We start from the raw sequence: 72,089 nt of genomic DNA on the forward strand, positions 1-72,089 counted from the left end.
CTTTGTGTGACTTGTCCTCAAACCCTGCTGAGTGCCCAACACAGGACCCAGTACAGACTTACTGAGTACAATGGAGTGATTGAATATTTATGCCTGGGGGTGACTCAGGTGGCCAGAGTATGCTGACAACTTGAGGACCTGGACCCTGAAAATGAGGGTTAGTGAAAACTGAAGCCAGGCAGGAGGTGCCCAAATAGCCTGGCAGAGTGGAAAATCTGAGGCTTCATATTTCTTAGGTAAGATCTATCCACCTGCAAGGGCCTTTCCGTCTCCCTGGTGCCCCATGCTCATTTTCTATTTGTAGTTCCCAAAAGACTGCATTCCCTTGTGAAAGAAAACAGGTAACTGTTTCCAAAACTCTCTGGCCAGAGGCAGCCAGTGGCCGTGCAGAGTGGCTGGTTCCTGTGGCTCTAGTTAGGATATAGGGATAAGGAAGTTTCTTCCTCAAGCCCCATGGGGGAAGGGCTCAAACCAAGCCCATGCTGGCCTGACTGCTTCCCTACCTGGTGCCCAGTAAGCTGCACACCAAGAATGCACTGGTCTCCAACTTCCTGTGTAGCCCTGGCCAACCCAGCTGCTGCTGGCACATTGCTGCCCAGTGGAAGATTTCATTTTATGTCTTGGCCAGTCCTTCCTTGTCTTCCTAGCGTCCATCACAGAAGGCTTTCACAGCAGGAAGGTGGGTGGGCTGACACCAGCCTGCTTTCACAGAGGTCTCTATGTAAAAAGGGGGAGGATGCAGACTGGATCTGAGCCCATGCTTCATTCACTCAAGTTCCACCTTTGCAGTGATTTATATCCATGAACTATGTGTACTTTTAATTTATCTTGAAATGACCCAAGGGAGAAAGGGTTAGGAGATATGTGGTGTGACATGACTTGCTGACTGGTGGTTGATTTTGTATCCATTTCTGCCCGAGACCAACTTCCAGGGGATGCCAAGGATAGTGAAGTTTCATTTATTTGTCCAAATACAGAAAAGAATGTTCTAAATAAGGTTATGATTTACAGTATCAATTTAAAGAATTTCCTCTGATCATCTGATTAGGTCATAGGAATTTAAACTTCAATTAAAGCTTACATTTAAAGTTTCCTCTCCTAATATTCAAGAGCCTGATGAAAAAGTAATCCAAATTCCTTAAAATACACTCAAACAAGCATATCTCAACACACTGTGGTTTGTTCACCTTAGAAAAACTTAGAATACAGAATCAACAAGGATACTAGAACATGATTTGTGATGGAATAAGAGATTTATGCCTAATTCTGTTCTGGACCATGGATATGAAATGATTCTCACTTCATTTTAAAGATTCCACAATTGTAGCAATTATCTCTGAAAGACTTTTGTCAACACTGATTTGGATGAAATTTTCTGGAGCTGATGGGGGCTCCAGAGTATCAAACTGGGACTGCAGTAACTCAGGGGGCATAAAATGTCCTGTTCTCTTGAGTAAGCGTCCAGAGATGATCTCAAATGACCCACTTAGATGGACCACCAGGAGTTCCACCTCAGCCGGATTCTCTTCCTTCACTGAATCATCACACTTGGGAGGTGCACCATCTTTCCCTCGAATTAAGATGTCTCTGTACGCTTTTTTCAGAGCTGAACAGGCTAGAATCACGTGCTGTCTGGAGGCTACATCACTGTTTAAATAAAAAAAGTGAGGAGAGGTGCTGAAGAATAAAGACATTTGAAATAGTTGGTGTTGGAGACCAGAAAAAGATGGTGCTGTGAGAAGCAAGGCAGAAATATTCTCCCCAAATCACATATAATATGAAAATACAGCAAATACAACTAATCCTAAAAGAGTGACCAGAAAGATTTCCACAGACGGCCTACATCTGGGGAAAGACAGTCTCACAGAAAAGGGTAAAGTAGTAAAGCCGTGATCCAAGCGGACCCAAGCCCGCCCACCAACCCAGCTCACTGGTGGAAAGAAGAGAAACAGAGCAGGGAGGGGGTAGAAGCCTGAGTGGAGTATGCTAAAGCCTGTGCGAGAAACTAGGGTCTGGATCAGGACTCCCAGAGGCGTAAAGTAGGAGCACACTGGTGAGGTTCCCCCTAGATCCAGGGCTCTGAAGCAACTCTGGCTTAGTGGGAAGGCAAGAGGGGAATCAAGGCAAGGTACAGGCCATGCTGGAAAAGAGTGGTTAAATCCAGTAGGCCTGGCAGAGGAGGTGACTGACCACTGTCACCCAGGCTCCAAGGCAAGGGGACACCCTTACAGAGAAAAGGCCAACCAGGTGTCCTGCACCTGCTTTTCTCTCTTCCGGGTGGGCAATTCCTCTTCAAGTTTAAAGCCAGACACACCTCTGGCATGCATTCCAAAGAACTGGGAGCAATTTTGATCCCCAGACCCTAAAAAGTGCTTTATCTTCTGCACACAAGCCTGGCCTCAATACAAACTCTCTAATGGAAAGGCTTGACCCCTGAGAGAAGTATACAATATAATAAGGTTATGCACCTGAATTTATTTTAATGCAAGGAAAGAAAATAGTCAAAAGTCCTGTGAACTACTACAATATGGAACTGGTTTTCTGAATTATTTTGGTGGGAATCTATTCTACTTATTGGGTTCATTATCTTCAAAAACTGGGAGGTTTTTAAAGTAGACTCCCTGAAACAGAAGAAATTTATTTTCTGCAATACAGCCTGGCTTTAAATGACTGGTGCTAGAATTGTACTTGCATTTCATTTCCAGTCCCCTGGAGACACACAGTCCCTATCAGTTTAGAGCCTTCATCGGCCCTGTTAGTCTGGGGCCATCTAAACCTTAACCCAGTTATATAAACTGCTCACCCGTAGAGTGTATTCTTGAAAACTGAGATACTTTTTAGTCAAATAAGCTAAAAGGAAAGGCAATTGGATATCAGTAACTCAAATCTCTGTATCAGTTCATCTGTCTGTGTATATGTTCTTTTATGAAAAGTGTTGCCAACTGTAGTCATTATGTCTCAATCTGTATGTTTGTGTGTCTAAGCATGTAAATGAAAGATTTTTCTACCTCTGGATGGTATTAATAAAATTTATTTAAAGACAAGCGCTTGTGAAAATTGGGCATTCTAAAATTTCCAGAAAATTCTAATAGAAAATATTAAGTATTAATGCTAATTTAAGTTGAACTGAAACGGACATGTCTATATGGTTATCAGCTGCCTAAGTTTACCTAAAGTCATTCAAGTTGATGTTATCTGCTAAATCTTTCAAGAATAAAATGCTTAGAGGCTTGACTTTGTCTAATATTCAGTAAAGGTTTTGTAAGTAATCTAGCATAGTTATTAGGAATGAGTGAACTAAATAAGTGTGGCAAGTGAACACCTTAATAATTATGTGTTACAGTGTGTATACCTACCTACAGCCTGAAAATCTTTGTGAAAACCTTAAAGTTTTGCTAAGTTAAGAAGATATACTTTGTGCTTAGTGAGAGATTGTGCTATAAAGCTCATGGTTACAGAAATTATAAAATGTTCATAAATTTGTCAATCCAAAGAATGCTAGTGTAACAGCTTATAATAGCCTGCTTCTCAGTGTTCACTAAAAATTAAGGTACCTAATGGTTTTAAGTTCTAATTAAAACTACTTAAAGTAATAAGGAAAACATATCTGCATGCAAAAGAATGTGTCTTTTGATAAAGTATCTTTGTTCTAAAGTACAGCTGTTTATTTATAGGGAGAAATCTAAATGTAAAAAGAAGGTTGTAGAAAGTTTGTGGAAGAATTTAATACGGTCATGCTATATAAAATTAAAGCAAATGAGTCAGTATCAAGGACACAGCAAAATTAGAATTTTGTTTTCAGTTAAAAAGACAGTTTTCTTAACTGTTAGTCTGCTCTTAATATTGAAAGATTGCAAAGGGTTCTCTAATTGTTTTATCAAAGCAGTTTCTCATGCTTAAAGTCTCAGTGAGTTGTCAGAATATTTAAGAAAATGAGATCTTAATATTAAAAGGACTAAAAGCTAAACTTTGCTAACAACTGTGTAACCTTCTTTATTTGCCTTTGTGGTATTTTGTTGTCATTCTGGTTAAATGGATAAGTACTGCTTCATGGCAACGTACAATTCTATTTAAGCAAGTGCCAAAAAAAAAAAAAAATCAAATGCAAAAAGGTGCTTTTACCTCTAGTTAACTCTGATATTTTCCAGAGGGCTCCTGGAACATGTCAGAGGAATTTTTTCTCATTGGAGAAAGTATTTGGCTAATTTGGCTTATTTATCTGATATATAATTACCTGCTTAATTACCTGGAAAGCACTGTCAAAGGGAATGATGCTAAAATTTGTTACTGAATGTTTTGTGTTACAGAAATATCCAAATTTACTTTTGTCAACTGTCTTACAGTAAGCTCTCGTCAGATCTTTGACCATTGTCATTTGTAAGTTTTTTGTCATTTATAGTCACTGTTTTGTTACTCCTAAACTAGTAAAGAACTAGATTTCAGCAGAACAGGTATTGGTTACATAGGATTAAGTAAACTAAGGAAGATGATTTTGTGGCTTTTTGTTTCAAATGTTGCTGATAAAGTGTTTTAAGCTTTTTCTCTTAAGCTGACAACAGTTTATTAAATGACTAATCTTTATAAGCAGAATTGAAACTTATCTTTCTCTCTACCTGATCCCTCCAGAATTTAAAAACTCTCAGTGACTATTTTTCTATTTCATGGCAGTATGTTTATTTGCATAAGTTCAATAAGAACCTGCTTTCCTTGTAAGAGGGCCAATTAAAAAGACAGGTTATACTACCAAGGCTTTGACTGGAATGTCATACCTGAGAGACATGTGCATAAACTCAGATGTGAACAGCTTTAAGGAACTAAGATTGACTTTATAAAGCCAACAAAGCCCCTTGGAAGAACTGGCCTGGTACCTTGCTTACAGGGTTCCCAGCAGCCTTACCAGGTGAGTAAGGAAGGTCACTTCCTGGCAGGTGCAGGAACCTCAGGAATGTCTTGGGAACCTCAAGAAGAAAGGAATTTGCCCAAATCTACAGGTACTGCAGGCAAAACCTGACGGCAAGTCTGGCTTGGCTTTCTGGCTTTGAGAGGCCTTTAAAAGTTCAATCTGAAATTCCTTACAAAAAGTTCCAGCAAAGCACATTTAAAAGAGCCTATGTAATCAATTGCTCTTCTTGCTGCACTTATGCAAATAATAAAGCCAAGTGTTAATTATTTTATTAATCTGGTTACTTCTAATAAAAATGAGGGTGATTTTAGAGAAAAGTATTGTTTCAATAATGCAGCCTTATCCATACCAAATCCTAATACTAGTTATTGGGACATAAACTAGATCCAGAATTCTAGCTTCTTCAAAATATCTGGCTATGATTTTCTAGATGTTTTACTTTTCTCCTATCATTTCAATTAAAGTTTTACTATTTCTAGTTCTCATATTGTACCATGCATCCTTAATCTCATCAAGTTTGTCCTTCCAGAATGGAAAATCCAACTCCAGATATTGCCACTTAACCTAATAACACAATTTGTTCTGTCTTGCCTAGAAGCCACAAAACTGCAAATAGTAATAGAAATGGAACCTGGAATAGAAGTGCCCATCTTCCAAGGCCCTCTCAACTGACCACTGATGGAGACCTAACTGCACCCTTTACTGTGCCCCTTTTCAGCATGAAGCAGCCAGAGCGGTCGTCACCCCCTTTCCCTAGCAGCAGCTAGGGTCTCCATCTGTAGAGGGGGGAATGAGACAGGGACCGCGGGTGTAGTCAGTGTAAGGTGAGGGCCTCTGGGAAAAGCAGGGCGGAATATTTACAGTGAGAGCAATGTAACAATGGGCAAAGAAGTCCCCATTGAAACTCTGTTAAGCATTATGCAAAGTAAAGGTCACACTAATTCTCTAGGGTAAAGATATAGACATCTTCAGTGAGATCAGTTAAAGGTCAAAAGGCCAGAAGCAACTGGCCTGGAATGTTTGAGTGTTCTGCAAGGGTATCAGCATAACCCGTGACCCCACTGTCAGCCCTAACAATCAGACTATGGTATGACCCAGCCCACCTTGACAGGGCAGGTGATACAAGTCCACACCCCTAAGTTTTTTTCATCTTCTCGAAAAATCTTCAACTGCCTATAAAACCCCCTAGACAACGCATCACTATGGGCTCTCTTGTCCCCTTCTGGTGTAAGCCAGGAGCTCTATTCTCTCACTTTATTTCTAAATAAAAGCCTGTACCTTGCTCTCCTAAAAAAAAAAAAAAAGGGGGGGGGCTTGAAAGACCTCCCAACAGTGAGAGGGCTGCTAAAGGGGCAAGGATTACACAGAGCTTATTGCTCAGGAGAAAGGACAGGTGGGAAAATCACTGCGGCACACAGCCCAGCAGATTGGGAACTTTCAGGAGCTTCAGGCGCTCCATCCGCCTGGCTGGCAATGCAGCCCTGAGGACCACCACCATGATATGCAGCCTGCCGCTCCTTCTTCCCAGCTGGCACCTGCTTGCAAACCTGCTGCCCCTGCCATCGCACAAGGCCAGCTGGAGGGCAGCCCCACCTACAGCAGTACAGGGGCATATCACAGACACTGCTCCCTGTGTGCTGGGCTCACTGTCTGTGGCTATGGAGGCAGGTACTGCAGCTGGGAAGCAGGAAAGAGCTCTTTCCTCTGGCAAGCACTGGTGCCTCTTGCCTACAACCCCTGCCATTGCTCCAGATGCTGGGCAGCTCCAGAGAGTAGAGCTGCTGCTGGGCACTAGAGGGTGCCACCTACACAAAGCTATTATTCTACATTATTCAGTAGGATTATGAAAAGGCAGAAGAACCTTGTTCAATCCAAAATCCCTCAAACACCAGAAAGAGGACTCTGTGAAACTGAAATCACCAATTTTCCTGATAAAGATTTCAAAATAAAAGTTATAAACATTGCTAAAAGAGCTGCAGAAAAATATACAAGATCTCAGGGATGAATTCAAGAAAGAGAAACTTTGAAAAATACACTATCTGAAATGATACCATACAATGGAGGGATTTAAAAGCAGACTAGAAGAAGTAGAGGAGATGGTAAATAAAATAGAACTTAGAGAACAGGAATACAAAGAAGCTGAGGAACAGAGAGAAAAAAGGATCTCTAGAAATATAACTCCGACCTATCCAAAGGAAACAATATTCACTTTATACAGATACAAGAAAAGGATACCAAGTGTCCTTGAGGAAATAATTGCTGAAAACTTCCCCAATCTGGGGAAGGAAATAGTCTCCCAAGCTATGGAAGTTCATAGATCTCACAACACAAGGAAACCAAGGAAGACACCACCAAGAGATGTAATAATTAAAAAGGCAAGGATCACAGACAAGAACAGAGTACTAAAAGGAGCCAGAGAGAGAAAAAAGATCACATACAAAGGAAAACCCATCAGGCTATCATCAGACTTCTCAATGAAACTCTACAGGCCAGAAGGGAGTGGCATGATATATTTAAAGCAATGAAATAGAAGGGCCCCGAACCAACAATACACTACCCGGCAATATTATATAAATTTGAGGCAGGGATTAAACAGTTTCCAGATAAGCAAAAGTTGAGACAATTTACCACCCACAAACCATCTCTACAGTGTATTTTGGAGGGACTACTATAGATGGAAATGCTCCTAAGGTAAATAGCTCTCATCAGAGAAAATAAAACCACAGTAAAGGAAGTAGCCCAATTACTTATTAAACAAATGCAATATTAAATCAGCTACCCACAAAGTCAAGGACACACAAAGAGTACAGAATATGACACCTAACATATAAAGAGTAGAGGAGGAAGAAAAAGAAGGGAGGAAAAAAAAAAAGAAACTTTAGGTTGTGTTTATAATAGCATAATCGAGATAAGTTAGACTGGTAGATAGTAAAGAAGCTGCACTTGAACCTTTGGTAACCACGAATACAAAGCCAGCAATGGCAATAAGTATATATCTATTGGTAATAACCGTAAATGTAAATGGACTGAATCCACCAATAAGAAGACATAGAGTTATAGAATGGATAAAAAAACAAGACACGTCTATATGCTGCCTACAAGAGTCTCACTTCAAAAACAAAGACATACACAGACTAAAAGTGAATGGATGGAAAAAAATATTTCATGCAAACAATAGGGAGGAAAAAAAAGCAAATGGCAATACTTGTATCAGATAAAATACTCTTCAAAACAAAGAAAGTAACAAGACATTATACAGTGATAAAGGGGTCAGTCCAACAAGAGGATATAACCATTATAAATATCTATGCACCCAACATAGGAGCACACAAATATATGCAACAAATACTAATAGAATTAAAGAGGGTAATAGAATGCAATGCATTCATTCTAGAATACCAACACACCACTCACTTCAAAGGACAGATCAACCAGACAGAAATAAGTGAGACAGAGGCACTGAACAACACATTAGACAGGTGGACCCAACAGACCTCTAACAGAACACTCCACCCAAAAGCAGCAGGATAAACATTCTTCTCAAGTGCACATGGAACATTTTCCAGAATATATTATATACAAGGCCACAAAGAGAGTCAGGAAATTCAGAGGAATTGAAATTGTGCCTACCAACTTCTTAGACTAAAAAGTATGAAACTAGAAATAAATTATGCAAAGAAAACAAAAAAGCCCACAGACACATGGAGACTTAACAACATGCTCCTAAATAATCAACGGATCGATAACCAAATAAAAAGAGAAATCAAGCAATATATGGACACAAATGAAAACCACAACTAAACAGTCCAAAATCTATGGGACACAGCAAAGGCAGTTCCAAGAGGAAAGTATATAGCAATACAGCCCAACCTCAAGAAAGAAGAACAATCCCCAATGAACAGCTGAAACTCACAATTAATGAAACTAGAAAAAGAACAAATGAGGCCCAAAGACAGTAGAAGGAGGGACATAATAAAGATGAGGGCAGAAATAAATAAAATTGAGAAGAATAAAACAATAGAATCAATGAAATCAGGAGCTGGCTCTTCGAGAAAATAAACAAAATAGATAAACCCCTAGCCAGACTTATTAAGAGAAAAAGAGTCTACACACATAAACAGAATGAGAAATGAGAAAGGAAAAATCACTACAGACACCACAGAAATACAAATAATTATTAGAGAATACTATGAAAAATTATATGACAACAAACTGGATAACCTAAAAGAAATGGACAACTTTCTAGAAAAATACAACCTTTCAAGGCTGACCAAGGAAGAAAGAGAAAATCTGAACAGACCAATTACCAGCAACAAAATTGTACTGGTAATCAAAAAACTACCTAAGAGCAAAATCCCGGGACCAGATGGCTTCACCACTGAATTTTATCAAATATTTAGCAAAAACCTAATACCCATTCTCCTTAAAGTTTTCCAGAAAATAGAAGAGGAGGGAATACTTCCAAACTCATCCTATGAGGCCAGCATCACTTTTAATACCCAAACCAGGCAAAGACACCACAAAAAAAAAAGAAAATTACAGACCAATATCCCTGGTGAACATAGACGTAAAAATACTCCACAAAATATTAGGAAACCGAATTCAAAAATACATCAAAAAGATCATCGATCATGATCAAGTAGGATTTATTCCAGGACTGCAAGGATGGTACAACATTTGAAAATCCATCAACATCATCCACCACATCAACAAAAAGAAGGACAAAAACCACATGATCATCTCCATAGATGCTGAAAAAGCATTTGACAAAATTCAACACCTATTCATGATAAAAACTCTCAACAAAATGGGTATAGAGGGCAAGTACCTCAACATAATAAAGGCCATATATGACAAACTCACAGCCAACATTATATTTAACAGCGAGAAGCTGAAAGCTTTTCCTTTAAGATTGGGAACAAGACAAGGATGCCCACTTTCCCCACTTCTATTCAACATAGTACTGCAGGTCCTAGCCACAGCAATCAGACAAAACAAAGAAATAAAAGGCATCCAGACTGGCAAGGAAGAAGTTAAACTGTCCCTGTTTGCAGATGACATGATATTGTACATAAAACACCCTAAAGAATCTACTCCAAAACTACTAGATCTAATATCCGAATTCAGCAAAGTTGCAGGATACATAATTAATACATACAGAAATCTGTGGCATTCCTACACACTAACAATGAAGTAGCAGAGAGAAAAATCAGGAAAACAATTCCATTCACAGTTGCATCAAAAAGAATAAAATAACTAGGAATAAACCTAACCAAGGAAGTGAAAGACCTATACTCTGAAAACTACAAGACACTCATGAGAGAAATTAAAGAAGATAGTAATAAATGGAAACACATCCCATGCTCATGGATAGGAAGAATTAATATTGTCAAAACAGTCATCCTGCCTAAAGCAATCTACAGATTCAATGCAATTCGTATCAAAATACCAATAGCATTCTTCAATAAACTAGAGAAAATCATCCTAAAATTCATATGGATGGTGAAGGGGAGAGTCTAGTAAACATAATGTTCCTCATATAATTGTAGATTAATGATAAAATAAATAATAATAAATAAATAAATAAACATTAAAAAAAATTCATATGGAAGCACAAAAGACCTTGAATAGCCAAAGCAATACTGAGAAAAAAGAATAAAGCATGGGGAATTATGCTCCAAAACTTCAAGCTCTACTACAAAGCCACAGTAATGAAGACACTTTGGTATACAAGAACAGACCCATAGATCAGTGGAACAAAACAGAGTCCAGATATAAACTCACACATATATGGACAATTAATATATGATAAAGGGGCCATGGATATACAACAGAGAAATAAAAGCCTCTTCAACAACTAGTGTTGGCAAAACTGGACAGCTACATGTAAGAGAATGAAACTGGATTACTGTCTAACTCCATACACAAAAGTAAACTCAAAATGGATCAAAGACCTGAATGTAAGTCATGAAACCATAAAATTCTTAGAAGACAACATAGACAAACATCTCCTGAATATAAACATGACCAAGTTTTTCCTGAACACATGTCCTCAAGCAAGGGAAACAAAAGCAAAAATAGGAACACAAGAGACTACATCGAACTAGGAAGCTTCTGCACAGCAAAGGGCATCATCAGCAGAACAAAATGGGATCCTACAGTTTGTGAGAATATATTCATCAACGACATATCTAATAAGGGGTTAACATCCAAAATATATAAAGAACTCACATGACTCAACATCCAAAAACCAAAAAACCCAATTAAAAAATGGGCAGAGAGGTGGGAGCAAAGATGGCAGCATAAGTAGAGCAGCGGAAATCTCCTCCCAAAACCACATATATTTATGAAAATACAAAAAAGACAACTCTTCCTAGAATAGAGACCAGAGGACACAGGACAACATCCAGACCACATCCACACCTGCGAGAACCCAGCGCCTCACGAAGGGGTGCTTTTTGGAAGTCTTAAAGGGACAGGGACCCCAAAACCGGATGGAAGCGTCCCGGGACACTTAGTCCAGAGGCAAGGAATCTGGGGATCTCTAGGCACTCTAACCCCCTGGGCAGCAGGGAGCACGGAGGCCCCTCACAGAGATAAATAGCCTCCCAGCCACTCCCCCTCCAACGCGGCTCCACCATTTCGGAGCTGCAGCCCAAGCCAGGCCACGCCCACAGCAACAGCAGAGATAAACTCCATAGCAGCCGGGCAGGAAGCAGAAGCCCTGTCTGTGCACAGCTGCCCAGCACAAGCCAATAGAGGTCGCTGTTCTCCCAGGAGAGGAGGGCCACAAACCAACAAGAAGGGAAGTTCTTCCAGCCGTCACTCGTGTCAGCTCTGCAAACTATCTCTATCACCATGAAAAGGCAAAATTACAGACAGACAAAGATCACAGAGACAACACCAGAGAAGTAGACAGAACTAAACAGTCTTCCTGAAAAAGAATTCAAAATAAAAATCATAAACATGCTCACAGAGATGCAGAGAAATATACAAGAGCTAAGGGATGAAGTCTGGAGGGAGATTACAGACGCCCAGAAAGAGATTACAGACATGAAACAAAATCTGGAAGGATTTATGAGCAGAATGGATAAGATGCAAGAGGCCATTGATGGAATAGAAACCAGAGAACAGGAATGCATAGAAGCTCACATAGAGAGAGATAAAAGGATCTCCAGGAATGAAACAATATTAAGAGAACTGTGCGACCAATCCAAAAAGAACAATATCCGTATTATAGGGGTACCAGAAGAAGAAGAGAAAGAAAAAGGGATAGAAAGTGTCTTTGAAGAAATAATTGCTGAAAACTTCCCCAAACTGGGGGAGGAAATAATCGAACAGACCACGGAAATACACAGAACTCCCATCAGAAAGGACCCAAGGAGAACAACACCAAGACACATAATAATTAAAATGGCAAAAATCAAGGACAAGGAAAGAGTTTTAAAGGTAACTAAAGAGAAAAAGGTCACCTATAAAGGAAAACCCATCAGGCTAACATCAGACTTCTCGACAGAAACCCTACGGGCCAGAAGAGAATGGCATGATATATTTAATGCAATGAAACAGAAGGGCCTTGAACCAAGGATACTGTATCCAGCACAATTATCATTTAAATATGATGGAGGAATTAAATAATTCCCAGAAAAGCAAAAGTTGAGGGAATTTGCCTCCCACAAACCACCTCTACAGGGTATTCTAGAGGGACTATTCTAGACGGGAGCACTCCTAAAACTAAACAGATGTCACCAGAGAAAATAAAATCACAGCAAAGAAAGGAGACAAACCAAATACTAACTAAAGGCAAAAAAATAAAATCAACTACCCACTAAAAGCAGTTAAAGGAAACACGAAAGAGCACAGAACAAAACACCCAACATATGAAGAAAGGAGGAGGAGGAATAAGAAGGGAGAGAAGAAAAGAATCTCCAGACAGTGTATATAACAGCTCAATAAGCGAGCTAAGTTAGGGAGTAAGATACTAAAGAGGCTAACCTCGAACCTTTGGCAACCGCGAATTTAAAGCCTGCAGTGGCAATAAGTACATATCTTTCAATAGTCACCCTAAATGTAAATGGACTTAATGCACCAATCAAAAGACACAAAGTAATAGAATGGCTAAAAAAAGCAAGACCCATCTATATGCTGCTTACAAGAAACTTACCTCAAACCCAAAGACATGCACAGACTAAAAGTCAAGGGATGGAAAAACATATTTCAAGCAAACAACAGAGAGAAGAAAGAAGGGGTTGCAGTACTAGTATCAGACAAAATAGACTTCAAAACAAAGAAAGTAACAAGAGATAAAGAAGGACACTACACAACGATAAAGGGCTCAGTCCAACAAGAGGATATAACCATTCTAAATATATATGCACCCAACACAGGAGCACCAGCATAAGTGAAACAAATACTAACAGAACTAAAGGGGGAAATAGACTGCAATGCATTCATTTTAGGAGACTTCAACATGCCACTCACCCCAAAGGATAGATCCACCAGGCAGAAAATAAGTAAGGACACGAAGGCACTGAATGACACACTAGAACAGATGGACCTAAGAGACATCTATAGAACTCTACATCCAAAAGCAACAGGATACACATTCTTCTCAAATGCACATGGAACATTCTCCAGAATAGACCACATACTAGCCCACAAAAAGAGCCTCAGTAAATTCCAAAATATTGAAATTCTACCAACCAACTTTTCAGACCACAAAGGTATAAAACTAGAAATAAATTCTACGAAGAAAACAAGAAGGCTCACAAACACATGGAGGCTTAACAACATGCTCCTAAAGAATCAATGGATCAATGAACAAATTAAAATAGAGATCAAGGAATATATGGAAACAAATGACAACAACAACACAAAGCCCCAACTTCTGTGGGACGCAGCGAAAGCAGTCTTAAGAGGAAAGTATATAGCGATCCAGGCACACTTGAAGAAGGAAGAACAATCCCAAATGAATAGTCTAACGTCACAATTATCAAAACTGGAAAAAGAAGAACAAATGAGGCCTAAGGTCAGCAGAAGGAGGGACATAATAAAGATCAGAGAAGAAATAAATAAAATTGAGAAGAATAAAACAACAGCAAAAATCAATGAAACCAAGAGCTGGTTCTTTGAGAAAATAAACAAAATAGATAAGCCTCTAGCCAAACTTATTAAGAGAAAAAGAGAATCAACACAAATCAAAAGAATCAGAAATGAGAACGGAAAAATCACGACAGACTCCACAGAAATACAAAGAATTATTAAAGACTACTATGAAAACCTATATGCCAACAAGCTGGAAAACCTAGAAGAAATGGACAACTTCCTAGAAAAATACAACCTTCCAAGACTGACCAAGGAAGAAACACAAAAGTTAAGCAAACCAATTACGAGCAAAGAAATTGAAACGGTAATCAGAAAATTACCCAAGAACAAAACCCCCGGGCCGGATGGATTTACCTCAGAGTCTTATCAGACACACAGACCAGACATAATACCCATTCTCCTTAAAGTTTTCAAAAAAATAGAAGAGGAGGGAATACTCCCAAACTCATTCTATGAAGCCAACATCACCCTAATACCAAAACCAGGCAAAGACACCACCAAAAAAGAAAACTACAGACTAATATCCCTGATGAACGTAGATGCAAAAATACTCAACAAATATTAGCAAACCGAATTCAAAAATACATCAAAAGGATCATACACAAAGACCAAGTGGGATTCATCCCAGGGATGCAAGGATGGTACAACACTTGAAAGTCCATCAACATCATCCACCACATCAACAAAAAGAAAGACAAAAACCACATGATCATCTCCATAGATGCTGACAAAGCATTTGACAAAATTCAACATCCATTCATGATAAAAACTCTCAGCAAAATGGGTATGGAGGGCAGGTACCTCAACATAATAAAGGCCATATATAATAAACCCACAGCCAACATTATACTGAACAGCGAGAAGCTGAAAGCTTTTCCTCTGAGATCGGGAACAAGACAGGGATGCCCACTCTCCCCACTGTTATTTAACATAGTACTGGAGGTCCTAGCCACAGCAATCAGACAAAACAAAGAAATACAAGGAATCCAGATTGGTAAAGAAGAAGTTAAACTGTCACTATTTGCAGATGACATGATATTGTACATAAAAAACCCTAAAGACTCCACTCCAAAACTACTAGAACTGATATTGGAATACAGCAAAGTTGCAGGATACAAAATTAACACACAGAAATCTGTGGCTTTCCTATACACTAACAATGAACCAATAGAAAGAGAAATCAGGAAAACAACTCCATTCACAATTGCATCAAAAAAGAATAAAATACCTAGGAATAAACCTAACCAAAGAAGTGAAAGACCTATACCCTGAAAACTACAAGTCACTCTTAAGAGAAATTAAAGGGGACACTAACAAATGGAAACTCATCCCATACTCATGGCTAGGAAGAATTAATATCGTCAAAATGGCCATCCTGCCCAAAGCGATCCCTATCAAATTACCAGCAACATTCTTCAACGAACTGGAACAAGTAGTTCAAAAATTCATATGGAAACACCAAAGACCCCGAATAGCCAAAGCAATCCTGAGAAGAAGAATAAAGTAGGGGGGATCTCACTCCCCAACTTCAAGCTCTACTACAAAGCCATAGTAATCAAGACAATTTGGTACTGGCACAAGAACAGAGCCACAGACCAGTGGAACAGATTAGAGACTCCAGACATTAACCCAAACATATATGGTCAATTAATATTTGATAAAGGAGCCATGGACATTCAATGGGGAAATGACAGTCTCTTCAACAGATGGTGCTGGCAAAACTGGACAGCTACATGTAGGAGAATGAAACTGGACCATTGTCTAACCCCATACACAAAAGTAAATTCAAAATGGATCAAAGACCTGAATGCAAGTCATGAAACCATAAAACTTTTAGAAAAAAACATAGGCAAAAACCTCTTACACATAAACACGAGTGACCTCTTCATGAACATATCTCCCCGGGCCAGGAAAACAACAGCAAAAATGAACAAGTGGGACTATATTAAGCTGAAAAGCTTCTGTACAGCAAAAGACACCATCAATAGAACAAAAAGGTACCCTACAGTATGAGGAGAATATATTTGTAAATGACAGATCCGATAAAGGCTTGACGTCCAAAATATATAAAGAACTCACCCACCTCAACAAACAAAAAACAAATAATCCAATTATAAAATGGGCAGAGCAACTGAACAGACAGTTCTCCAAAAAAGAAATACAGATGGCCAACAGACACATGAAAAGATGCTCCACATTGCTAATTATCAGAGAAATGCAAATTAAAACCACAATGAGGTATCACCTCACACCAGTAAGGATGGCTACCATCCAAAAGACAAACAACAACAAATGTTGGTGAGGTTGTGGAGAAAGGGGAACCCTCCTACACTGCTGGTGGGAATGTAAATTAGTTCAACCATTGTGGAAAGCAGTATGGAGCTTCCTCAAAATGCTCAAAATAGACTTACCATTTGACCCAGGAATTCCACTCCTAGGAATTTACCCTAAGAACTCTGCACTCAAGTTTGAAAAAGACAGATGCACCCCTATGTTTATTGCAGCACTATTTACAATAGCCAAGAATTGGAAGCAACCTAAGTGTCCATCAGTAGATGAATGGATAAAGAAGATGTGGTACATATACACAATGGAATATTACTCAGGCATAAGAAGAAAACAAATCCTACCATTTGCAGCAACATGGATGGAGCTAGAGGGTATTATGCTCAGTCAAATAAGCCAAGCGGAGAAAGAGAAATACCAAATGATTTCACTCATCTGTGGAGTATAAGAACAAAGGAAAAACTGAAGGAACAAAACAGGAGCAGAATCACAGAACCCAACAATGGACTAACAGGTACCAAAGGGAAAGGGACTGGGGAGGAGGGGTGGGTAGGGAGGGATAAGGGGGGAAGAAGAAAGGGAGTATTATGATTAGCATGCATAATGTGGGGGGTCAGAGAAAGGGGAGGGCTGTACAACACAGAGAAGACAAGTAGTGATTTTACAACATTTTGCTATGCTGATGGGACAGTGACTGTAAAAGGGTTTGTTGGGGGGACCTGGTATAGGGGAGAGCCTAGTAAACATAATACTCTTCATGTAATTGTAGATTAATGATAGCAAAGAAAAAAAAAAGAAAGAGAAGTGGGATTACTCCTGTAAATCAACGATTAATGCATGCTTTAAATATCTTTAATTTTTATCATTTAAAGGGTGTCAGATGATCAGCTACAGAAATACATTTTTCTGATAATATTCCTTTATCTTAAAAAAAATGCAGTTCCTGTGTGGTGATCTCCAATAAATTCTTCACAATGGTATAAAGGGCATATCAAAGTGTGGGCAAAGGGTTTGTTTGTGTGTATACAGAGGATCAAATCCTAATTTGGCTACCCAGAAAATGAATTAAGATACGATATGAAGAACTTCCAACATCAACATTCTCTGGAAGAGTCATTCCAGAAGATGATCATCAAAAAACTTCAACAAAGATCCTGGCACTGTTGCAGTTGTAGCTGCATTCATCCCACCAGTTCCTGGACTTGCCATTGGAATGAAGAAGGAGATATCTAAGCTGGCCTGTGCATACAGTAAAACAACAAATTTGACTGGATCTATGCTGTCGGAACTCAACCAAGAATTAGAAGAAGTGCAAGTTGCAGCGCTCCAAAATCTTGCGACTATAGACTATCTACTGTTAAAAGAGCATATGGGATGTGAACAGTTCACAGGAATGTGTTGTTTTAATTTGTCTGATTTTTCTCAAAATATTCAAATTCAGTTAGACAATATCCATCATATCATTGATAAGTTTTCACAAATGCCTAGGGTGCCTAACTGGTTTTCTTGGTTTCACTGGATATGGCTGGTAATTGTAGGTCTGCTTTGGTTATGTAGCTGTATTCCTATTATGTTAATGTGTGTACACAATTTAATAAGTAGTTTAAAACGTATACATGCTTATGTTACTCTACAAGAAGATATGTCAAAGAAATAATCAATCTTCCCATGTTTTCTTCCGTCTGCTACTTCTATAGCTTTTCTTCTTCCTTCCTAATTACAACCCTTAAATAGAATTCGTGCCTCATATCGAATTTACCGAGTATCATAACTCTTCCAAGTGGTAAAGATACCTCAAGACAAATGCTGGGCATAGAGGCCACAGGGCATAAATCTGCAAAGAAGTAAAAAGCTAACCTTTCAAAGAATATTGCTTCTCTCTCACTTACCAACTTTACATTTCCCTGTATGGCCCTGGAAGATGGCTGGTTAGCCAGAGACGGGTAAGATTCCTCAAGGGAGGAACAACCTAAGACAGGCACAGTCGCAGGGGGGCCATCAGGTGAGAAATTGGGGATCAACAGAGGTGAGGCTTAGAATCTCACACCCCCTGTTTTGAGAGAAATCTTCTGCATCCGTGGATATTTTGTTGCCCTTGTCTAGCTTGGATTAATACTTAGTCTATAGGCACACACCTGATCATCTACATTTGCCCTCTTATAGCACTAAACTATATTTTCTACCTTTATCTTACATCTACCTACCACTTCAGCATTTTATTAAAAATAATAATAATAAAGAGAGAAATGTGGTATCCACATATAAATCAAGTATAAAAATCAAATGAATATTTATATTTGAACTGATTGTTTATAGTTCATAATGCATGAGCAAAACCGAAAGTTTCTGTGATGACTGCCCTTGCACTGTTCACCATGTAACTTATTCACTATGTAAGAATTTGTTCTCCATGTAAGAACTTGTTTGTTATGCTTCAGAAGATTGGAGACTGATGAAAATTAGGCTTGGGGTGGATTAATGATTGTGCATTGAGCATTGAATCCCCTATACCAAATTTTATTGTTGTTAACAACCATTTGATCAATAAATATGAGAGATGCCCTCTCAAAAAAAAAAATGCCACATACTGTATGATTCCATTCGTATGAAATGTCCAGAATGTGAAATTATTAAAAAGAGTTATTTAATAACAGTTACAAAAAAAAAAATCAAACGAATAATCATAATTGACCTGATTGTTTATAGTTCATGATGCGTGATCAAAACTGAAAGTTTCTGTGATGACTGCCCTTGCACTGTTCACCATGTAAGAACTTACTCAGTATGTAAGAACTTGTTCACCATGTAAGAACTTGTTCGTTATGCTTCAGAAGATTGGAGACTGTTGAGAACTAGGCTTGGGGTTGATTAATGATTGTGCATTGAGTCCCCTATACAGAATTTTATTGTTGTTAACAACCATATGATCAATAAATATGAGAGATGTCCTCTCAAAAAAAAAAAAATGGAGGCGGAGTCAACATGGCGGCGTGAGTAGGACAGTGGGAATCTCCTCCCAAAAACATATATACTTTTGAAAATACAACAAACACAATTAGCCCTAAAAGAGAGACCAGAAGACGCAGGACAGTGGCCAGACTGCAGCTACACCAGCGAGAACCCAGCGACTGGTGAAAGGGGTAAGATACAAGCCCCGGCCCGGCGGGACCCGAGCGCCCCTCCCCCCACCTCCAGGCGGGAGAAGAATAGGCAGAGCGGGAGGGAGACGGAGCCCAGGGCTGCTGAACACCCAGCCCCAGCCATCCGGGCCAGAGCGCAGACACAGTATATGCCCAGGGGGCCCTGGATACTGGGGGAACAGGGAGTAAGACCTCTGAGCGGGTGCTGAAGCTGATGCCCCTGTGACAAAGAAAAGCGGGGGCTTTTTGAAAGTCTTAAAGGGACAGGGACTTAACAGCTTGACGGAAACAACCCAGGTCACAGTACAGCAGCTGGAAATTACAGGGAAAACCGGGTGCACTAACCCCCTGGGCAACAGCTCTGAGACCCCTCACGGAGGCAAACAGTCAAGCAGCCCCCCCATCCATCACCCCACCGGGCGCTGCGAAAGCAGAGAAGCAGCCTGAGACAAATTCCGCCCACAGAAAGGGAAATTTCTCCCTCCCGGCCAGGCAAGACACAAAGACCCAGTCTACACGCAATTACCCAACACAAGCCACTAGGGGTCGCAGTTGCCCCAGTAAAGAAAGGCCAGTAGTAAGTGAAAATTTTGGCCCTCCCAGCTGACAGTCAATAGCACCTGTCAACATGAAAAGGCAAAAAAATATGATCCAGACAAGACTAACCCAGACAGCTTCAGCATCTGCTACATCTTCCCCTGAGAAGGAATCTGGGGAGATAGATTTAGCCAGTCTACCTGAAAAAGAATTCAAAACAAAAGTCATAACCATGCTGATGGACTTGCAGAGAAATATGCAAGAACTAAGGAAGGAGAATTCAGAAATAAAACAAGCTCTGGAAGGACTTCAAAACAGAATGGACGAGATGCAAGAGACCATTAATGGACTACAAAACAGAGAACAGGAACGCAGAGAAGCTGATGCAGAGAGAGATAAAAGGATCTCCAGGAATGAAAGAATTTTAAGAGAGCTGAGTGATCAATATAAAAGAAATAATATAAGAATCATAGGCATTCCAGAAGAAGTAGAGAGAGAAAAGGGGATAGAAAATGTCTTTGAAGAAATAATTGCTAAAAATTTCCCCAAACTAGGGGAAGAAATGGCCTCTCAGACCACAGAGGTACACAGAACTCCCATGACAAGGGATCCAAGGAGGGCAACACCAAGACACATAATAATTAAAATGGCAAAGATCAAAGACAAGGACAAAGTATTACAAGCAGCCAGAGAGAAAAAAAAGGTTACCTACAAAGGAAAACCCATCAGGCTATCATCAGACTTCTCAACAGAAACCCTACAGGCCAGAAGAGAATGGCATGATATACTTAATGCAATGAAACAGAAGGGCCTCGAACCAAGACTACTGTATCCAGCACGAATACCATTTAAATATGAAGGAGGGATTAAACAATTCCGAGACAAGCAAAAGTTGAGGGAATTTGCCTCCCACAAACCACCTCTACAGGGCATCCTACAGGGACTGCTCTAGATGGGAGCACTCCTAAAAAGAGCACACAACAAAACACCCAACATATGAAGAAGGGAGGAGGAGGAATAAGAAGGGAGAGAAATAAAGAATCATCAGATTGTGTTTATAATAGCTCAACAAGCGAGTTAAGTTAGACAGTAAGACAGTAAAGAAGCTAACCCTAAACCTTTGGTAACCACAGACTTAAAGCCTGCAATGGCAATAAATTCATACCTTTCAATAATCACCCTAAATGTAAATGGACTGAATGCACCAATCAAAAGACACAGAGTAATAGAATGGATAAAAAAGCAAGATCCATCCATATGTTGCTTACAAGAGACTCACCTCAAACCCAAAGACGCGCACAGGCTTAAAGTCAAGGGATGGAAAAAGATATTTCAAGCAAACAACAGAGAGAAGAAAGCAGGTGTTGCAATTCTGGTATCAGACAAAACAGACTTCAAAATAAAGAAAGTAACAAAAGACAAAGAAGGACATTACATAATGATAAAGGGCTCAGTCCATCAAGAGGATATAACCATTATAAATATATATGCACCCAATACAGGAGCACCAACATACCTGAAACAAATATTAACAGAACTACAGGAGGAAATAGAATGCAATGCATTCATTCTAGGAGACTTCAACACACCACTCACTCCAAAGGACAGATCCACCAGACAGAAAATAAGTAAGGACACAGAGGCACTGAACAACACACTAGAACAGATGGACCTAATAGACATCTACAGAACTCTACATCCAAAAGCAACAGGATACACGTTCTTCTCAAGTGCACATGGAACATTCTCCAGAATAGACCACATACTAGGACACAAAAAGAGCCTCAGTAAATTCCAAAAGATTGAAATCCTACCAACCAGCTTTTCAGACCACAAAGGCATTAAACTAGAAATAAACTGTTCAAAGAAAGCAAAAAGGCTCACAAACACATGGAGGCTAAACAACACGCTCCTAAATAATCAATGGATCAATGACCAAATCAAAATGGAGATCCAGCAATATATGGAAACAAATGACAACAACAACACTAAGCCCCAACTTCTGTGGGACGCAGCAAAAGCAGTCTTAAGAGGAAAGTATATAGCACTCCAAGCATATTTAAAAAAGGAAGAGCAATCCCAAATGAACGGTCTAATGTCACAACTATCAAAATTGGAAAAAGAAGAACAAATGAGGCCTAAGGTCAGCAGAAGGAGGGACATAATAAAGATCAGAGAAGAAATAAATAAAATTGAGAAGAATAAAACAATAGCAAAAATCAATGAAACCAAGAGCTGGTTCTTCGAGAAAATAAACAAAATAGATAAGCCTCTAGCCAGACTTATTAAGAGGAAAAGAGAGTCAACACAAATCAACAGTATCAGAAATGAGAAAGGAAAAATCACAACAGATCCCGCAGAAATACAAAGAATTATTAGAGACTACTATGAAAACCTATATGCTAACAAGCTGGGAAACCTAGGAGAAATGGACAACTTCCTAGAAAAATACAACCTTCCAAGACTGACCCAAAAAGAAACAGAAAATCTAAACAGACCAATTACCAGCAACGAAATTGAAGCGGTAATCAAAAAACTACCAAAGAACAAAACCCCCGGGCCAGATGGATTTACCTCGGAATTTTATCAGACATACAGGGAAGACATAATACCCATTCTCCTTAAAGTTTTCCAAGAAATAGAAGAGGAGGGGACACTCCCAAACTCATTCTATGAAGCTAACATCACCCTAATACCAAAACCAGGCAAAGACACCACCAAAAAAGAAAACTACAGACCAATATCCCTGATGAACGTAGACGCAAAAATACTCAACAAAATTTTAGCAAACCGAATTCAAAAATACATCAAAACCATCGTACACCATGACCAAGTGGGATTCATCCCAGGGATGCAAGGATGGCACAACATTCGAAAGTCCATCAATATCATCCACCACATCAACAAAAAGAAAGACAAAAACCACATGATCATCTCCATAGATGCTGAAAAAGCATTTGACAAAATTCAACATCCATTCATGATAAAAACTCTCAGCAAAATGGGAATAGAGGGCAAGTACCTCAACATAATAAAGGCCATCTATGAAAAACCCACAGCCAACATTATATTGAATAGCGAGAAGCTGAAAGCATTTCCGCTGAGATCGGGAACTAGACAGGGATGCCCACTCTCCCCACTGTTATTTAACATTGTACTAGAGGTCCTAGCCACGGCAATCAGACAAAACAAAAAAATACAAGGAATCCAGATTGGCAAAGAAGAAGTCAAACTGTCACTATTTGCAGATGACATGATACTGTACATAAAAAACCCTAAAGACTCCACCCCAGAACTACTAGAACTGATATCGGAATACAGCAAAGTTGCAGGATACAAAATCAACACACAGAAATCTGTGGCTTTCCTATATACCAACAATGAACCAACAGAAAGACAAATCAGGAAAACAACTCCATTCACAATTGCATCAAAAAAAATAAAATACCTAGGAATAAACCTAACCAAAGAAGTGAAAGACTTATATTCTGAAAACTACAAGTCACTCTTAAAAGAAATTAAAGGGGACACTAACAGATGGAAACGCATCCCATGCTCATGGCTAGGAAGAATTAATATCGTCAAAATGGCCATCCTGCCCAAAGCAATATACAGATTTGATGCAATCCCTATGAAACTACCAGCAACATTCTTCAATGAACTGGAACAAATAATTCAAAAATTCATATGGAACCACCAAAGACCCCGAATAGCCAAAGCAATCCTGAGAAAGAAGAATAAAGTAGGGGGGATCTCACTCCCCAACTTCAAGCTCTATTATAAAGCCATAGTAATCAAGACAATTTGGTACTGGCACAAGAACAGAGCCACAGACCAATGGAACAGACTAGACAATCCAGACATTAACTCAGACGTATATGGTCAATTAATATTTGATAAAGGAGCCATGGACATACAATGGCGAAATGACAGTCTCTTCAACAGATGGTGCTGGCAAAACTGGACAGCTACATGTAGGAGAATGAAACTGGACCATCGTCTAACCCCATATACAAAAGTAAACTCAAAATGGATCAAAGACCTGAATGTAAGTCATGAAACCATTAAACTCTTGGAAGAAAACATAGGCACAAACCTCTTAGACATAAACATGAGTGACCTCTTCTTGAACATATCTCCCCGGGCAAGGTAAACAACAGCAAAAATGAACAAGTGGGACTATATTAAGCTGAAAAGCTTCTGTACAGCAAAAGACACCATCAATAGAACAAAAAGAAACCCTACAGTATGGGAGAATATCTTTGAAAATGACACATCCGATAAAGGCTTGACGTCCAGAATATATAAAGAGCTCACACGCCTCAACAAACAAAAAACAAATAACCCAATTAAAAAATGGGCAAAGGAACTGAACAGATGGTTCTCCAAAAAAGAAATACAGATGGCCAACAGACACATGAAAAGATGCTCCACATCGCTAATTATCAGAGAAATGCAAATTAAAACTACAATGAGGTATCACCTCACACCAGTAAGGATGGCTGCCATCCAAAAGACAAACAACAACAAATGTTGGCGAGGCTGTGGAGAAAGGGGAACCCTCCTACACTGCTGGTGGGAATGTAAACTTGTTCAACCATTGTGGAAAGCAGTATGGAGGTACATCAAAATGCTCAAAACAGACTTACCATTTGACCCAGGAATTGCACTCCTAGGAATTTACCCTAAGAATGCAGCAATCAAGTATGAGAAAGATCAGTGCACCCCTTTGTTTATCGCAGCACTATTTACAATAGCCAAGAATTGGAAGCAACCTAAATGTCCATCGATAGATGAATGGATAAAGAAGATGTGGTACATATACACAATGGAATACTACTCAGCCATAAGAAAAGGGCAAATCCAACCATTTGCAGCAACATGGATGGAGCTGGAGGGTATTTTGCTCAGTGAAACAAGCCAAGCAGAGAAAGAGAAATACCAAATGATTTCACTCATCTGTGGAATATAAGAACAAAGGAAAAACTGAAGGAACAAAACAGCAGCAGAATCACAGAACTCAAGAATGGACTAACAGGTACCAAAGGGAAAGGGACTGGGGAGGATGGGTGGGGAGGGAGGGATAAGGGGGGGAGAAGTAGGGGGGTATTAAGATTAGCATCCATAGCGGGGTGGGAGAAAGGGGAGGGCTGTACAACACAGAGAAGACAAGTAGTGATTCTACAACAGGTTGCTACGCTGATGGACAGTGACTGTAAAGGAGTATATAGGGGGGACCTGGTATAGGGGAGAGCCTAGTAAACAAAGTCATGTAAGTGTAGATTAATGATTAAAAAAAAAAAATGCAGTTCCTAAGTGGTGACCTCTAATGAGTTCTACACAATGATATAAAGGACATATAAAAGTGTAGGCAAAGGGTCTGTTTGTGTTTATACAGAGGATCAAAGCCTAATTTGGCTACCCCGAAAATGAACTAAGAAACGATATGAAACAGAACTTCCAACATCAGCACTCTCAGGAAGACTCATGCCAGAAGATGATCATCAAAAAACCCCAACAAAGATCCACGCACTGCTACAGCTGTAGATGCACTCATCCCACCAGCTCCTGGACTTGCCATGGGAATGAAGGAGATATCTAAGCTGGCCTGTGCATACAGTAAAACAACAAATTTGACTGGATCTATACTGTTGGAACTCAACCAAGAATTAGGAGAAGTGCAAATTGTAGCGCTCCAAAATCTTACAACTACAGACTATTTACTGTTAAAAGAACATATGGGATGTGAACAGTGCCCAGGAATGGGTTGTTTTAATTTGTCTGATTTTTCTCAAACTATTCAAATTCAGTTATATAATAACCATCATATCATTGGTAAGTTTTCACAAATGCCTAGGGTGCCTAACTGGTTTTCTTGGTTTCACTGGAGATGGCTGGTAATTACAGGTATGCTTTGGTTATGTAACTATACTCCTATTATGTTAATGTGTGTGCGCAATTTAAGTAGTAGCTTAAAATCTATACATGCTGAAGTTACTCTACAAGAAGATATGTCAAAGAAATAATCAATCTTCCCATGTTTTCTCCCGCCTGCTACTTCTATAGCTTTTCTTCTTCCTTCCTAATTACAACGAATTCTTAAATAGAATTCGTGCCTCATATCAAATTTACCGAGTATCATAACTCCTCCAAGTGGTAAAGATACCTCAAGACAAATGCTGGGCATAGAAGCCACAGGGCATAAATATGCAAAGAAATAAAAAGCTAACCATTTCAAACAATAAGTCTTCTCTCTCACTTACCAACTTAACATTTCCCTGTATGGCCCCGGAAGATGACTGGTTAGCCAGAGACGGGTAAGATTCCTCAAGGGAGGAACAACCTAAGACAGGCACAGTCGCAGGGGGGTCATCAGGTGAGAAATTGGGGATCAACAGAGGTGAGGCTTAGAACCTCACCCTCCCTGTTCTGAGAGAAATCTTCTGCATACGTGGATGTTTTATTGCCCTTGTCTAGCTTGGATTAACACATAGTCTACAGGCACACACCTGATCATCTACATTTGCTCTCTTACAACACTAAACTATGTTTTCTACCTTTATGTTGTATCTACCTACCACTTCAGCATCTTATTAAAAATAATAAAGAGAGAAATGTGGTATCCACATATAAATCAAGTATAAAAATCAAATGTGTATTCATATTTGAACTGACTGTTTATAGTTCACAATGCATGAGCAAAACCAAAAGTTTCTGTGATGACTGCCCTTGTACTGTTCACCAGGTAACTTATTCACTATGTGAGAATTTGTTCTCCATGTAAGAACTTGTTCGTTATGCTTCAGAAGATTGGAGACTGACGAAAATTAGGCTTGGGGTGGATTAATGATTGTGCATTGAGCATTGACTCCCCTATACAGAATTTTATTGTTGTTAACAACCATTTGATCAATAAATATGAGAGATGCCCTAACAACAACAACCAAGAAAAAGTACACACTTCCAATTGTAAAATAAATAAGCAACCGGGATGTAATGTATAGCATAAGGAATATAGTCAAAATATTGTAACAACTTGGTATGGTGATAGCTGGTACTTAGAATTATCATGTATATAAATGTTGAATCACTGTGTTGTACACCTGAAACTAATGTAATGTAATACTGTGTGTCAACTACCCTTCAATAAAAAAAAATAAAAAATAAAATAAAATAAAATAAAATACCCTGCTATATGAACTTCAAAAAAATAAATTAAATAACTGGTGTTAATCCTAGGCTGAGTACACCAGTCCTCTGCCAGCAACAGGCATTACAAAATTGTGCTCAAGTATCAGGTAGTCCTGGCTTTGAGGTCAAGATCTTCCACTAGTGAACTGAGCTATCTTGGGCAGAGTATGTACCTCTCTGAGCATCAGTTCTTTTCTGTTAAATGGGGCTCCTCAGAGTACCTGCAATAGTACTGTCGTGAGGAAGTTGCCAAGGTGCCCGGGTCACAGGAATGCTCTGGAAATGTCTGCTCCAGGGGTGTAGGATGTGGACAGTGGTAGCTGCCTGTACCCTCCCACAGTTGGGCTCAGGTTGTCCACAGGTGTTCAGTGATCTGAATTTCAGACTGGCTTCTCCCCATTCCTACTCTACAGTATTCTGGAAGAGTCGGGGGAAGTTACCAGAGCAGAGTTAGAGCAGGAGAAAAGGGAGCAACAGGCCCTGTGTGGGCACCATGAGGACATGAGACATTCCCAGGGATGTGCTAAGAAAAATACCTGAGCCAAAAACAGAGGCAGAGTAACAGGGCACCAAGAAGGGAAGCCAAATGGTCCAAGAAAGCATGAGCATGAGCTCCTGCTTCCACCCAGCCACTGTGTGCCCCTGTCCTGAGGCAGGACGGGCAGTACTTAGTAGAACGTTCAGTTCAAACTGAGAACTGTGAAGGGGGCTGCCTTTAATGTATGGCCACTGCAGACTGGAGAGACCCAGTGGGTGTGTCATCAACAAACATGTACTTGAGCCTTCTGGCTCTTTCCAAGGGCAATGGGTGAGCACTTAACTTATTCTGGGTCTGGAGGTCTGATCTCTGCTCTCCTGAGGATCTGCACTTCTGCTTCCATCACAGATCAGTATATCTGACTTCCGATACATCTATTCATGTTGGAGACCCAGGTGGATAGTTCTTAAACCCTGAAACCCTAAGCCCCTAAATAAAAAACATAAGCCCATGCAAACATAGGATTGCCAGACATGTCAGTGCAGTGTGGAAAAAGTAGACTGAATTTTTTACTATAAGTATATTCTAATTTCATATGACTCAGATGATTTTAGATTTATAAATATAATGTCATCTTTGAAAGCAAGATATATAACCCAATCCCCACCTTTTCTTTTATCCTCCATGTCCCAACCAAGATTCCCAGGGGTCAGGCCCACTGATTGGTGGAGGCAATGCTATAGAGTAGGACAATTTGGGATGCCAATCCTGGTGGCCAGTGATCTATTGATTTACAAATGATCCCAGTTCCTCCTGGTTGCCACAGCTAGAAACAGGGAAGAAATAGTGATGACTAAGATATGGCTATAACAGTGGTGGCATCGATTACCATTTTGGAACACGTACTACATATTAGATACCATTCTATGGGCCATTCATGCCTCATCTCACTAATTTCTTATAATAGTCTGTGAGTAGGAACTATACTTATCCCCATTTTCAGATGAAGAGACTTATGGAAGCCAAGTGACTGACCAAGATTCCCAGCTACCTAACTGTGGAGCTGTCCAGGTTCATCTCCAGAACCCAACTAACCTACACATCTGTGGCTGATTAAAATCATCATTGGGTACCTGAGAAAAGTGCATTCCATTTCCGGGATCCTTTATTTTCAGTCTCACCACTCAGTTGCGATTTGAAGAGCATGTTTTTCCTGTACTTTCTAATGGATTTTCTTTATTCACTGGCTTATGCCAGTGCCTGATGCTCTTACCTTAGTAAAATGTCATGCAAGTTGCAGAGCCATGGGATCCTATCCTGAAATTAAAGCAAACACAATGTGACTTTTCTAGGTATTGTTTTCACAGAAACAGTTAATCATGTTTGAGACATCTTAGTGGTTTTGAGAGGGCCACACCCAGGCTGAGGTCAAGTCACCAGGCAGTTAGGCACAGAAACATTACAATGGGTTTAGGTGCCCTTATAAGAAGAGACCAGAAACCTAATTCATACTGTCTCTCTCTGTCTCCTACGCACTCCACATCTGCAAGCCAGGAAGAGGGCTCACCAAGAACACAACCATGCTGGCATCCTCATCTTGGATTTCCACCCTCCAGAACTGTGAGAAATATGTGTCTGTTGTTTAAGTCCCCTAGCATATGGTATTTTGTTATAGCAGTCCCAGTTGACTAAACCTCATCTGAAAAACCGTCTGAGCCTGGGGCCTTTTCAAGGGGTGATCTCTGACTACAGATTCAATTTCTTTAATAAGCATTATGTTATATTCAGGTTCTATTGATTCTGTGTTGGTAACTGCAGTATCTGAGATAAGAGGAAGAGACTACACATATGGACATCTTTGGACACTTTTGATTCTCAAGCCACATTATTTTTTTATTCATGTTTATGTCAAGCTTGATATATTTATTCACATCTATTTACTTACTAATTTCTTTCATCTGCTTGATGTATCCGTTCTCAAGAGAGGGGATTTAAATTCTTCCACTAGATTAACATTTCTCCCTTCTATCTTTGTGTATGTCAGTAAATGTCATTACTTTGTTCTTACTTGTAAATAAAATTCCAATTGGTAGAAAACTCCTGGTTGACAGCTATTTTCCCTCAACAGTTTGAATACTTACTTTAGTGTCTTTGGGCCTCCACTGTTGAGAAATCTCTCTTGATATACTGGGCAAAACTGTAGACTATGTATTTTCTCTTTGGTACCTTTAGGTAGGAAAAAAACCTGTTTGTTTTTGATGGTTTGCAGTTTTACTGTTCATCCTGTTTAAGATTCATTTTGCATATTTAGTCTGAGGACTCATGCCCTAGAAAAGTTATTATCTCTGAATATTGTCTTTCCCCACTTACTCTATTCTCCTTGGATTCCTTTTAGTTGTATGTGAGACTTCTCACTTTCTCATACAAGTCCCTTAATTTTTCTTGACTATTTTCTAATTCTCTAGCTCTCTTCCCCTAGTCCTTATCCTTCTACTTTCCTAGTTCTCTCTTCAGCTGTGTTTAAGTGGTTTAATCTATCTACTGTTTCACTTCTAGTATTTTTCATTCTTTTTCAAATTTTATTGTTCCTGGCTTCCATTTGATTCTGTTATGTCTTTTTCTTATAGTGCAGCCTCTTCCATTTGTGCTTTTACTGATTTTCCTAGTGGTTCATTTCCCTGTATGATTTATACTTTAATTGCAGGCTTATCTTCAGATACTTTCCCTTGTGGAAGTGCTGAGTTTTGGAAACTTTTCCATAAGTAGTTTCATCAATTCTAGACCAGTTTTTTAGTAATTTTTCAGCCTGGTCTCTGCCATATACTGTGGATTGGTATAGTAAGCTCTCTGGTTCCCAAGAATGACATTTTTCCACCCATGACCTACGAGAGAAAGCTAGATTCTTTGCTGTTTCTTGAATCCAGTGCATAGAAATATTTGTAATCCTCACTCAAAGGCATCCTTCACTTAAAGACACTATACAAGACCCCCAGGTGCAGCTCAATGCTTCACACAGGCTTACAGCCTCATCTCCCATCTCTGCAAAGGGCATCCAACACCTCAGCCCTCACCCTCCTGTTTATGCAGTTCCAAAACCTGGAGGAGAAGGTTATTTAGGTTTAATTAAATCTTGCCACTTTAATCCTGGCAGCTGAGACTTTATTTTTTTCTTTTGACATTGGTTAAGCCCTTGGCTTCCCCTGCCACTCACCCCTTGATCTTTCCATCAGGAGCCTTTCGAGTTCTCCAGCTCTGAGGACCACCTTTGGCTCCTGGATATCTCTCCTGGGCTCAGGCTTTGCTTTCCACATTTCTTATTCAGAGTAATTCAGTCTTCAGTAAGTGAAAAGCCATTCCCCAAGGCAAACCACCCACCAATTACTAGGACCCACCCTTCTCAGAAGGCAGAGGAGGACTATACATAGCATTTCCTTTTCATATCAAACAAATTGGGCCAGTATAGGGTTGAGGGTCCAGGAAGTTTTACTGATCACAGATTTTTCTTCTTTTGGTTTTACCTTCATGTACACACTATTCAACCAGAGACCACTTAGGAGTTCAATACAACAGTTACAAAATCCCCACAAGATAGAGATCAAACGACAACCACCACACCACTTACACAAATGATATTCTAAGTAACAGTAACTACATAATTTACAGAAATCATTGCCCAAATTAAAACTACTACAGTGTACACATATTGTAGTTCAAGTGTATTTAATAAATGAAACATCTGTTTATGTTAGCACTTGTCTGGTGCATTCAGTGGAATAGTATGTTTACTTGTAAATAAAGTCACAAGACGATGAGGCTTTCCAGCTCCAGATTTGCAAATCACAAACATCATGCTTTTGGGGAGATCCGTGTCCTTGGAAAAGAAGTGTATAAGCCTAATGTTTATTACTGGCAAGGTTTCTGAGACATCATACTAAAAAACCAGATGATCTGGGGAAGTCTGTGAGGAGAAAAAAAGTTGGACTTGAAAGTTTATTTATGCAACTTGAAAGTACCACTGCAATAGTGTTTTCTGGGCTCATGGCAAGGGGTGGGAAAGAAGACTGTAGGTAGCAGGAATAAGTAGCTGGACTTACTGAGCTGTGCAGCATTTTTTGATAGAAAATTGCCTATGGGGACAAGGTGCCAATTCAAGCACAAATTTGGATTTACATCTCCCTTCATCCATTCACAAATGTTTATTGTGCACTAAGGGCGACTCAGACATATCTGGTTGCTTTTTGTTCATACTCTACACATGATCACTCTGAGTTTAACTTCTAAGGTCCCATCTGAACTCTACATCTTTCTAAATTCCTTTCTTATATTCCTCTGGTGCTTTTCTACCATGTTCATGGACTAATGGGGGATGAAAGGATAACACTGTTTAGAAGATGATCTTTTTTTTTTTTTTTTTTACCTCTTGGCTTTGTTTTCTATAATAGTCCCTCTAATGGAAGGTTGCAGTAGAGCAGGACTAGATGGTCAAGGGCTTGAATGACCTGCTAGGAAGCTTGGACTTTATTGTAAGGGTGTTAGGGAGGACTTTGACAGATGAGCTCCAAGTTTTTCATTCATGTTTGTGAAGAAAGAGAGTGATCCAGATCTCCTCTTTAAAAGCAGCAGCAATTGGGACAAGAAGGAGATAGAACAACAAATTTACTGACCTCTGTGAATAGTTACTATGGGTGATACGATAAATTATGAAAGTCAAACATAAAGAGTCTTAGGGGAAAGACAGGGGGAAACAACATAGCCCAAATGAGCATCTCTGCCTGCTGGATCTGATGTTCAAGGTCATCTCATCCCTGATAGTCCCTGTGTGCAAGGATTGGTGTGGGGGGTGGTGTACCTCCAACCCCAGCCCAGAGCTTGGAGGTAATAGGCACAGTGAATGTTCTCCCAAGAGTTAAATGAGAACATCATGACGACAAAGATTCTTGGGGCTATGATTTCAGCGATCTGACGGAATCATCTGGAAAAGTGAAGTGTCTTCTTGAAGCCCAGCACTGCTAGGGGAGGTGAGGCGAGGGGCAGAAAAGAGCAGGAGGGTAGCAGCAAGGATGAGGGACTGGATTTACCTGGTTCAGAAGTGAACTTGAGACTGTAGAAGAATGAATCCATTTAAAAAAATTAATACCAAAAAAAAAAAAAAGGAAAGGAAGGAAGGCAACTCCAAAATTCACTGTGGAAGATGACACCAACAGTCATGTTGTTCATGAAATTTTTTTTCAGTACTTTCAAAATGTTCTTTACAAGGCAAGTATCACATTTATAATTAGGACAATTTTTATCAAAAAACTGTGTTAACAGACATTGAAATTGAAGCCTGTTCAAATGTCCCTGCAGGCTGCCAGGACAGCACTGGCCTGGCACACTGGGGACACTCACTGACTGGCAGCTTGTAAGTCCTCTGTTATCAGCATCATCATCCTCATCACACTATTAACATCATATCACAGCCTGGAGGGCCGGCCTTTCTAGACCAGTGCTGGCCAGTAGAGCTTTCTGCTGTGATGGGAATGTTCTTTCTGCACTGTCTGGATGGGGACCACCAGCACATGTGGCTATTGAACACTTGACATGTGGTAGTGTATCCAGGGACTAGAGTTTACATCTTATTTTAATTAATTTACATTTGAAGACTCAGGAGCCCTTGACATATTCAACTCACGTTCTTTCTTTTCAAACCTTAGCCTCTTGAGCACAAGAACCTCCACAAGCCCGCCTGGGACTCTTCCCAGGTGGGATCCATACGCCTTCCTTCAGACTCTCTACTTGATCTGCATCACAGTATCAGGAGGTGGGACTGGCTGCTGGGGTGCCCAGAGGGGCATGGGTGCCGTCCCAGCTGGGACCCACACCTTCATTCTTAGACTTGCTGGGCTCTCATAAGAAATGTAAACTATCTACCTTCCTACCTCCTTCTTGTGCTGCTTTTCTTCTCTCTGAAGTCTGGCTAACTTGCACTATTTCTCCTGAATATATTTAGTCACTCACTGTGTTTCTTCCAGTAACAGACAACCTTTTCTTCTGTCCAGTAAGTTCCACTTTGGAATGCTACACCCCCTCCCGCCATACATGCTGCCCACTAAACAAGCCTCACTTGTGAGCAAGTGGAAGGATGTTTAAATGCCATATTAAAATCTGTCTATTTGGGTTGTTTTGTTCTTTAAGTTTTATTCATACTTACCAAAGAGAGGAATAACACTGGTACAGTAACATTTTACATACTCTATAGCAATGGTTTATGTCACATAGACATGTATATATAGATGTGTTGTTAGCAACAATAAGAATTGATATTTACTGCATGCTTTGGGCACTCCTCTATGCACATTTTTGTATTCTCTCATTTAATCCTCCCTCTTAAGAACCCAATGAAATAGGTCCTGTTACCACGCCTACTTCACAGGAGGAAAGTGAGGCACAGAGAGACTAAGTCATTTGGCAAAGGTCACACAAGCCTAGTGGTGGAGCCAGGTCATGTATAGTATGTCTCTTATCTCTAGCATAACAGCATTATTATGTTTGAGTTATTACTCTGTATCTCTTTTATGGTTGCCTCCTCCTATCTTCAATGTTCAAATGTTACAAGCTTAATTTTGATGGTTCAAGGCTTGAACCCTTGCAGACTGAAGCTGCACTCCCAGATACACACTCGGTGTACACTCAGAGCATTCTAGAATTGGACCTAGTAATGATTTAGTGACTAATCCTTCAAGGCAGGACAAAGGGAAGAGAGTGAGCTACTGGGGGTGAGCCAAGGTCACCGAAAGTGAGAACAGCTGTGCTGGTCTTGGCCAGTTCTGTTCTGTTCCTGCCCTTTGGACACTTGGCACATGGGCCTGACTGGGGCCCCGGATCTTAGCTGCTTTGTGGACCTGGCCCATGACCCTGCCCTCCTAGTCTCTCCTGGGCTACAGCTGGTTATGCTGACAAATCCACAGCTTGTAACTCTGGTTTGTGCGAGACCCTCTGGGAAATGGCCTTGGTGGTGCATCAAGAATGAGGAGCTTTCATCCACCCATTCCTTCGCTATAATGTGCCACAAATATTTTCTGACACTGACTGTCAGGCCCTGGTTACACAATGGTTAACAGAAATGGCCAGTAATATCTAGTTGCAGAGATCAATATTAACCAAATCTCACACCATCAGATGCCAAGTTGCAGCTGTGACAAGCGCAATAAGGGATGTGGTGGTATGAGAGTCTATGAAGGGAGGCTTTACGTAAGTAGGTCAGGGAGAGTGTCCATGAGGCGTGAAGCATGAGTGGGTTAACTGAGAAGAGGGGGAGGAAGTGCATTCCTGGCAGGGGAGCAGCCTACTGTGAAGGAGTGACTAAAAGTGGCCAGGGTGGATCCAGTGGTGATAGGGCAGAGGTACATGGCACCCAAAGATCCTGGGGCGAGTAGAGCTTTCTGCTGTGATGGGAATGTTCTTTCTGCACTGTCTGGATTGGGGACCACCAGCACATGTGGCTACCACATGTACACTTAGTACCAGCCTGACCACGCACATTTAGGAGTTCAGGTGTTTGGTCCTGACCCTAGGACTGATGGGAAACTTCCAAAGTGCCAGGTCTGAACTGGCAAAGATCACTGTAGCTTTGGGGTGGATGCCAGACACTGGTGAGGACGGCAGGCTGACAGGACCTGCGAAGAGAGGATGAACTCCCATATGTATGAGGCACAGGGAGCCTCTGCTGGGATTACATGCTGCAGATTAAAATTCCACAACAAAGTGTCCTGGCAGGTTCTGCCCAAGCTAGGGCAGAAGACAGCATTGTGCCTGAGGCTAAATTCAGGGAAAAGTTGAGGGCCAAAGCTGACATACACAGAGGACCCACTGTGCGCCTGGTGTTTGGAGCGTGTATGTGAGTTATCTCATGCAGGAACCCGACTGTACCAAGCGCTCAGAGATCCCACCCTGCTTCTCCCAGCTGGAATACTTGTGTTGGAAATAGACAGCGAACGTAACCTGGTCATTCAGCGGTATCCCTTTTGCCATCTTCATTCGATTTTCCTCTGGGTGATAGTCATCTGCATCATAGAATTTCCATCCGAGCTTTAACAACAAAGTGAAAGGGTATATGTGACAGCCACCATGGTGTTACTAATACTAAGGGCAGGTGTAGAAAAACCCCACCTCTCTTCCCGAGCAGCAGCCTGAGGATAACCACCAAGGGCAGGAAGGCGGAGGTTTGTAATGCCACTTCACTGGCCCCACTCACCTGGCAGCCATAACTCCTCTGATCGGTTTTTCTTTGATCAGTATTTGTAATCACCAAGGAGAAAAAATGAAAATGCTCCACTGGGTTTCACAAGCTAAGTGGTGTCTGTGGTGAGTTTTACAAGCCACTACAGGCCAGAAGAAAGGCCGGGGACGAGGAAGAGAAGCAATGAGAGGACACAATGGCACTCGCAATTGGGAGGCATCAGAACAGCTTACCTCAGAGGCCAGCAGGGCACCCACGGTGGATCTGTAGAGAGGACACAGATGTTCAGATGACAGCCTTTCCTAACCTGCATGGTGCCTCCCTCCATCCTGGGATGCCCTGGGAAAGAGACTGCTGCCGCACCACTATTACACACCAATACCTGCACACTACTGAAAGCAGGGAGGCTGATGGTCTTGACTCTGGAGTCTAGAGCATGGCTTTAGTTTTCTCCAGGAACTTAAGTGAAATAATATTCCAGTCACCACTAATTTTTCTCCCCAAAAGCAATATATAAGATATGAAACTGAAGTTTTTGGCCCACTCTACAGATGCTTATTTTTTGAGAAAAAAATACTAAATGAATAACGTGATAAGATTCTACTGAGGATACTAGGTGGGGTCTGAGGCAGATGTAGCAGCCTCCCAGAACCCACACAAGCTTCAAGGAGCTCATAGAAGCATTGAAACATTGCTCAGGGGTTAAAAGAGACACACTTGTCAAATTAAGGCCACGGAGAATTACAGTCTGTTTCTGCCCTAAGAGGCAACACACTCAGTGCAAAGGGCCTCGGTCTCAAACCAGAGAACTAGCCACAGTCGCCTTCCTGCCACTAAATGACTGTGTTCCTATGCAAGTCATCTTTTCTTCTAAACCTGTTTTCTCACCTGCAAAACAAGGGGACTGAGCTACATTTATGTATTCACTACTCATTTCACTCAGTATTTCCTGAGCACCTACTAGTTCCCAGCATATAATGGTCAGCCCCCTGTACATGGTCTGAGCCGTCTTGAGGCTCACTACAGCCTAGCACCAGGGGTCATGGCTACAGGCTGACAGATAATTCATGATAAATGAAGCCCCTTCTTGCTCTCAGTTTCTGAAATGTTGCCCAAATGCCCATCATTCAACTTCCTGTATCCTCCTACCATTTCATCATGCCCTCTCTCCTGTTTTGTAAACCAACTCTGTAACTTTTTACTTGGATATTTTTATTTAATTGCTTCACTTCTTAAAATTAAACAAACGTGTTAAAGAAGGAAATGTCTTCTTTCCTTTACACAGGAAGCCACCATCAGTTGCCTTAAATAGAAGGTGACCAAAAAGGGGAATGTAATAAAAACAAAGCGCTGCAATTAAATTCTAGCTGGATACTGTTACCTACCAAGGGTCATCTCCCTTTTTTCTAAAAAAGTATCAGGGAGGTGTTAAAAACACATCTGTACCCAGCAGAGACCTGCTCCCGGATTTAACGAAAGGATTGAAGAGGCCAGGTGAAGGGGCCTCTCTAGTATGTTCACTCACATGTTGCTGACTAACCCTCCCAGCAGAACTCCATGGCTGGTGAAGCCAGAGCTGTGCATAACAGAAATCACACTCAAGACCAAGGTAAGTTAGCCAGGAATGCACATGCCAGCCACCATTCATAATCTCAAGGAAGAGCTAACCAGATTTGGGTGTAAAGACTGGCAGGAAGGAGAGTGAAGGAAAAGAAAAAGCAGGGCTTTTGTTTGTCCTACTCAGTATACATCAGTGACACAGAATAAAGATTGAGCTCAATAAATATTTACAGAATGCATGAATATAACCATATAAATCACATGGTTCACACTCACCATCACACTAACCCTCGTTCTGCTGGGAGGGTTAGTGTGATGGTGAGTGTGAACCATGTGATTTATATGGCTCCAAGACGGAGTACATGAATTGTCCCAGCCCACACACAGCCAGGCAGGAGCAGAACCAAGCCCCGTGGCTCTTCCATTAGTGTTTCTCTTCCTCACAGACCCCCGGGGTCACCCTCACTATTAACACTGACTTTTCCCAATTTAAGCTGGTAAACAATGATCAAAAAAACGGGAGAATAGACCGGAAGGTTAAATTCCCTTTCTAAAATGTAATCACTAACGTCCACGACCTCGCAGGAGGGAGCTGCTGCCCTGCTTGGCCCGATAAAGGTCGGTAGGAGGCCAGGACGAGGTTTGACCCTGTGCGTTGCCCCTTGCACCTTTCCACTGTGTTCTGACGAGGCCACTTGTGACCGCCCGAGCTTCTCCAGGGCGCAACTGGAACCTTTTACTTTATTTGCACCCGAGTAGGCTCCTCTTTACAAAGGGCTTTCATTGGAAAACCGGAGTGTCTGATGTGGTCCCGGGCTAGGCGCCCCGGGGCGAGCAGGTTGGAGCGCGGGGTGAGGGAGCAGGTACTCTCGGCCTCAGTTTTCTCATCTGCAACGGAAAGCGGGGGAACTACCCAGGGCCCTCCTGTCCCCGGAATGGCAATGGATCGGGCCTCCGCCGCGCCCGCGCCTCCTCCTCCTCTGCGCCCGCCCGCCCCCGGCCCTCGGGACGTACTTCCCCGAGCCGCTGACGCCCATCACAAGCACCGCTCCCGGAGCCCCCATGGCCGCGAACAGGCTCCTCCCTGCGGCCTTCCAGGCCGGTGCGCCCGCCTTCCCGGCCACTGCGGGCGGCGCAGCAACCTGAGCAGACGCCAGCCCCGCCCCACCGTCTCCGCTTCCCGCTCCAGCGCCCTGCTGGCCCGCCTCCTTCTGCCGGCCCCGCCCCTCCCGTCTCGCCCCGCCTCCGCCCCCGCCCCGCCTCCCCGGCCCGGGCCTGCGGGTGGAGCCTCCCGTGGTTCGGAGGGAGAGGCCAGGATCCCTTCCCCTGCAGTCTCACTCCCCGGGGTCCCTTCTCAACCGCCAGGAGCTTTGCCGTAGCAGGCAGGACCCTGTTCCTCCTCCACCAATGGAAATATTTTTATTTAGTTAAAAAAAATATTGTGAGGAGAATAAGCAGAAAATAAGTTCACGCTTTCCCACAGCATGAGGCAGTAAGTATCCATTCTCAAAATGATGCCCATATAGATAGATGGGTATAAATGCTATTTTATGAAATTGGGATCATGCTGTACACAGTGTTTTTTAACCTGGCATTTTGTCACAATAAACATAAAGCGGACTTTTTTGTGTCAAATATAGATTGGATCACAGTGGTGTATGTCATGGCTGTATGGCTCTGCTATTTTATTGGGATCCTCTTCCCAAGTAAATTACATAAGGGGAAAGAGCACGCCTTTGAAGGGCCCATTTGCTTTAAAACGTGCTATTGTCATTTAAAATATTTGATTAAAAGCATTTCCAACTACATTCTGCCCAACCTTCTTCGTTCCCCAAGTTCATATTACTCTGTGTCTTCGTAAACAATCAAGTGGACATGAAGCATTTTTTAAATGACTGTTTCAATTACCCCTACACTAACTTTGTTTTTCCCACTTAGCCAGAGAGGCAAGGCTTCAGTGTTCCTGAGTAGCGATGTACAGTTGAAGAAACTGGGACCTGGAGAAAGGAGTACCTTGTCTGGTCTTTCAGTTCAGTGATGGCCAATGAACATTTCCGGAACATCTACCATCTGCAGAGCTCCAAATATGGATATTCCCTTTGTGAAAATAAGAGGAAACCCCACTAAAATGGAGTCAGGAAACAAGAAGTGGGAGTTCCCACTTTACACAGCTTATGGGCAGGTCCTTGTATGAAGTGTGTGTCTGCTCTGCCTGTGGCAGGGAAAGACAAAAACCTGCTTCCAGTTCTACCCAACACTGGACCCCCAGTGATGGGGCACGTTGGCTTGTGGCTCTTTTCTGTGTCTCCTGCCCGGCTGATCAAGACACCTTGATCTCTGGCCAACATGCCTGTCCATGTGGAGGACCGAGGGAATGTTGGTCCTGTCTGCAGGAGACCCAGCCTCATCCATGTGGATGCGACATGAACCACAGTAACCATGGGACACTCATGCTGCCTTGATATGCTTCCAGAAGCCACTCTGACCAAGGCTGGCTTACTCCGTGCAGCCCAGAGACACCATGTCTGTACTTTGCCCAGCACTGCCCATGACTGAGAGCATGGCCCGCTCCCTAGAATTCCATGCAGGACACTGGGGCCCAAGCTGCTGCCAACTTGTCTTCCTGATTCCCAGGCCAGCCCCAGAAATGGAGGCAGGAAGGGAGAGGCAGCTGATGATGGAGTCTTTCTCTTTGTCCCAAGTCTTGTCAGACTCCTCTGAGCCCTGGAGGACCCAACCTTGGGCTGTGTCCTTGGGCCTGTTGGTCCACTTCCAGTAGGAATCCTACTGGGTCAGTTTGGTGAAAATGCCCACCCTTCATCCTGATCTGGTGCCTTGTCCTCTAGAGTTGATCACCCAGGCCTGACTTCATGGGAATCCTGTGGAGTCTGTGCATGGTAACCATTCAAACTCCCCATTTTCCTGCTGTCTCAGCACCCCGACAAACAGGCCGTGAACAGTGGCCCAGAGGCCCCTGTGACGAGGCAGCCGTGACACAAGTTCCCTTCCTACCCCCAACTTTGACACGGACATTCAAATGCATCAGTGACATCCCCCTGCCTTTCCTGGTGTACCCTACCCTGTCCCCCATAAAGGACCTTGTCACAGGTCCTCTCTGCATCCCCCTTGGCAAAACCGGCCCAATGACCCCATATCACCTGTTCTCTGGGACCTGTGATTGAAGGAAACCTTGTGTGTGAGGCTGGCTGCCCCCATCCCCTCTGGTGGCCGAATCTGGCAGACAAGAGCAGGTCCCAGCCTGTCCTGGAGAAGGTCCTCCCACACTCACCTACTGTTTTGTCACCGATGGCAGAACACGTCCCACATCCTTCTGTTTACGGTTCAGTCTCCTGCCTTATCAGGGCCAAACAAGAGGTAAAAAACTCAGGGGGCTTCCAGACCAGCAATACAGGTTGGTCGCAGCACACTAAGTCTCAGAAGGTGACCTGGAGCTACCTCGGGGCCCATAATGCTGTAATTATAATACATTTACATAGTGGTTTTGCCCCCCTCCCCAGGTTTCACTTAGGTACTTGTGGGTAAGCACCTGTGAACTAGAAATGTGAGAAACACACTCACTGGTCCAAATTCAAAAAGTGGACACGGAGACAAAGAGAACAGTGGAGAGAGGCTTTAATGACAGTCTTGCAAGATCGGGTGTCTGGTGGGCAGACACACCTGGGGAGTTTGGTGCCAGTAAATTATCTCCTAGTGCGGTGAGTCCCTCCCCTGGTTCCTCATTGGCTGAGTACTACAGGGTTCACATTCTTCCCGGACGCCTCCTAAGCCCGTTATATCTTTCCTTTACATTTGTTTTAATCTTATGGGTAGGTTTAAAAAATGTAAACAGGTATTGCCAGACCCATATCAATTCCCCCACCCCCACCCCCACTCTCAGCCTGAGCAGCTTCCACCACGTGGCCCTTTGTTAATACCTTACTGTTAAAAATGTTTAAACATCCTAGTGGGAATAAATCACATTTAGGTTTTATACTCTTTCCTAACAGAAAGAAGGTTATATATCCTGCAACTGTCAACCAACATGTAAAATTATTTAAGATGTGGGCAGGCGCTTTCCACCATTTAAAAAATTTGCCAAAACCCTAAAGTGGGGTGGCTTCTGGTTTCCATACAGCCTGCTTCCCACCCTTTACCAGAGTGTGATTTCCCTTTGCCTAATAAACTCCTGCCTCTAAGATTGTCCTAAATCTGTCTCTTGATTGAATTCTTTCCTTTGAGAAGACAAAGAACCAAGGTCTAAATGAACTGGAAACAACTTTCAGTAAACCCAGGCAGAATGAAAGTTCTAATTTTACTGAGATAACTCTAAAGACATATCTATTTTAATTCAGCCAACAAAACTGAATTTACTTTAATACCAAATATTTTTTAGATCATATGAACTTCTATATTTCTGAGAGTTTAGAATGCCCAATTCTTATAAGCACTTGTCTTCAAACCAACTAAAAGTAGCTCTTTCACAAATTAATTATAGAAATACCACACGGAAGCAGAAAACTATCTCACATTTACTATACACACACACACACAGAGCAGACAAAGATCTTGTAATTACTAGTATTTTTGGATAGGACATTATGGGCCCAATTTCCAAATACCTTTTTCTTTTTTTCCTTGTGTTAAGAAACTTCTCCCTAAAGTTTGTGCTTCAAAAAAAATGACTGTTAAGGACTAAATAAGGTGGGGGTAAAAATTTACATCATAAAGGCACAAAAAATGTGTCCCTATTTTCACCAAGGTGGAGTTTGGGGTATATTTGACTATTATTAGAGGTCTGGGGTATTTAAATTTTTTCCTTCTTGTTTTTAAGTGCAGGATAATTCTGTTTCCAATGTCCCAATATGAACAAGCATTTTGAGAAGAATAAGTGAAGTCTGAGGATTTAAAGATAGCTGGAATTTGAATTTCTTCCTGAGCCATACTTCTGCTTCTGTAGAAATTTTCAGAACAAAGACAGTTGTTTGTAATTTTCCTGAAAAACTTGATTGCAGCTTGAATATGAGGGAGCTGGCCCACCTTTTCAAGTAAAGTTGCTTCTTTATATGGGGAGATTTCCAACTAAGAAGGAAATCAAAGTATTTATGACTTTGTAATGACTGTATAAAGAGTTATAACACAAAACTCAGTACATAATTTCAACTTGGTTTCTACCAGCCCCTGAATATTGATTTCAGCTGATTAATTGTAGAAGGGTCTAGAAACAATTGTTCTCAGCTGTTTCCTGGGTGGTTGGAGGGGGTATGAATGGCCTTTATTCTTTGTAATTCTTCTGTAAATCTGGTAGGTATTCTTCTGAATAGGAAGAATAAGACCTGAAACTGCAGGTAAATAAGCTTTATAATTTAAATGATCTGCTGCTGTCAAGAGGACATGACCTCATTTTCTTGTTGGGGGATGTGCGTAAAATTGTAACATTTCCAGAGTATCTTGCCTGGCTTTAGTGTATTTGCATATCCTCAGGGGTGGAGAGAAGTTCATTTCCATGTCAATGGATAATTACCTGGGCAACTGAGGGCATGTCTGAACCTGAGAGGTTAAGGGGAGGGGCTGGCCTGCTTGGGGGCTTGCTTCCTTCCAGAGCAGGGAAGAGGGAAGAGCGACGGGATGGCAGTGGACTGAAGTTTGTAAGTAATAAACGGGTTTTAAACTTTATTTTTTTCCCTTTGACTGATTTCAGTTTTTAGAAGTATTTTCCCCCAGAATTTCCTCTCCCCAGGCTTACATCTGGCGGCAGTCAGCAGGGTGCCTCTGACCCCAAAATCTGTCATAATGGGTGCGACCTTTGGGAGGATGGTGGGGAGGCCCCAGCAGATGCAGTGGCAGAGGGTGCCATCACCTGTTATTATCCCCCCAGGTGTGGTGCTTCCAATTTGGGAACCCCTACTGGGGAATTGGTCTAGGGTAAAGTACCTCCTGGAGGGGTGGGGCCTTCCCCAGAACTGGCAAAGGGTGGAAACACCGGAAGCTGCAGAATTAGCCCTCCGGGAGTTGGAAGACTGCTTGGAGACCCTAGGGGGCCATGAGCAGCTGGCATTGTAGGGTCTCTTTGGAAATTCAGAGTTCTCTTTAGACGAAGTACAAAAATAAAAAAAGAACCATTTGAAAACTTTTTGTCACCAGCAAAAATTGTCGCTAACCAGTTAAATGAAATGTGATTCTCATGTCGTTAAGCTTCAGCCTTGGAAAACTCAGTATCTTCCATTACCCCCCAAATTGAAGGATTTGAGCAGCTAACTTGGTTAAAGCCAGTCCTGAGGATTAGAAGTATTACTTTATTGTAGGGTTCCAGATCTAGGCCCTGACTGAAGGTTTCAGAGAAAGGAATTATATCTGTAACCAAATTGATAAGGTTTATTACTGTGCTTTGCACAAAGTAGACTCTCAAAAATTTTTTTGACTTGGAAATATTGTTAAAGGTGGTGATCCCACTCCCTGCTTTTCCAGATGCAGCTGGGTTCCCTGTCTGACTCATATTTTACACTACTTAATAGAAACACAAATTTGGAAATAGTGTCACTGGCCCAGGTGGAGCAGTGTTAGGTGAATATGCTGATGCCGCAGTTCAGAGAGGCAGCAACCAGATATACTTTGCCTTAAGGAAGGCGAATACTGGATTTACAAAAGTGGAAGTGGTTGTTCACAGAAGAATTCACCTTGAAATTTTTTCAAATACCAAGCTCTCTTACTGTGTTTGTGGTTGTTTCATTTACACAAAACTTTTCAGGAACTTCTGTATTGTTTAAAGCAAGAAAGGTATATGTACACTGATGTCTCAATGAATCAGTCTGTTTAAGCACTTGTCAGGGCTTCCACACAGTTACTTACTCCGCCCTAGTTGGTCTCATTTGCTGCCATTGGCATGAACACCCAACTATGGCAGTTAACAATTCTTTCATTCAATTAGAACTAGTAGGCCAGTGATTCCCGATCTTTCTCAAGTTAGGACACCTTACCAGTGCTTATTTGATTTCATGAAACTTTTTCCTTTTTTTTCCTCTTTAAAGGAAAATAAAGCTTTATGACATATTTATTTTTTAAATAAAAGTTCTGGTAATTCTTTAAAACTTTCTGTTGTTGGTTTGGGTCAATGTAAGAAAACTGAATTCAATACCTAGTGGATCATCTGTTAATGCTGGTTGATTGTTTGACTATATGTGTGAATGAACAGAATGGACAGACCTAACCAGAACTTGCTGCTTTTACTTTTGTGCTCTGGGAATTAGCAGAAAGTACGTTTTCTAACAGTTGACTGTAAGTAACAGGAGAAGAGTAAATACTTTATTCTGCAGTATTTGAGGGAAAGGGACAAATTTTATATCAACCAACAGCTGCAGTGAAAAATACAACCAGGTTGTCCCCTTCAACAGGTGCTAAAGTAAATATAAAAAGGAATTGTAGAAATCTTATCAGCTCTCAAGCTTTTTAGCTTTCAGCCAACTTGAAGTGATATGCTAGGTAAATGTGAGCGTCTCTGACAGTACTTTCCTCCAGTGTAATAACTTTTTAGTTCCTGTATAGTATTGTATGTTATTTCAGCTAAGCAAGAATTAGGGAGTCAGTCTAAATTTTTGTAATGTTCCATGGATTTAAAACATAGTGAAAGGCATTCCATGAATCTCTGTTCCTACCCACACAGCTCTAATTTACACCATTTCAGAAAGCAGGATCTTATTTTTAATTTAAACTATGGTTAAGATGTCCAGAGAGAGTCTGCAAACTCCCTGAGATATTCCAGTATCATACAACCCTATAGACATGAAGGTTTTTACTATGTATGCAAAGTTTATAAATACTTGATCCTTTGTAGTTATAAGGCACCCAACTCTGCCTTTTGCTACAAACCTGTTTGTTTGAGTAAACGATTTGGATAAAAAAAATAATCATTGGGGGGACAGAGCCAAGATGGTGGCATGAGTAGAGCAGCAGAAATCTCCTCCCAAAACCATATATATATTTGAAAATACAACAAATACAACTATTCCTAAAAGAGAGACCAGAAGACACAGGAGAACAGCCAGACTACACCTACACCTGAGAGAACCCAGGACCTCGTGAAGGAGGTAAGATACAAGCCACGGCCTGGTGGGACCTGAGCGGCCCTCACCCCAGCTCCCGGCGTTAGGAGAGGAGTCGGAGCGGGGAAGGAGAGGGAGCCCAGGACTGCTAAACACCCAGCCCTAGCCATCCGCACCGGAGTACGGACACACAGTTCGTGGAGTGCTGGATACTAGGGAAACGGAACAGTAAGACCCGTGAGCAGATCCCTGCAGCCGGCACCCCTGGGACAAAGAAAAGTGAGTGCTTTTTGAAAGTCTTAAAGGTACAGGGACTCCACAGCTGGACGGAAGCATCCTGGGACACAGCCCAGCAGCTGGGAATCCCAGGGAACTCCAGGCACCCTAACCCCCTGGGTGGCAGTGCAGCTCGGAGGACCCTCATGGCAATAAACAGCCTCTGGCCTGTTTACCCTCTGATATGGCTCCGCCATATTGGAGCAGCAGACTGAGGCTGGCCACGCTCACAGCAATCACAGAGCTTAACTCCACAGCAGCCGGGCAAGAATCAGAGGCCCTGACTGTGCGTAGCTGCCCAGCACAAGCCACTAGAGGTCGCTCTTCTCCCAGGAGAGGAAGGCCACAAACCAGCAAGAAGGGACGTTCTCCCAGCTGACACATGCGCCAGCTCTGCACAACTACCTCTATCACCATGAAAAGGCAGAAGAATTTGATACAGACCAAAATCACAGAGTCAGTCCCTGAGAAGGAGATATACCTAACCAATCTTCCTGAAAAAGAATTCAAAATAAAAGTCATAACCATGCTGACAGAGCTGCAGAGAAATATGCAAGAGCTAAGGGATGACATCTGAAGGGAGATTACAGAAATGAAACAATCTCTGGAAGAATTTATAAGCAGAATGGATAAGATGCAAGAGGCCATTCATGGAATAGAAACCAGAGAACAGGAACGCATAGAAGCTGATGCAGAGAGACATAAAAGGATCTCAAGGAATAAAACAATATTAAGAGAACTATGTGACCAATCCAAAAGGAACAATATCTGCATTATAGGGGTACCAGAAGAAGAACAGAGAGAAAAAGGGATAGAAAGTGTCTTTGAAGAAATAATTGCTGAAAACGTCCCCAAACTGGGGGAGGAAATAATCGATCAGAACACGGAAGTACACAGAACTCCCAACAGAAGGGACCCAAGGAGGACAACACCAAGACACATAATAATTAAAATGGCAAAGATAAAGGACAAGGAAAGAGTTTTAAAGGCAGCTAGAGAGAGGAAAAAAGTCACCTACAAAGGAAAACCCATCAGGCTATCATCAGAAACCTTACAGGCCAGAAGAGAATGGTATGATATATTTAATGCAATGAAACAGAAGGGCCTTGAACCAAGAATACTGTACACAGCATGATTATCATTTAAATATGAAGGAGGGATTAATTCCCAGACAAGCAAAAGTTGAGGGAATTTGCCTCCCACAAACCACCTCTACAGGGTATTTTAGAGGGACTGCTCTAGATGGGAGCACTCCTAAAACTAAACATATCACCAGAGAAAATAAAATCACAGCAAAGAAAGGAGAAAAACCAAATACTAACTAAAGGCAAAAGATAAAATCAACTACCCACAAAAGCAGTTAAAGGAAACACAAAAGAGCACAGAATAAAACACCCAACATATAAAGAATGGAGGAGGAGAAATAAGAAGGGAGAGAAATAAAGAATAACCAGACAGTGTCTATAATAGCTCAATAAGTGAGTTAAGTTAGGCAGTAAGATACTAAAGAAGCTAACCTTGAACCGTTCATAACCACAAATCTAAAGCCTGCAATGGCAATAAGTATATATCTTTCAATAATTACCCTAAATGTAAATGCACCGAATGCACCAATCAAAAGACACAGAGTAATAGAATGGATAAAAAAGCAAGACCCATCTCTATGCTGCTTACAAGAAACTCACCTCAAACCCAAAGACATGCACAGACTAAAAATCAAGGGATGGAAAAATATATTTCATGCAAACAACAGGGAGAAAAATGCAGGTGTTGCAGTACTAGTATCAGACAAAATAGACTTCAAAACAAAGAAAGTAACAAGAGACAAAGAAGGATATTACATAATGATAAAGGGCTCAGTCCAACAAGAGGATATAACCATTGTAAATATATATGCACCCAACACAGGAACACCAGCATATGTGAAACAAATACTAACAGAACTAAAGAAGGAAATAAAATGCAATCTATTCATTTTAGGAGACTTCAACATGCCACTCACCCCAAAGGATAGATCCACTGGATAGAAAATAAGTAAGGACACAGAGGCACTGAACAGCAAACTAGAACAGTTGGACCTAATAGACATCTATAGAACTCTACATCCAAAAGCAACAGGATACACATTCTTCTCAAGTGCACATGGAGCATTCTCCAGAATAGACCACATACTAGGCCACAAAAAAGCCTCAGTAAATTCCAAAAGATTGAAATTCTGCCAATCAACTTTTCAGACCACAAAGGTATAAAACTAGAAATAAATTGTACAAAGAAAACAAAAAGACTAACAAACACATGGAGGCTTAACAACATGCTCCTAAATAATCAATGAATCAACGAACAAATTAAAATAGAGATCAAGGAATATATGGAAACAAATGACAACAACAACACAAAGCCCCAACTTCTGTGGGACGCAGCGAAAGCAGTCTTAAGAGGAAAGTATATAGCGATCCAGGCACACTTGAAGAAGGAAGAACAATCCCAAATGAATAGTCTAACGTCACAATTATCAAAACTGGAAAAAGAAGAACAAATGAGGCCTAAGGTCAGCAGAAGGAGGGACATAATAAAGATCAGAGAAGAAATAAATAAAATTGAGAAGAATAAAACAACAGCAAAAATCAATGAAACCAAGAGCTGGTTCTTTGAGAAAATAAACAAAATAGATAAGCCTCTAGCCAAACTTATTAAGAGAAAAAGAGAATCAACACAAATCAAAAGAATCAGAAATGAGAACGGAAAAATCACGACAGACTCCACAGAAATACAAAGAATTATTAAAGACTACTATGAAAACCTATATGCCAACAAGCTGGAAAACCTAGAAGAAATGGACAACTTCCTAGAAAAATACAACCTTCCAAGACTGACCAAGGAAGAAACACAGAAGTTAAACAAACCAATTACTAGCAAAGAAATTGAAGTGGTAATCAAAAAACCAACCAAGAACAAAACCCCTGGGCCAGATGGATTTACCTCAGAATTTTATCAGACATACAGAGAAGACATAATACCCATTCTCCTTAAAGTTTTCCAAAAAATAGAAGAGGAGGGAATACTCCCAAACTCATTCTATGAAGCCAACACCACCCTAATACCAAAACCAGGCAAAGACCCCACAAAAAAAGAAAATTATAGACCAATATCCCTGATGAATGTAGATGCAAAAATACTCAGCAAAATATTAGCAAACCGAATTCAAAAATATATCAAAAGGATCATACACCATGACCAAGTGGGATTCATCCCAGGGATGACAGGATAGTACAACATTCAAAAATCCATCAACATCATCCACCACATAAACAAAAAGAAGGACAAAAACCACATGATGATTTCCATAGATGCTGACAAAGCATTCAACAAAATTCAACATCCACTCATGATAAAAACTCTCAGCAAAATGGGTATAGAGGGCAAGTACCTCAACACAATAAAGGCCATATATGATAAACCCACAGCTAACATCATACTGAACAGCGAGAAGCTGAAAGCTTTTCCTCTGAGATCAGGAACAAGACAGGGATGCCCACTCTCCCCACTGTTATTTAACATAGTACTGGAGGTCCTAGCCATGGCAATTAGACAAAACAAAGAAATACAAGGAATCCAGATTGGTAAAGGAGAAGTTAAACTGTCACTATTTGGAGATGACATGATATTGTACATAAAAAACCCTAAAGACTCCACTCCAAAACTACTAGAACTGATGTTGGAATACAGCAAAGTTGCAGGATACAAAATAAACACACAGAAATCTGTGGCTTTCCTATACACTAACAATGAACCAATAGAAAGAGAAATCAGGAAAACAATTCCATTCACAATTGCATCAAAAAGAATAAAATACCTAGGAATAAACCTAACCAAGGAAGTGAAAGACCTATACCCTGAAAACTACAAGACACTCTTAAGAGAAATTAAAGAGGGCACTAACAAATGGAAACTCATCCCATGTTCTTGGCAAGGAACAATTAATATCATCAAAATGGCCATCCTACTCAAAGCAATATACAGATTTGATGCAATCCCTATCAAATTAGCAACAACATTCTTCAACAAACTGGAACAAATAGTTCAAATATTCATACGGAAACACCAAAGACCCCGAATAGCCAAAGCAATCCTGAGAAGGAAGAATAAAGTGGGGGGGATCTCACTCCCCAACTTCAAGCTCTACTACAAAGCCACAGTAATCAAGACAATTTGTTACTGGCACAAAAACAGAGCCACAGACCAGTGGAACAAATTAGAGACTCCAGACATTAACCCAAACATATATGGTCAATTAATATTTGATAAAGGAGCCATGGACATACAACGGGGAAATGACAGTCTCTTCAACAGATGGTGCTGGCAAAACTGGACAGCTACATGTAAGAGAATGAAACTGGATCACTGTCTAACCCCATACACAAAAGTAAATTCAAAATGGATCAAAGACCTGAATGTAAATTATGAAACCATAAAACTCTTAGAAAAAAACATAGGCAAAAATCTCTTGGACATAAATATGAGTGACTTCTTCATGAACATATCTCCCCGGGCAAGGAAAACAAAAGCAAAAATGAACAAGTGGGTCTACATCAAGCTGAAAACCTTCTGTACAGCAAAGGACACCATCAATAGAACAAAAAGGTACCCTACAGTATGGGAGAATATATTCGTAAATGACAGATCCGATAAAGGCTTGACGTCCAAAATACATAAAGAGGTCACACACCTCAACAAACAAAAAACAAATAATACAATTAAAAAATGGGCAGAGTTGCTGAACAGTCACTTTTCCAAAGAAGAAATTCGGATGGCCAACAGATACATGAAAAGATGCTCCACATCGCTAGTTATCAGAGAAATGCAAATTAATGATGGCCAGGGTTCCTGAAGTGGCTTAGTTCATGACCCAAAGGGCCCTTGGGTTCTGGTGGTGTCCCAAGCTGGACTAACTCTGCCAATGATGCATTAGAGGGAGTGCTCTCTCCACCCAGGTTCCAGAAGAAGTCGCAGTGGTGCTGACCACAGGTTTCAGACACCTCTGCTTGGTCTGATGAGGATCCCAGGTGGGCCTCCCAGCAGCCTATTCACAGAAAGGATGAAAATCTGAGGAAGAACTCATTCTAAAGGAAAAAACAGTTGGGCAGTTAAGTATAGCAAATATCAATTCTCCTTCTCAAGCTCATGTATTCAGGATGAGTCATATTATTATATCAAAAGTAAAATCAGATCAATTTGACTCAGGACCTCTCTCTGACAGGATTATAGTGAGGTGCCTGCCCTTCCCAGTGCCATGAGGAAGCCCTAGGCTTGTTGAAGAGACCTGGAAATTCAGGGAAGTTGTTCCAGTTACTATTGCTGTGTAACAAATTATCCCAAAACTTGGTGGCTTAAAACAACCATTTTCTGTTTCTCATGATTCTGACGTTCAGGAATTTGGCAAGGGCTGGGCCGGGCCATTCTTGCTCCCTCCCTCCCACGGCTGTGGTCACGTGCTGACTTGGGCTCTGGGTATCGGGAGACTCCACTGGGCTCGTTACGCAGATGCTGCAGCATGTGGCTGGCTTCCGCCTGGAGCTCAGCAGGAGCTGTCAGCCAGAACGTGTGCAAAGTGTCTTCCCCGGTACGGAAATCTCAGGGTCATTGGCTTTCTAGATGTGGCTTCTCAGTGAGAAAATGTCCCAAGAGAATCAGGTAGAAATTGCACAGACTACTCTAATCTAACTCTGGATGTCAGGCAGCAGCTCTTCTGCCACATTCTGTTGGTTTCAAGAGAGTCTTACAGCCAGTCAAGATTCAAGGGGAGAGGAAATGGGCCCCACCTTCTGATGGGGGGTAGGCAAGGTTGCACTGTAGATGGGCATGCAAGATGGGAGATACCATTGTAGCCAACATGTAATCTGTACCTGACAGTCACATGTCTATAGTTGTGGAAGTGGTGGCATTATCCTCATGGATCAAGCATGGGCATGAAAATCACTGCCAAGGCAGGAGTCTTGGTGTGTAACATCTAACATCCTTAGGGACACCCGGTATACCTCCTTTCTGAGATTCTATGAGTGCCCTGAGGGCACTGCTAGGGAAAAGGATGTCTCTGGAAACCACACATCTCTATTGCCCTCTTGACTTGGGAAATATTTCTCCCTTCTTTCAAGAGGACCCAGCATAGTCTGTTCTGTGATTTGAGAACGAAAACCAGAAAAAGGTTTTTCTCAGGGAACTTCTCTTCCTGTCCTGCAATCCCCTAAGACCTGAGAATCAAGGTTTCTTGAGATGTAGAAGAGGGGGAATAACAGAAAGCGCTCAGTCTAGTACAGGATCCCCAGAGGGAAAGGGAATTAGAAGAACAAGCTGGCATCTGTCACTGAGAGTTGCCCTGCTGGGCAGACCCAACTGGTTCAAATTTGATTCTAGATCAAGGAGGGAAGATGAAGTTACTGGACTCTGCAGTATTCCTTGAACAGAATAGAAGTTGCTGCTCTGCAGAATTCCTTTAGAATTCTCCCTTCTGAAAAACACAGGGGTACCACAACTTGCTTTATCCTCCAGATGATAAAGTATAAAAAAGGAGGTGCACTCCTGCCCAGAAACCCTTGGCTTTCACAGTTACAGTCCCCCAGAGTCCTCAACCTCACTTGGGTCTCAAGGGCTCCCAGGAGGAGGGAAGAGCAGTTGCCCAGCTCAGCAGGGAGATGCTATTGGCATCCAGTGAGCAGAGGCCCGGGATCCTCTAACCATTTTACAGGGCTTAGACCAGCCTTCAACAACAAAGAAATTTTAGATCCAAAATGTAAACAGCAATAAGATTGGGAACATGCCTTAAATCAATCCAGAAACATTTTGGGGGAACTTCCCCAAAGTATCAGAATTAACTTCTTCATGATTTTCTAGAAGGAACATGATAAGCCCTGAGATGTGTTCTCTGTTAGATTCCCAGCCTTTGGGGATTCCACTGTGTGCCATGAGTCTTGAAACTCCTACCAATTATTTCTTAATTCAACCTCAGCCAAACCATCATCTCTCTGAAAACCCAACATCAGCTGAAGAGTTGGAACATTAATTAGTGTCTGACTTCTCTTTCTTGTTCTTCCTGCCTAGACTTGGAAGTCCTTTCTTGTCCCACTAGCTCCTACAGGGGCATTGGGCCTACCTGGACCTCCAGCTGAGCCTGCTTCCTATGATGCCCTCATGACACAGTCTTGTTTCACTTTAGTGCCAAACAACTTTAACACAAGGCAGATTGGTCCAAGTGTTATAACAGACTAGCACTCAGAGCAACGTGAGAACTGGTGGGAAGAGATGAATGCCAACTGTGGTGCCCTGAGCCTGTGAGGGAATAAGAATTAAACAACTGACTTGGAGAGTTGCATTAGCTTTTTCATACTATTACAATTTGTTTTAGTGAATTACCTTTTTTAGAATGCCAAATGATCTCCAAATGGCCTGAAAGATTTGAAACACTTCCAAAGCATTAACAGTTTTCTGTACTCAGTCACTGGGAGGTCTGGACTTTGGACCTGATGTTGGCCACCAGCCAGAGTGTACCAGCTTAGGATGACTTAAATTAGCAAATTCTGTAGTAACCCAAACAGGTTAGCCTCAGAGGTCAAGATGTAGGTTCTGTCAGCATCATAAATTTGGACCTCTTGTGCTCACACAGCAAGCTTATTGCACATACATGGGGAATGTTCCCAGGTACGCCTCCTTGTTATATAGTTTTTGGCTTCCTTTATTTTCCTAGGACCATTTTCAGTTCTATCAAGGTTATGCTGTCACCTTCTCCTTAGAGAGATGGCTACCAAGATTGTATATGGCACCCACTTATAACCAAGTGATGGAGTGAAGAACTTATCTACATAATGTCAGAGTGGTGGGGTAATATTTCTTAACACTCACCTGTGTTTCTACCCCATTATAAACCTGCCAAATTCTTTGAACTATACCCCAAGGAATTCTTTCCTCCCTGAAACTAAACAGATTCGAGTCATCCACTGGAAAAACAAACAGTCAGGAATAACTTGAGATAGGAAGAGTCCAGAATTAGATGTTCAATCACAGAGATTGTGAAAACATCAATGACACATAAAGGAGAGAGAAGAAGTAGGCAGAATAACAGGGAAATATATACAGGAAATAATAGGGAAAATAAAAAAGGAGAAACTTGAATTCTCGAGGGGAATCATCTTCTGGAGCAAAGTAGGAGCCACGTGGAAGCAGACCCAGCCCTGGGCTGACCTTCCCGTCGCTGCCCTTACAGGGCCACCCATCCATCCCCACTAAGGGTTCAGCTGGAAATGAAGATTCTCTGGGCCTCCTCCTTGTCCCATCTTCTACCTGAATAGAGATTACTGGGTGATGGGGACACAGTGGGGAGACTTCCTACGTGACCAAGTCAGCACCTTGAGGAGGCAATGTAAAGACCAAGCTGAGACCAAAAGGAAGCACACGTTCTTTCCCACACTGATGCATCAACAAGAGAGGGGGCTTAACCTAGTTCTAGCATTTGGGGGGAAGCCAGAGCTCATTCTTAACATCCTCCTTCCTTCTTGGTATCCCCCCTCCCCTCCTTTTCCCTCCCCTTCTCTTTCCTCTTCTCTCTTCTCTGCTCCTTCTCAATCTCTGTCACACACACACTCACACACACAAATTTAACCTCACACAAAATTCTGAGAAGGTATAATCTTCCATTTTTCTTGACGATTTCCTACCACCCTATCTGACTTCACAAATCTACCTACCTTTAAGGGGATCAGGATGAAATATCAACATGCCCGATTAATACATAGCCATTAAATTAAATCTGTAAAATTATGGGCTTCCTTCATAAAAGATCCGTTGTCCTAAGGGCACATTTTCTTTTTTTTAAGTTTCAGCAGATGAAGTGACCCAAAAAGTCCTGAACTGCATTTAGATCTTCTTGAACAGTTGGAGCCATGTAGCACCCCAAAGGAGAGTTTTTTCGCCAGTCTGAGCTTCACATTTAATGTATCACAGGGATAACAAGGAATCATTTTTAAAGGGTTTAGGGATGTCTATGATATTTAAGAGGATCAGATTTAAAATTCATAAGGTCTACATGTTTCTGGCCCATCATCCCATCTCTGTCACTGTTCAGTTGTCTGACCATTTCCCAAACTTCTCCAATTCTTTCTTTCCTTGTCTTTAATATGAAGAGGTTAAGCTCTGTACTGCAGTCTATCTTCCCAGCAGACTTTCATCGTCCATGGGATGTTACTCTGTTCCTTATTCTCTTTTCTCCTTGAATATCTGTGTATGGGATTTTCCCTCATTATTGTTGTGCTGCTCATTTTCATGTGAATTTCATTTTCCAGGGCTTTTAGAAGAAGACTTGGTACCGGCAGCTTGTCTTCCCAGAGCTCCCCTTTCTGTGCCTCCCATGTTAAGACATGAAGCATCTTGCCTCCTGATGTGCCCTTGCCCCGTCCCCTCCCCCAGTTGTGTCTGGGCCCTATCTTTCTCCATTTCCCTTATCCGTCTCCTGCCCACCTACAAGTGCCTCCTAGTGAGAGTCCTGCTCTGGGAGGAAGCCCAGCTTGCTCAGGCCTGGGCGCACATGGGGCCTGGGCACACATGGGACCTGGGCCCACATAGGACCTGGGCCCGCACCCCTCCCCCGTCCCTTACACTATTCCATGATGAGAATGGGTGAGCTCTCCTAGCTTTAGCCCCTGCTCTCAAACTCATTGGCCTTACTTCCCAGGGAGCACCTGCCGGCAGTGTGGGGACCCCCCTGCTCTCAGGGCTGGCACACACCAATGTCCCCTTCTTCCCCCACTTTCTCTCACATGGAAGCCAGTGCACACAGCTTTCTCTCATGTCGTTGGTCCACACCCACCTGTATTTTGGAATTCCTGGACACACATTGTGTCTCTTTTCCTTTTGCTGTCTCATTGCTCTACCCCTTTTTGTGAACAATTGAAAAGTTTCCCAAAACCACGCTGTTGCCTCCACCACTATCTTCCTGGAGTTATCAAGAGCAAATATTTTCATTTGCTGTTTTGAATCACAGACAGTACCCGCATGTTCGTTGTCCCTTCAATATCCTAAAGTACAAATAACTACAATAGGAAAAAGACAGATACTGATTTTTCAAAGATAAATGACCCCTGATTTTCACAGCCCAGATAGCTTGTGGTAGAATTAAGTGGCTCCTCAAATAAGGCCGGTAACTGAAGTGTCAGCCTCTGACTTCCGTAATCATCATTCCTTAACATTGTGTAAGAAAGGGGAGGAAGGCGAGTCACGTGCCTGTCTCCCGAGTTGTTCACTTGGCAATCAGCCCTGGCTGTCCCTTACCATGCTACCTCCAAGGCATGGCTGCTCAGTTCCCAGAGCACCTCCTGCCCCAGCAGATTCCACCAAAGGGCTGGATGGGGGGCAAGACATACCTGCCTTCACTGTTCCGGCTCTCTTTTCTCCACTACATTACACACAAGGCTTTACTGAAGACTCGAGCTAACAAGGGAATTCCAGAACAGGAGGAGAAAGATCTGTCTTTCTGTATCCTCATGAAGGCTTTTTTGTAGGTCCAAAAGGAAATAGCATCCATTAAGTCTAAACTTTCTAAAGAGCCTTCATGGATACTTCCTAAATTCGCTGTTCTGTACCCTTTTGCAAAAGTGCCTTCTTCTAATTCCCACTCCTGTGAACGTCTACGAACATTTTAGAAAACCTCGTGCCCTACCCATAGCGAGCAGGGCTGCATTTCCTCAGTGCTCAAATATTTATGTTAGCCTAAGTTCTGAGGGTTCCAGCAGAACAGACATCAAACTTACTTCAGTTTTTGGTGGGTAGAGGTACCCCAACCCCCATTCTGTAAAAGTCTTTCCCCCAGTGTGACCTGCAGCTTTGTTCTTTGTTCTTATTGCCTGAGAAGTAGCTGCTAAGTCAATCAAACAGACCGAAACACACGTGCACGCACATACGTGCACATATACCGACCTCTTCCGAAAACACATATGAATTCTCAGAGACAGTCAGGTTTGAAACCACCAGAAGAATGTAGACATCATTGTACCAGGCCATGATTTATAACGCCACCTCTATCGCCATGGAGTTGCCTCTTCACATTACTATGCCTGCGATTTTTGGTTGCTCTGGCTCCTCCTCCACCACTTACACACACACACACACACACACACACACACACACACACACACACACACACTCACATGCCCACTTTCAGACTTTCCGATGCTAGAAATACCCCATCACTGAGAGAAACACCGCAAAACAATCATTCCCTTTTTTGACCAAAGATGCTGCCTAAACTTTGAAATTACTCTTTTTAAGAATACAATCACGTGCTTAGGTAGGAGCCATCTTCCTCCTAGTCTAGGTGAGAAGGAAGAGTAGAAATCACTTTCATTCTTCCAGTGATATTCAGCAATATCCTAGCTCATCACAGCACTTTGTCAAACTAGGTACTGAAGGTACAAGGCAACATGCAAAGAATTGTTTTCTGCCAGTAGCCCAAGCTGGCCCCACCCAGCTGTATTCAAAGGGGCCTTAGGAGGGAAGAAACTGTTGTTTGAGATCTGCTTGCCTACTACCCTCAGCCTTGCCCTCTTCTCTCACAAAGCCAATGGGAGCCTGGCCCCTGGCTCCCCTCAGGCATCCTCTTCTACTCCACTCTTACCTCTTCATGCAATGAATTATTGAGACGACACTGCATCTCTCCTCCAGACCCACAGAATTCTCTTTTCCGAGGTTTCCAGTGCAAGAAGATGGTAACAGCAGCCACAGCAGCCGTGATGCCCAAAGAGTACAAAGGGAGCTCTGTTTGAGGGAAACTTCCTTTCAGGGACTGAATGAAGCATTAGGAAAAAGGTGGTCTTTGGAATCAAAGAGATCCGAGTTTAAATCCTGACTTTGCCAATTACTTATTATATAACCCTGGACTTAGGCTCACTAGGCCTCATTATAGAATGTTGGAAAATAAGAATAATAATACATATCTCAAAAGACTTGGTCCATAAATGACTAGATCTGTAAAGGATTCCATTCTGTGCATGCTGTGGAGAACAAATATGAACCTGCCTTACACTTGGTTGCAAGAAATGTCATTGATTTTTCAAAATCAATAAAATTGATTCCAAGTCCACACAAGCTGCACTGGGTATTGATGTTTCTTTATTGATAACATCTTGAGGAGCTTGAAAACCTCCCGCATGTACAACATCAGTAAACACTAAAATTAGCTTCTCTGAATAATTCAAAGGAAAGAGGGTTTGGTTTTATTTCACATTGGATTACACGATTTCAAAGGTTAGTTCTTCTGCATTCAAAAGCTACTGTGTAGACAAGATTTATGAAGGGAATGGTTTATTTTAGGGTAGGCTCAAATATTTTAAAACAATCATGAGACTATTGTGCTTTTTTAAATAAAGTATGTTTCTGGTTAAAATCTTGTAAACCTTGTTTTTAACCAGGTTTCCTTAGAAGACAAATATTTTGTGGCCATCGTAAATCTCATCCTCAGGTAATTCTTTCATTTTCAGGCTTGCTCCGAGCTCCCAGCAATAAAACTCCCCACACAGAGATGGAAAAGACCTATTTGGTCATGTAGAGCCTCTCTTTCTCTCACCAAATATCACTCAGGATTCTTCCCTGAGGCATCTTCATCCAATGATTTGTACAGCTTTACAGTAACTCAAGAAATTGTGCATCCCTGGCTTCTTTTGAAGAGAATATGCCACAATTTTTCATCATTGCCATTAAGTTTCAATTCCCCACCAAAACCCTTCTTTTCTCATTAGCTTTCCCTTCACGTGGGGGACCTCTCACTCAGTCTGTCTTTGCTTGGCAATGACATCTTTAGCTTTTATTAAATGGCTTTTTGTCTGCTTGCTTTTAAGGCATTTAGTTCCAAAGTTTCACCACCACAGAGGTTTATTCCTAAATTCCTCTGCATTTCCATAGCACCCAGGCATTTCTTCTCTGTTGTATTTTCTCTGGGCAAAAAAAGAAATTCTCCCCCATCCCTGTGCCTCCGTTAGGGCAGCCAATAGAGGCACAAAGCTCTTTCCTTTGGGACGTCACAGGATTTTCCTCTTGAAACTCCCAAGGTACAACAAGTTTATGGTCTTTCTTTTCCAAGGTAGGAAAAAGTAGTGATTTATTAGTCAATTCAACAAACATTCCCTGACTAGCAAATATGTTCCGAGCAATGTTCTAGGGGCTGGAGAGGTTACATGAGCAGGAAAGACCAAACCCTTGTCTTCAGGAAGCTAACACTCTAGGGAGATAGAAAAATAAAGGGTAATATGTTGGGCAGTGACCAGCTATGAAGCAGAACAAAGCTCAGTAAGGAACTAGAAAGTGGCCGGGGCACTACTTCAGCGGGGGGAGGAGGGGAGAGTGAGGTGGTGGGGTTTCAACAAAGCCTTGACAGAAAAGAAAAATTCAAACCAAGAAACATGAGGGAAATATTAGGGTATTTAGCAGACTTGGGTTTTTTATAAAGGAACCTATAAGCTGGGCTGCAATTTCCCTTTTGGGTAAAGAGAAACTTAGTAAAATTCTTCATTTTGTTTTCCAAGAGTTTACTGCCACAGATGAGTGTAACAAACACAGCAAAATGCTTCCTTCACTCAGCGAACACTGGGTGCCTGTTCTCGTGTCCCTCAGAGGAAGGGTCGGAGCAGTCGAGCTGGAGGGAGTCCCAGAAGGCTTTGCTGGGAACAAGGTCTTAGGAATCTGAGGTAACAAAAGAACTGAAAACAACGCATTCTTGCAACAATGTAGTATCTGTCACAATTCTTTGGGTTGAAGGACTCAGCACGCACTTCTGCTGCTCTCCCTTGGGGTCTCCTCGCCCGACGAAGGGGCCCGGGGTCCTCTGAGGCCCGACCAGGCTGGGGCGCCCACGATGGCATCGTCACTCACGTGGGGGCCCCTCAGAGCACTCAGCGCCCCGCCTCTCTCCCTCTGGGGCTCCTCTCCGTGGCCTCTCTCTCTCTGGCAGGACAGTCAAACTCCTTAAATGCAGACTGGCTTCCAGGACCACAAAACCAGAGGCTGTCATATCTTCCTAAGGCTCAGACAGTGTCACCTCTCCCACATTCCACTGGTTAAAGGGGCGCCCCGGGCCAGTCCGTGCCACACTGGGAGGAGCTGCAGAGGGCGTTCAAGCAGAGGCAGAGTTCACTTTGGAGACAAGCTGCCACCAACAGCAATTTTACATATTTAGTCAGAGGCCGAACCAGATTCAAACGACCTGTTTTCTTTGCTCTGTTTTCCTTTTTATTTTATTTTATTTTATTTTTTTTGAGATGGCATCTCTTATTTATTGATCATATGGTTGTTAACAACAATAAAATTCTGTATAGGGGACTCAATGCACAATCATTAATCAACCCCAAGCCTAATTCTCAACAGTCTCCAATCTTCTGAAGCATAACGAACAAGTTCTTACATGGTGAACAGTACAAGGGCAGTCATCACAGAAACTTTCGGTTTTGATCACACATCATGAGCTATAATCTGTTTTCCTTTTTAACCCAAACTGAGCTGAACATCTCTTGTTAAATCCAAAGTAATACTTACATAAAGCTCAATGACACAAAATGCCATTCATTTGCTGTATTTCCCAGTTTGTCCCTTCTTCCTCTCCAATCCAGAGCCCCCTGTAATGTTCTGTGTGTTTTCTTAAATTATGATATATAAATTTATGTCCAGAAGCACTGATATAGCAGCATTTATAGCTCAGAGATATAGTTCTAGACACGGTCACCAGTATTTCAAAGAGCTTCTGTTAAGATATAATATCCCAAGCTTGGATATAAGGCAGAGACGGCCTTTCAACGTCACACTGATCATGGCTTTATAGGCCTGACAAAAGGTTATTTAATTATCTAGAACATACTATGTTTAACTTTGCTACCAGTAATTAGATTCTGTGAAGTCTCGTAACTTCTGTCCAGGAGAAACACTAATGATTTCTATCTAGTATATAAAATAATCCCAAAGATTTGGGCTTTATTTGCCCTGTGGGACATTAATGGGTTTTATATCTAAACTAGTAATTTGTTTTATCATTGTTTAAATGCTTGTAAATAAATACCCCGTTCCTCAAATCCTCCTGGAACCAGCTTTACCATCTTACTGGCTTATCCATTAATGAGTTGTAGAAATTTTTGCCACAAGGCCATTCTATATTTTATGAGAATTGGGTTTCAACTTTCTGAAACTATACTTTGACACTAAAAAGACTCCAGTGAAATTTATTGGGGGCAAGAAATGGGGCAGCAGTGGCTGACACAGGCTGTGGCCATAATTCTATCTATGCAGAGCTGGTTAACTCAGCCCACAGAACTGGTATCTTATTTGGCAGTAAACTTTTGCCAGAAATGTTCACAAGCACTTCAATTCACATGCTCAGGGCTCTTTTTCTGGGATTCAAGAAGCTCTGAAAGGAAAATGCTAAACACTTAAATTCCAACAGGATTTCTACCACCTGGAAAGATAGCAGGATGAGCAAAAGGGAAGAGTCAGTGGCAGAACTTTCTGGAAAAAGACCACCATCTCTAATTTGACACTGGAATTTGGGGCTTTTGACCAAAGAAGTTAACAATCCCTGTGCACCCATATCACAGCATATGTAAGAATTGCCATAGGAAAAGCTGGCCTAGACCCAGGGCATGCTCCTTTATGGGTCTGCTCAGCAGCTGTTTCAGATTCCCAAGAGGCACCTGGGGGTCCAGCACTCTGTCCCCACCACATCACTGGGTATTCTTCTCCTTCTCCTCACCAGCACATTAGTGGGCAAAATCTCATGCCACAAGTGAGGGGTTATCATACATGTGATGTGTTATATTTTCCTTTATCTGAACTTAATTTCTATTTGAGTCCCCAGTGTGCTGACTGGTGAAAACATAATCAGATTCAGTTCACAGCCAGTTCTGCTCCTACCTCTGTGGGTACAGTGGAGTCCAAAAGGGTGTGAGAACGCTGGGCACCCGGCAGGACCTGCCTGCTCTGGCACCTGTTGGGCTGACGGTGGCTGCTGCCAGAGCACCCCTCACTTCCAGCCTCTGCTGTACACCAGCCCTGACTGTCTCAGCCGAATCCTGGAGTCTTCAGATTCCACAGCAGGTGTGTTTCTGTTCCCACACCTTTCTGGGGACTCTGAAGTTCATGCTTTCAACCCTCTCTATCTAGACATCCCACACAGCCATTTCTACTCCACAGCTTGCTAGTTTAAGAAAAATTATTTACTACCTGAAAATAAGGTGAAAACATGGATGAGTGTTCTTTAAAATTATGGACATCATCTAACAGGCCCTCTTACAGGTCATTTGATGCTGTAGGGCAGAGTTTCTTATCTGTTTTTTATGACCCGTCTCTCAGAGAAAAACGGAATTGCATTCCATCTTGATTTTAATGAATTAATTTAGTCTAATTGATTTAATGAATAATCACTTGGATGATTAATTGGTTTGATTTACCCTAATGAGCGAAAAATAGTCAGCAATAAGATACTTTTGGGTAGGGCTGAGCTTTGGAAGGCACAAACCGTTGTAATACCTAAGATTTTTTTTGGCCCACTAAGAATTAATTTTCATCTTCCCAGGGACAAAATCACCCTTCAGTTGAGAATTCATAAAACAGGGGAAGACAACTTTGTTTGACTCACTACTTACTATTAATTAAGGCTCAGGTTTTTCTTATAGAAAATTGGTAAGTTGCACTTTATCTTTTTCCAGTAGGCTCACAAATTATTTCTATCAATAGAACAGATAATCCTAAAGTGTACAATTGTATTACCTTGTAAGAATACATTATTCAGTTACATACTGCTTTCTTACATTTTTCTTTGAACTAGCTTTACCTTCCAGTTGGTTCCTTCATCAAATAAATTACCTTTTTCCCATGCTCACTATATATTTATGTGAAAGTCATGCTTTCAGTTTGGTGAAAACTTTACTTTGATATTTGTCATTTTGAGGAACTGGAAACTATCAACAGTAAAGATAGCACAGGTCCTCTCTGTTCTCAGATCCCTCCGCCCACCTCCAGGATTCAACAGGGCTGGGACAGGACACAGGGCCCTTCTGGGGAAATCCCATGAGCACCTACACTCATTCACCTTTTCTGACCTTCTTCTCCCTCCCCTGTCCTTGATAATCTTTATCTACTCATGGAAGTTTGGGAATATAGAATTTAAGTGATATTTACTGGAAAGAAAGTCTTGCAAGAAGGCTTCAGGACTCAGACTTTGTAGATCAAAAGTCGAGGTTCTTAAAAATCAAAACAAACATTTGGACCTCAAAGGTTAAGAAATAGACTATTTTGTTTTTTCCTTCTGCTTGTAATAACCTGTATCCAAGGTAAGATGTTTTGGGGTTCAGTTTGAAGAGAAAAGCTAGAGGGCAAAAAGGAATTGCCAAGGAGAAAACAACTCAATAAATATAAAGATCTATTATTAATACATATAAAGATTTTACCTTTATAGATAAAACTAGGTTGCACATAGTTTAACTCTAAAAATCATTGCTGCTGACTTGCTGGAGGCCATGCACAGACTTTTAAAGAGACTGCAGCAGGAGAGCTGATGGGGTGGATCTTGGAAGACCCGGAGCTGTCACCAACTGGTGCACTAAGTCAGGGCATCATTTCCTCTGGCAATACTTTCTTTGCTAATCTACACCAGCCAAATGAGAGCCCTGGAAGTAGAGAAGATATTTTCTCTTACAGACTCACTCAGTTGTCTGAGTTTGTTCACCAGAAATGGGTGGGCAACAGGAACATCGCTTGTCAAACATTTCTACTGCTTTCTTCACACTCAGAAAACAAACTCTGGGGAGCCAGTGGGTGACATCCACACAGTTTATCTTTGCCAACCACAGCATCTCTTCCTTCATTCCCACCTTTAACCCACCACTGCCTCCCTACAATACTCTCAGCTTATCACCATCCTTCTCCACAGAACTTTGTCCTCATGAAAATACCTGGGGTTATTTATACCTCAATGAGACGCCAATTCAATGTATCACCTTTTCCAGAGTTTTAAGTCCTGCTAACTGTGAAGGTTTTTGCAACCAGAGCAGAGTATTTCAAGTTTCGGCGAATAGGTAAGAATATCAAGGCAAGAGGTGGTGGCTAGAACAGAGTTGACTACGGTCTACACAATGACAGGTCAACAGGAAGTAATAGAGGCAAAGAAGGGTGACAAGTGACTTCAAATATCCCCAGGGATATACTAATGTTTGCCAAGTTGATATTCTTGGCCAGCACTTTCACCTCTCACTTGGAATTCTAGCAGAAATCCAAGCTCTGGCAATTCCTCTGGCACTATGACAGAAAAACATTACCCATAGGAAGCGGGCAGGAAACTCTCTTGGTGTATGTGTATCAGTGAGCCCTTCTATTGCTGTGTCCAACCATCTCTGTCCCTCTGTTAGGACAAGAAGGGAGCATGAAGATATTCACAAAAATACAAGCACAGGTAGAGTACCAAAATTCAATGGATAGCATGGCAAGGTGAATTCATAGGTTGAAAGTTGTTTTTAAAATAAAAGGAAGGACTAACTTCCACTTACAGCCATGACAGTAATTATAGGTATTTAATTTACCCTCATGAGGAGACAATATGGAACAACTGCTTCTGGACTTTAGATACCAGTTAGCTCGTAGGAGGTGAAACACAGGAGGCAAATTCCACAGTCTCCTGAGCTTTCAATCCGGGGGGCACTTTCCAAATCATAGCACAGAGAAGTAGAAACCAAACAAAGAGCAACAGTCTCATAATTCACAGAAAACAAAATTTCATGGCTGCTTAGATAGTTGGGATTTGTGGGACAGAGCACCCGAAAGGAAGTAGCTGACAACAAAAGGAGCCCCGGAAGCTACAGGAGTCCCGCTGAGTCTTCAGCTGAATACTGAACTGCAGAAGTTCAGACACGACTCCACACATGCTGGAAGAAAACAGCCACTGGAGAGGAAGAGGTGGCTAGAACCGAGCTGGGACTCCACACTGGATAACTGCGGGAAATCTCGGAGCTCTGCCTACCCAAATGGTAAAACCCTGCAAACCACCTTGAGTGTTCAGCTGAGATCCGAGAAAAGCAGTGCTTTAAGTAGAAGCCTGTCATAACCTTAGAGTAAGCACTCTACTAGATGTACCCTACGAAAGGTTAAAATAAATCTTGACAAAGTCAAACTGATGTGCCAGTAAATTAACTGCCTGCTAGATGAAAAGTCATTATTCTTTAGAAAAGGATAACAAAGTCAAGGCTCTCAGCAATATATCATATACAATGTTCAGCATAGAATAAAAAGTAATAGACATGCAACAAAGCATATGTAAGCCATAGTCAAAAGAAAATAACAATCAATAGAAACAGATCCAAGATGATACCAAAGTTGAAATTACCCCCATAAGGACTTTAAAACAGTTATTATAAATATGTTTATTTATTTAAAGGAAAAGATGGACATAATGGTTAAACAGATGGAGAAGCTCAGCAGAGTAAAGAAAACCATAAAATAATTTAAGGAAAACTCTAGAACTGCAAAATACAATATCTGAAGTGAAAATTTTACTGGGTGAACTGAACAAAAGACTACACACTGCAAAAAAAAAATATCAGTGAACTTGAAAACAGATGAATTTTATAAGATTTCTTTTAAAAACAGCAGATTATCAAAACAGTAAAATAATATCAAGTGGTCTAAAATATGCATGATAGGAGTTTGAGAGTGACAGGAGAGCAATATAGGGACAAGAATAATTTTGAAGAAATAATAACTAAAATTTTTCCAAATGTGAAAACTAACATATCCAAAAAGCATAAAAATATCATATTCAACTTGTTGAAAACCAAGATAGAGAGAAAAATCTAAAAGCAAGCAGAGAATAGATATGTTATCTAAACAGTAACAATAAGAATGAGAGCAGACATCTCACCAGAAGCAATACAAACTGGAAGACAATGATAAGATGTCTTTAAAGTGCTGGGGTTTGGGAGAGTGGAAAGAGACTAATGACTAATCAATATCCAGTGAAAATATTCTGCAAAAATAATGAAAAAAATAAAGACAAAAATAAGTACCAAGAGAATTTTTCCCCAACAAAAGAAATGTAAGAAGGCTCTAGGCTGAAGGAAAATGGTATTAGATAGAAAACAGATCAAAATGAAGGAAGGTAGAGTGCCATAAAGGTATGTGTAGGTAAATAGAAAGTATTTTCCCCATTTCTTTTTTTTAAAGACAATTCACTATTCGAATCAGAAATAATAACAATGCACCACGGGGTTTATAAAAATACAGAGGGGAAATGGGAGCCAACACCAGCACTAAGGTTAACTTAACTGGGAGGGGTAACTAAAGGTGTGCTCTAGTACATTCTTACATTATCCATAAAGGAGTATAATATTAATTCAAGAAAGACTATAATAGTATAAGGATGTATAGTGCAATCCCTATCACAATCACTAAAGTAGCTAAAAACCAATGGATGACTGAAGAAGGAATTTTTTTAAATACTTGGTTAATCAGAAAAGAAGGAAGGAAAGAGTGAAAAGAGGAACAAAGAAGAGATGAAGCAAATTTACAAAAAAACAGAAGAGCGGTAGGCTTAAATTCAATGATATCAATAATTGCTTCAATTATGAGTGAACTGAAACTACAATTAAAAGGTAAAGCCTGTTGAATTAGACAAGTGAGAAATACATATTATATGTTGTTTTTGAGAAATGAACTTTAAGAGTAGACACAGTTTAAAAGTAAAATGTTAGGAAAGTTATACAATGCAAACACTAATTATAAGAAAGATGGAGGAGCTACATTAATATTATAAGAAGTAGAATTCAGGATAAGGAGTATTACCAAAGATGGTAAGTTTTTGATAATGATGCAATAAGCCACTCATTAAGAAGACATAGCAATCCTAAATGTTCTATGAATCTAGTGTGAAGCTTGAAATATTCAGGGCAAAAACTGACAGAGCTGAGGGAGAAGAGACAAATCCCCAATTAAAACTGGAGATTTTAACATTTCTTTCTTAGCAATTGATAGAACAAACATGCATAAAATTGAGTACACAGAACAACACTATCAACCAACTTAACCTATTGACATTTACAGAACTCTACACCCAACAACTCACATATTTTCCAAGTGTATGTGGAAAATTCATGAAGATAGATCAGACACGAAGCCATAAAAAGGCCTCCATACATTTCAAAGAACTGAATTCATACAAAGAATATTCTCTAATAATAATAAAACAAATAAAATGATCTTTGACACAACAAATCAATAGCAAACAGCTATCAGTAAAATCCCTATATATTTGGAAGCTGAGCTACAGAATTCCAGATAATCCATGGATCAAAAAAGAAATCACAAAGGAAATTAGAAAATATTTGGAACTGAATGATAATGGGGAAAAAATTATGGAATGCAGCTAAAGCAATGTTTAAAGGGAAATCCCTAGCTGAGAAAAGAAAGGCTTAGAAGCAACGATCTTAACTTTCACCTTAAGCTAATAAAAGAAAAGGAAATTAAAGCAAAAGGAAAACAGTGAAAACAGAGGCAAAGTAGAAATCAATGAAATAGAAAGTGGACAAATAATAGAAAAAAAACAATGAATCAACCTGAGAATAGTCTCTTGAAAGGTTTAATACAGTAACCAGTCACTATCTAGACTTATCGATAAAAAAAGAGGAAATACAAATTACCCATTTCACTCATGAAAGAGAAGATCCCACAGACATTTTTAAAAATAATGGCAATTATGAACTACTGTATGTCAGTAAATTTGATAAATTAGCTCAAATGGGAAAATTCCTTGAAAGACACAATTTGCCCAAATTAAACAAAAAAAATGTAAAATTTGAATCACCCTACATCTGTTAAAGAATTGAATTTGTAATTTTAAAAAAGTAATAAAATAAAAATAATTTCCAATCAGAAAACCTCAAGACCAGATGGTTTTATTGGCAAATCCCATCAAATATTTAACACCAACTCATATTAGACAAACTTTTTTTTCAAAAAATAAAGAGGATATTTTCAACATCTTGTGTAGCCAACATGAACCTGATACTAAAACCTGAAAAGCATAATTAGCAATCAGAATCCAGCAATATATTTTAAAATTAATATATCAAGACCAAGAAAGGTTTATCCCATGAGTGCAAGATTAGTTCAACATTTTAAAATCAATTAATATAAATTACCACATAAAGACAGTAAGAGAAAAAACTGTATGACCATTTCAAGAGATGCAAAAATTCACAACTCACCCATAATTAAAACAACAGCAAAAACAACTCTGCACATTAGAAGAGAAAAAGACATTTCTTCATCCAATAAAAGTCAAGTGCAAAAAACTATAGTGAACATCATAATTTATAGTGAAAGACTGGAAACACCCCACCCCACCCTCCCAAGTGCAGGAATAAGGAGATGGTATCAGCCTTCACTGTTTCTATTCAGTTTTGTTTTAAAGGTCTTAGTCAGTGAAATAATAAATAAAATATAATAAAAAGCATAAAAATTAGGAAGAAGTAAAGGTGTATTTATTTTCAGATTGTATGGTAGTACAGAGAGAAAATCCTAATATACAAACTATTAGAATCAGTGGGTGAACTTTTTGAGGTTATAAGATACAAGGTTAACTTTGGGTGAGGGAAATATCCCATAATTTAACATGGTTGTGAGTTACACAGGTGTATGCATTTGTCAAAACTCATCAAGCAATGTGCTTAAGATCTGTGCATTTCACTGAACATAAATTACACCTCAATTTTAATTTAAAAAGAGGGAAAGAGGAAAAAACCGTCAGGATCAATAAACAAAAGAAGAATTCATAATATTGGTTTTGGGGTTGAGAAAGTTAATGACTCCAGCGACTGAACTAAAACTTCATTTTAAAAATCAGAGACTTTCATTTATTTGTTTTCAACAAGTTTATTGAAGACCAATCTATTATCATCTGACAATAAAAAAGACTTTAATAATAGATCTTTGTAGGGTTTTTTTTTTGTCATAAACCCCAGAGGAATTCAAAAGGATTTGATTGATATAAAAAGACTTCTTCTATCCATATCTACTTATTCATGTTATTATATTTCTCAGAATTTCTATAAAGGTAAAAAGAAGGAAAATAAGAAGGGGAAAGGAAGAGAGAAATCTAGAGTAAATGATTTGATAATGTCCAGCTACAAGTTAAATTCTTCCTCTGTAAGCCAGAGACTACAAGTTCTTATCCCATCAAGTTATGTGCTTTTGAGTCCTTTGAAGCAAGATGTGCAGAAATCATGGCCCCAGCAATAATAGGTTGTCTGTAGCTACCATTTCTTTGGCACACACACAGCATCTCTTCTCTCTTCTAGTGGTGGTAACTAATAGTCTTCATTGTTTTACTAACAACACTGTTAGCAAATGAGTCCAGTATGTTAGGGCAAAGAAATGAACACAACTGTGTTAAAGCAACAAAGCATGAAGACTTCATTTTTCCCAGGAATTGGAATATGTTAAGCCCAGATTTTCTTTATTTTCCCAAATGACATTTGAGAAACTGTTTGGCATAGTCAAGTCCTAATGCAGGAAAGATGCAAAGGGATTCTTGTCACTTACCACTTAAAACCCAACCAGGTGACCAGTCCTAGACATTATCTTACACCACAGCTTCTCTCAGTGGTTCAAGAGATGCCCCTGGCCTGTCCCATTTTTTAAGTACTTATCATATTAAGAACATTTTTTTAATTCCAAAATAGTTTTCAAAACTGTAGTATATTTTTAATGTTGGCACTTAGTAAATTAACACCAATAACTATTACACTAATAATTTGCTATGAAAATATAAATATTAAAGTCACAGTGTAATGTAATAGGATTTATAGATACAGTTCATAGTGCACATTTGACCATGTAACTTGCTAATGGAGTACATGTTAAAAGTTTCAAACTCATAAGGGTAGCTCTGTGACATTTGATGATTGGAGATAACATAAAAAATGTGTATTTGAGACCCAGCTATGTGTTGTTCACAAGAGACCCATTTTAATATAAAGATTCAGATAGGTTAAAAATAAATGAATGGAGGAAGATTCAGGCTAACACTAATAAAAAGAAAGTTGAAGAAGCTGCATTAGTTTCAAACAAAGCAGACTTCAGAACAAGGGAAATCATCAAGGATAAAGAGGAGCATGATATAAAAATTCTTCAAGAAGACATAACACTCCTACACATTTATGCATCCAATAACAGAACAACAAAATACATGAGGCAAAACTGACAGAACTTCAAGAAGAAACAGAAAAATTCACTATTACATTTGAGATTTCAACACCCCTCTTCAGAAATAATAGCTCAAGTAGGCAGAAAATCAGTAAGGATATAGATGGCCTTAACAACACTACCAGTCAACATGACCTAATTGACCTTCTAGTGTATTTTGATGTATTTTTATTTTTTAACTATTTTTATTTAAATTTCATTTTAATTTTTTCACTCAACTTTTTAAATTGTAATAATACATACATAACATAAAATTTATCATTTGACCATTCATAGGTGTACTGTTCACTAAGTACATTAACATTGTTGTACAACATCTAATTAAATTTTTTTAGATATTCAACAACAGCAGAGCACACATTCCTCTCAAGTTCACATAAAACATTCACCAAGATAGACTACATGCCAATTCATGAAGACACCTTAACAAATTTAAAGAATAGAAAAGATACAAAGTATATTCTCAGAACATACGGAATTAAACTACAAATCAGTACCAGAAATATATCTGGAAAATCTTGAAATATACAGAAGTTAAACAACATGCTTCTAAATAATACATGAGTGAGAGAAGTTTTAAGTTTTAAAATTAAATTTGAAAATATTTGAACTAAATAAAAATAAAAGTTATTATTCAGTGAAATCAAATGCATGTGTTAGAAAAGAAGAAAGATACAAATCAATACCCTAAGCTTAGGAAACTAGATGAAAGAATAACAACTTAAACCCAAAGCGAGCAGAGGAAAAAAACAATAAAACTTAGAACACAAATCAATAAACTTGAAAATCAGGAAAACAATGGAGAAAATCAACAAAATCAAAAGCTCTCTTTGACTAGATTAAAAAAATTGATAAACCTCTAGCCAGACTAACCAAGAAAAAAAGAGAAAAGAAACAAATTACCAATATCAGAAAAAAAAGAAGGGTAATCACTATTGATCCCATATGGGGACCTTAAAAGATTAATACAAGTAAACTGAACAACTCTGTGCCCACAGAGATGACAACTTAGATGAAATGGATGCATTCCTTAAAAAACACAAACTACCAAGACACACACAAAATCCAAAACCTTCGTGTCCCTATAAATATATTTTAAATTGAATCAATAATTAACAACCTTCCAAAAAAAAGATACCCAGATGGTTTTACTGGTGAATCCTATCAAACATTTAAGAAAATAATATCAATTCTCTGCAATCTCTTCCAAAAAATTAGAAGCAAAGGGAATAGTTTCTAACTTATTCTATGAGACTAGCATTATCTTAATATCAAATCATTACCTAAAATAAAAACTACAGACCAATATTTCTCATGAACATAGAAAACTCAACAAAATAGAATCAATAATGTATAAAATAAGAATTATACACCAAGGCCGATATTTATTCCAGGTATGTAAGGCTAGCTTAACATTTGAAAATCAATCAGTGAAATCTACCATATCAACAAACTAAAGATGAAAAATCATATGAGCATATCAATTGGTACAAAACAAAAAGACATTTAACAGACTTCAGCACCAACTCTTAGCAAACTGAACCAATTATCTTCCACCATACACAAAAATCAACTCAAAACGGATTAAAGACTTGAACATAATACCTAAAACTGTAAAGCTCCTAAAAGAAACCATAGGGGGTAAGTTCCTTGATATTGGTCTTGGCAATGATTTTTTTGGATTTGATACCAAAACCAAGGCAATAAAAGCAAAAGTAAGTAAGTGGGACTACATCAAACTCAAAAAGTTCTGCACAGAAAAGTAAAATAAAATAAAAAGGAAATTTATGGAATGGGAGAACATTTTTGTAAAACACATAAACCCAGGAAGGGGTTAATATCTAAAATATACAAGGAACTCACAACTCAGTAGCAGAAATGCAAATAACCCAATCAATATGCAGAGGAACTGAATATAAATTTTTACAAAGAAGATGTATAAATGGCCAATGGGTACATGAAAAGGTGCTCAGCATCACTAATCATCATAGCTTTCTTATATATCAACAATAAAAAAGTGGAATTTGAAAATTCAAATTGCAATACCATTTACAATAGGACAAAAATATAAAAGATTTAAGTATAAATCTAA

The 72,089-nt window shown here is 40.6% G+C and overlaps 1 protein-coding gene across 5 annotated transcripts; it reads right to left on the reverse strand.

The window, feature by feature from the left end:
- Positions 1–943: 943 nt before the first annotated feature.
- IDNK (IDNK gluconokinase) lies at positions 944–38,582 on the reverse strand. Of its 5 annotated transcripts, none has more exons than XM_057498550.1 (6): positions 38,433–38,567; positions 38,087–38,306; positions 36,092–36,122; positions 35,621–35,707; positions 28,914–28,957; positions 944–1,647 (listed from the first exon to the last, which is right to left on the reverse strand). In XM_057498550.1, exons 4-6 carry the CDS (start codon positions 35,654–35,656, stop codon positions 1,302–1,304), a joined length of 426 nt encoding a protein of 141 aa, XP_057354533.1. In that variant the 5' UTR covers positions 35,657–35,707; positions 36,092–36,122; positions 38,087–38,306; positions 38,433–38,567; the 3' UTR covers positions 944–1,301. The 5 variants fall into 5 exon arrangements, with proteins under 5 accessions (XP_057354533.1, XP_057354534.1, XP_057354532.1 ...); XM_057498551.1 differs by having other exon boundaries at positions 35,621–35,702; positions 36,091–36,122; XM_057498549.1 differs by lacking the exon at positions 38,087–38,306 and having other exon boundaries at positions 38,433–38,582.
- Positions 38,583–72,089: the final 33,507 nt, after the last annotated feature.

The sequence above is a fragment of the Manis pentadactyla genome, chromosome 3, assembly GCF_030020395.1.
Source record: "Manis pentadactyla isolate mManPen7 chromosome 3, mManPen7.hap1, whole genome shotgun sequence".
Lineage (NCBI taxonomy): Eukaryota > Metazoa > Chordata > Mammalia > Pholidota > Manidae > Manis > Manis pentadactyla.

What these genes read in the sequence shown, in the direction of transcription:
- IDNK (XM_057498549.1), bottom strand. Translation starts at nt 38,482, where the DNA reads ATGGGGGCTCCGGGAGCGGTGCTTGTGATGGGCGTCAGCGGCTCGGGG. An exon ending in GTGCCCTGCTGGCCTCTGAG is followed by an intron (nt 35,708 to 36,091) that starts GTAAGCTGTTCT and finishes TTGTTGTTAAAG; the next exon opens with CTCGGATGGAAATTCTATGA. An exon ending in GGATACCGCTGAATGACCAG is followed by an intron (nt 28,958 to 35,620) that starts GTTACGTTCGCT and finishes CTTTAATTTCAG; the next exon opens with GATAGGATCCCATGGCTCTG.